This window comes from Apodemus sylvaticus, chromosome 4, assembly GCF_947179515.1.
Source record: "Apodemus sylvaticus chromosome 4, mApoSyl1.1, whole genome shotgun sequence".
Classification (NCBI taxonomy): domain Eukaryota; kingdom Metazoa; phylum Chordata; class Mammalia; order Rodentia; family Muridae; genus Apodemus; species Apodemus sylvaticus.
In genome coordinates this window covers 72621285-72693373 of record NC_067475.1, presented here as the reverse complement: position 1 = coordinate 72693373, position 72089 = coordinate 72621285, and the positions used below count along the sequence as shown (strand labels likewise).

The following is a 72089-nucleotide window of genomic DNA, read 5'->3' as shown; positions in this document are numbered from 1 at the left end:
TCTCAGCATTGCTTCTTGCTGCTGCTATGCCTTTCCTGACAATATTACATAGCTTTATGATTTCTGGACATCAGCCTATCTTTTTGCACAAATTTCCTGCAGAGCAAAGTGAAGATTTACTTTCATAAATTAGTGCTGTTTAGTTGAATTAATGACTTTATAAAATGCCTGATATGATTAAAATAATTTTAGGACGAAAGTTAAAAGGGATGGTTTTAATTGTTTAGGCAGAAAGACATGATACAATTAGAAGCAGGTAGAATAAACCCCCTCCTCATAAAATAGTAAGTAAAGGCTGTATAATAAGGGATGCAATTAGTTTTCACAAATTATACTAAGAAGAAAAATAGGCTTGAGACTAATTTATGAATAAGGAAGAACATTCATTCAAGGTCAGGTCCAAGAATGAAGCCAGAGGTGTGCACTATGCTAAAGAAAGGCAATATGAAACTGTTGCTTTGAAATGATAATGAGCTTATAGATTGAAATACTGCTTTTAACTCCTTATTGGCATCTTTCTGTAACTCCCCTTTTGTGTAACATTTTATCTATGAGATATTTTTCCCTTTTCTTCTGTATTCTCTTTATTTTTTTTTATTTATTAGATATACTTTATTTACATTTCAAATGCTGTCCCCTTTCCTGGTTCCCACTCCCCTGAAAATCCTGTAAGCCATCTCCCCTTCCCCAATCATCCCTCCCCCACTTCCCTGTCCTGGCATTCCTCTGCACTACAATATCAAGTCTTTCCAGGATTAAGGGCCTCTCCTCTCTTTAGTGTCTAACAAGACCACCCTCTGCTGTCTATGGGTCTGAAGCTATGGGTAACTTCATAGGTACTCTTTGGTTGATGTTTTTGTCACTGGGAGCCCTGGGAGTACTGGGTGACTCATATTGTTATTCCTCCTGTGGCACTGGAAACCCCTTCAGCTCCTTGGGTCCTTTCTCTAGCTCCCCCATTGGGAACTCTGTGCTCAGTTCAATGTCTGACTTAGAGTGTTCCCCTATCAAAAACCACACAAAGATCCAACAAAGAAAGAGAACTTCAGACCAATTTCCCTTATGAACATCGATGCAAAAATACTTGATAAAATTCTTGCCAACCAAATCTAAGAACACATCAAAATGATCATTCACCATGATCAAGTAGGCTTCATCCCAGGGATGAAGGGATGGTTCAATATATGGAAATCCATCAATGCTATTCACTACATAAACAAACTCAAAGAAAAAAAAAAACACATGGTCATTTCATTAGATGCTGAAAAAACCTTTGACAAAATTCAGCATCCTTTCATGCTAAAAGTCTTGGAAATATCAGGAATTCAAGGTCCATATATAAACATAGTAAAAGCAATATATGGCAAACCAGTAGCCAACATCAAACTAAATGGAGAGAAACTTGAAGCAATCCCACTAACATTAGGGATTAGACAAGGCTGCCCTCTCTCTCCATATCTATTCAATATAGTACTTGAAATTCTAGCTAGAGCAATTAGACAACAAAAGGATGTAAAAGGGATACAAATTGGAAAAGAAGAAGTCAAATTATCACTATTTGCTGATGATATGATAGTATACTTAAGCAACCCAAAAAACTCCACCAGAGTTCAGCAAAGTGGCTGGGTTTAAAATTAACTCAAACAAATCAGTAGCTTTCCTGTACTCAAAGGATAAACAGGCTGATAAAAAATTAGGGAAGTGACACCCTTCAAAATAGTCACAACAATATAAAATATCTTGGTATGTCTCTGACCAAACAAGTGAAAAATCTGTATGACAAGAACTTCAAGTCTTTGAAGAAAGAAATCAAAGAAGACCTCAGAAGATGGAAAGATCTTCCATGCTCGAGGATTGGCAGGATTAATATAGTAAAAATGGCCATCTTGCCAAAAGCAATCTACAGATTTAATGCAGTCCCCATCAAAATCCCAACTCAATTCTTTATAGAGTTAGAAAGAGCAATTCTCAAATTCATCTATGAGATAATTTTATAAAGAACTTTTGTCTAAGAAGGTATAAATTGCCAGAGAAAGGAAATAAAGTGGCTTTTGGGGCTCAGCTCCATCCACCAAATGTGTATTTCTCTGTCTGTCTATATGTATGTACATATATATGTGTGTGTGTGTGTGTGTGTGAGTGTGTGTGTGTGTGTGTGTGTGTGTGTGTGTATACATATGTTTAACTCTATACCCCATTTTTAATAGGGATATTTGTCTCTCTGGGGTCTAACTTCTTGAGTTCTTTGTACGTATTGGATATTAGCCCTCTGTCAGATGTAGGGTTGTTGAAGATCTTTCCCCAATTTGTTGGTTGCCATTTTGTCTGGTTGACAGTGTCCTTTGCCTTACAGAAACTTTGTAATTTTATGAGGTCCAATCTGGAATAACCGAAAACTCAAGATAACTAAAACTATTCTCAACAGTTAAAGAACTTATAGGGGAATCAGTAACCCAGACCTCAAGCAATACTACAGAGAAATAGTGTTAAAAACTGCATGGTATTATCACAGTGACAGGCAAGTGGACCAATGGGATAGAATTGAAGACCCAGAAATGAATCCATACACCTATGGTCACTTGATCTTTGATAAAGGAGCAAAAAACATCCAGTGGAAAAAAGATAGCCTTTTCAACAAATGGTGCTGGTTCAGCTGGAGGTTAGAATGCAGAAGAATGAGTTGATCCATCCTTATTTCCTTGTACTAAGCTTAACTCCAAATGGATCAAGGACCTCCACATAAAGCCAGACACACTGAAGCTAATAAAAAAGAAACTGGGAAAGATCCTTGAGGACATCAGTACAGGGGGAAAGTTCCTGAACAGAGCTCCAATAGCTTATGCTTTAAGATAAAGAATTGACAAATGGGACCTCATAAAATTACAAAGTTTCTGTAAGGCAAAAGACACCATCAAAAGGACAAATCGGCAACCAACAAATTGGGAAAAAATCTTCACGAACCCTGCATCTGACAGAGATCCAATTGGATATTGGCTAATATCCAATATATACAAAGAACTCAAGAAGTTAGACCCCAGAAAACCAAATAACCCTATTAAAAACGGGGTACAGAGCTAAACAAAGAATTTTCACCTGAAGAATTTCGGATGGCTGAGAAGCATCTTTAAAAAGCTCAACATCATTAGTTATTAGGGAAATGCAAATCAAAACAACCCTGAGATTTCACCTTATACAAGTCAGAATGGCTAATACTAAAAACTCAGGAGACTGGAGGTGCTGGCGAGGATGTGAAGAAAGAAGAACATTCCTCCACTGCTGGTGGGAATGCAAATTGTTACAATCACTTTCTAAATCAGTCTGGCCGTTCCTCAGAAAACTGGGCATGTCACTTCCAGAGGACCCTGCTATACCACTCCTGGGCATGTACCCAGAGGATTCCCCAGCATATAATAAGGATACATGCTCCACTATGTTTATAACAGCCCTATTTATAATAGCCAGAAGCTGGAAAGAACCCAGGTGTCCCTCAATGGAGGAACAGATATAAAAAATGTGGTATATATACACAATGGAGTACTATTCAGCCATTAGAAACAATGAATTCATGAAATTCTTAGACAAATGGATGGAGCTGGAGAACATCTTACTAAGTGAGATAACCCAGTCTCAAAAGATCAATCATGGTATGCGCTCACTGATAAGTGGATATTAGCCTAGAAACTTGGAATACCCAAGACATAATCCACATATCAACTGATGTCCAAGAAGAACGGAGGAGTAGCCCCTGGTTCTGGAAAGGCTCAGTGCAGCAGTATAGGGCAATACTAGAACAGGGAAGTAGGAAGGGGTGGATGGGGGAACAGGAGAAGGGACAAGGGCTTATGGGACTTTTGAAGAGTGGGGAGCCAGAAAAGGGGAAATCATTTGAAATGTAAATAAAAATATATTGAATAAAAAATACATAAAAAAACAAAAAAACCCACCATTCCGAAAATGTAGGTGGGCAGGAAAGTTTCTATTTGGCTTACATGTCTACACCCATAATCTGACAAAAAAAGAAGTCAGGAAAGAACCCAAAGATAGAAAAAAACCTGAGACAAGAACTGGTTCAGGCTATGGAGTGGGGCTGCCTACTAGCTTGCTGTACATGGCTTGCCCAGCCAACTTTCTTATAGAAGCCAGGACCACTAGCCTACATGTCATGCTACCCACAGTAGAATGCTCTTCCCCGTCAGTTACTAATTAAGAAAATCTTCTAAAGGCTTGTCTGCAGCCCAGTATTATGAAGGCATTTTCTCCGTGGAGCCTCTTTCTTCTCTCATGACCTTAGCTTTGTCAAGTTAACATCAACTAGAGAGCATGCTAAGAGTTTGATTGCTGTAGTAACACATCATTTCATTCTAGAAAACTACAATCTTTCCTTCAGTACATGCTAGTTTAAGAAGGTTATGTGGTATTCAGGCGAACACCACTTAATTCATGTTTTCTACCCACATCTCTCACTTGCCTTTTCTTCTTCCCTAGTAGTTACTTATCTATATTAATCTGTCTTTGTTATATTCATCGGCTTCCATATTTGAGATATCTATTGCAACCTTATCTTTTTAGAAAGTCCTGTTTTTGTTATTGAATATTTCTCTGGTACTTGTAAGAGCCACCTTTCCTTACTCTATTCTTCTAATGGTGAGCAACTAGGCTGATTATTTTACCTGAATATTAGGAGTTGTTTTGAAATACAGATGGATATGTAGCATCTATTTTGTAAGTTCTATTTGTCTTATTTTCACATAAACCCAAGCAAGGCTCCTAAACCATACATAATTCTGCTTTTATTGCTAATTTTTGGAAAAAATCCACAGTGATATGTATAATTGATGGATTAATCTACTGTCTCACAACCAGTGAGATAGAGTTCTCTTTTTTTTTCACTCATTTGCCTGGACTATTTATTGTTATTCCAATGGTAGTCATTCTTTCATGGGTGTAATGGTCTTCTGGTGCAGGTTTTATTTTCATTTCTCAAACCGCTAAACATATTCAACATCTTCTTGTTGATATTGTGAAATTATACTGAAAGGTTATCTTTTGTAATAATTTAATTAATATGTGCCATTTGATTCGCATAATCCTGGGCACTTAATTAGTACTATTACATGATAGTTGTAGAAGCACCTGCTCTACAATTTCCACTGCATTCCCATTCCATCAGCTACATTATCATCATTATTATCATCACCACTAATATTGCCATCATTGTCACAAACACTGCAAGTCATCCCACTATCCACCTCTGCCTACCTCCAATATCACTGCTACCCTCACTAATTTAACCCCAGTAAGAGTACCATATTCATGTTCAACAATTCCTAGCCCAGCATCATCAGCACCAACAAAATAATCATAAACCCAAATAAATTTATCAACGTAGGGAGAAGTGATTCTAGTCAAGTAATGTGAACCCTGTATAGAACCTCCTGTTACTTTTGCTTATTCACTGCATATGTTAGTACAGAGTTTTGACTATTTTCAGAGATTTTTTTCTTAGTGGGCATACACTATATCACAGTAAAATATGAAATTAAATGAAGAAATGGAAAAATATTAAAACTTCATATTCATGCCTTTCATTTCATTCATGTAACTCCTGAGAAAATAAGCATAAAGCATATTCTCATTGAACCCAGCACCACTTGACCTACAAGAACATAAAACTAAATGTTTAGCACAATGACAGATGACAGCTAGAAAGACTTGTGTACGTGTATTCATGTTTGTATGCACATATATTCCATGTCTCAGGTCTTGAATGTTCATCCTTGTAGACAGTATACTGTATATCCTTATTCATTTGTAGGAACTCTTCATGGAGTTTATATGGAAGGAACTCAACTTTAGTTCCTCGGATTGAAAAAAGATTTAGATTTCTCTGACTTGGTGACAGTGCTATGAGAATTAATAGCTTCTGTTTTAGAAAAAAATGTTATTAGCATATATCATTGTAAAAAGTGAAGTGTTTCATTATGATAAGATTCATATATCATCCACTGAGTTCAACATACAAGAGCAAAAAAAAATGAAATTTGTTGGAGACATGATGCCTTCTTTAAAATGACATCTTAAGATTTTTAGAATTTTTATTGATCTATTTATTTACTTCATATCCCCTCACTCCTCTCCTTCCAGTATGATGCTCTTCCCTCCCTTTCCCCCTATCTTCCACTTCCATTCTCCTTAGAGAAGGGGAGAACTCCTATGTTTATCAACTCAGCTTGTCATATCAAGTTGAAGTAGGACTAGGCTGATCATCTTGTACTGAGGCTAGTCAAGGCAACCAACTAAGAGGAAATAATCTAGTCAGAGAAGATAGTCAGATACAGTCCCTGATCTAGTTGTTATGGGCCTCACATGAAGACCAAGATATACATCTCTTAATTATGCAGGGTGCTTAGGTGCATCCCACGTAGACTCTTTGGTTGATGGTTCAGTCTCTGTGAGCCCCTATGGGTCCATGCTAGTTGATTCCGTAGGTTTCCTAGTGATGTTCTTAATCTTTTCAGATCATTCCTTTCTTCCTTTTTCTCTTCTTCAAGATTCCATGAGTGTTGTCTAATGTATTCTGTGGGTCTCTAAATCAGTTTCTATCAGTTTCTGATGAAGCCTTCAATGGAAAGTTATCCTAGGCACCTGTCTGCAAGTATAACAGAAAATCATTATTAATGTCAAATATAGGTTCTCTCTCTCATGGGATGTGTCTCAAGATGAGCCAGTCATTGGTTGAATAGTCCCTCAATTTCTGCTGCTTCCCTACTCCTATGCACTGTATAGTCAGGACAAATTTTGGGTTAAAGGTTTTGTGGGTACTTTGGTGTTCCCATCCCTACACTGGAGTTTTGCCTGGTTACAAAAGATAGCTATTTCATGTTGCATAACTCCTGTTGCTAATTATGTTAGGAAGGATCACCCTCAAAGATTCCTGGGAGTTTCCCTAGTCCTAGGTTTCTAGCTCTTCTCAGAGATGCCTCCCCTCTGGTTTCATTTCTCTCTCCCTTTGTCCTTTTCCCATTCCTTACACTCTCACCCTGAACCTTCCACCATCCCATACCCTTTTTCTATCCACCCCCAATATCTAATTCATGTATCCTTCTTGATGAGATTCAAGTGTCCACCCTTGGGCCCTACTTTTTACTTAGCTTCATTTTATCCCCTGCATTTTGATGGTATTAACTCAGGTGCTTGCCAAAATAGGCCTTTATTTATCTACTGTGTCTTTTCATCTCTCCTCCCCCAAATTTGGGTTGTTGTATATTTGCCTCTCCCTGACCCCTTACATTTTAGGTTTTGTAGTCCAAATACTCTAGACAGTGAGGTCGACACATGTGTATGATCAACATACCAAATATCACATTATGAAAGAAAACTAACACATTTTCTCCCAGAAGCTATCAACCGTTAATAGCTCCTCAGCTGGTGGTGGTATTTCATACTTCTTTTCTTTTCCATGTTGAGCTTTTGTCTGTCTTGGTCTTTCACATGGCTTATGCACAGCATCTCAACAGTTGTGATTTCAACTGTTTAGTGTTATGGTTGAATGAAGAAAACAGTTTCAACCTCTGACTCACAAATCTTTCTGCCAAGTCTTCTACGAGAATAATACTATGGACACACAGTCTTTTATCCTCTATATCATGTATCACTTAAAGGCCTCTATGCTAATACTCTACTGCAAGTAGTAGCTTCTCTCATGAGGAATAATAGATGTATTGATATGACTTTAGCTCTGTCACCAGGGATTTTTGTGTTGATTGTCTATTATGAGAATATGGTGTTGGTTACACCTATATCCTATCTAGTTACAGAGTCTCCTTTACCAGTGACAGACATGCACTTTAATTCATGAGAAATAACTTTAAATCCAAACAAGAAGTCAGTGGGCATATCTTGTCAAGCTAGTCATTGTTGTATCCTCAGCATTTAGATCTGGGTAAGACTTGGTGATTATTTCTCTCTTTCAGCAGTGTACATAATACCTTCCAGTATCATGAATGCTAGCCAGAAGGGATGAATGTCCTGAGCATCTCATAGGTCTGCCATGTTCTCTGTATTAAGCATGTAATTTCTAAAGCAATGGGGTCTTACCATGAATTTCTAGAGGGTAGTCAAGATTCAAACCATTCTTCTTTTTTTTTAATTTTTTATTCGATATAATTTATTTACATTTCAAATGATTTCCCTTTTCTAGCCTCCCCACTCCCCGAAAGTCCCGTAAGCCCCCTTCTCTTCCCCTGTCCTCCCACCCACCCCTTCCCACTTCCCCGTTCTGGTTTTGCTGAATACTGTTTCACTGAGTCCTTCCAGAACCAGGGGCCACTCCTCCTTTCTTCTTGTACCTCATTTGATGTGTGGATTATGTTTTGGGTATTCCAGTTTTCTAGGTTAATATCCACTTATTAGTGAGTACATACCATGATTCACCTTTTGAGTCTGGGTTACCTCACTTAGTATGATATTCTCTAGCTCCATCCATTTGCCTAAGAATTTCATGAATTCGTTGTTTCTAATGGCGGAATAGTACTCCATTGTGTAGATATACCACATTTTTTGCATCCACTCTTCTGTTGAGGGATACCTGGGTTCTTTCCAGCATCTGGCAATTATAAATAGGGCTGCTATGAACATAGTAGAGCATGTATCCTTGTTACATGGTGGGGAGTCTTCTGGGTATATGCCCAGGAGTGGTATAGCAGGATCTTCTGGAAGTGAGGTGCCCAGTTTTCAGAGGAACCGCCAGACTGCTTTCCAGAGTGGTTGTACCAATTTGCAACCCCACCAGCAGTGGAGGAGTGTTCCTCTTTCTCCACACCCTCTCCAACACCTGCTGTCTCCTGAATTTTTAATCTTAGCCATTCTGACTGGTGTAAGATGAAATCTTAGGGTTGTTTTGATTTGCATTTCCCTAATGACTAATGAAGTTGAGCATTTTTTAAGATGCTTCTCCGCCATCTGCACTGAAGCCATCTGGTCCTGTGCTTTTTTTGGTTGGAAGACTTTCTATGACTCCTTCTATTTCTTTAGGCATTATGGGACTGTTTAGATGGTCTAGTTGGTCCTGATTTAATTTTGGTATTTGGTATCTGTCAAGGAAATTGTCCATTTCCTCCAGATTCTCCAGTTGTGTTGAGTACAGGCTCTTGTAGTAGGATCTGATGATTTTTTGGATTTCCTCAGTTTCTGTTGTTATATCTCCCTTTTCAGTTCTAAGTTTGTTAATTTGGATACTTTCTCTGTGCCCTTTGGTCAGTCTGGCTAAGGGTTTATCTATCTTGTTGATTTTCTCAAAGAACCAGCTCCTATTTTGTTGATTCTTTGTACGGTTCTCTTTGTTTCTACTTGATTGATTTCGGCCCTAAGTTTGATGATTTCCTGCCTTCTACTCCTCCTGGGTGAAATAGCTTCTTTTTGTTCCAGGGCTTTCAGGTGTGTCATTAAGCTGGTAATGTATGCTCTCTCCATTTTCTTTTTGGAGGCACTCAGGGCTATGAGTTTTCCTCTTAGCACTACTTTCATTGTGTCCCATAGATTTGGGTATGTTGTGTCTTCATTTTCATTGTGTTCTAAAAAGTCTTTAATTTCTTTCTTTATTTCTTCCTTGACCAAGGTATCATTGAGTAGAATATTGTTCAATTTCCACATGTATGTGGGCTTTCTGTTGTTTTTGTTGCTATTGAAGATCACTTTTACTCCATAGTGATCAGATAGGAGGCATGGGATTAGTTCGATCTTCTTATATTTGTTGAGGTCTGTCTTGTGACCAATTATATGGTCGATTTTGGAGAAGGTACCATGAGGTGCTGAGAAAAAGGTATATTCTTTTGCTTTAGGATAGAATGTTCTATATATATCTGTTAAATCTAATTGGTCCAAAGCTTCAATTACTTTCATTATGACCCTGTTTAGTTTCTGTTTCCCTGATTGGTCCATTGAGGAAAGTGCAGTGTTGAAGTCACCCACAATTATTGTGTTAGGTGCAATGTGTGCTTTGAGCTTTAATAAAGTTTCTTTTACGAAAGAGGGTGCCCTTGCATTTGGAGCATAGATGTTCAGGATTGAGAGTTCTTCTTGTTGTATTTTTCCTTTCACCACCAAGAAGTGTCCCTCAGAGTCTCTTTTGATGACTTTGGGTTGAAAGTCAATTTTATCTGATATTAAAATGGCTACTCCAGCTTGTTTCCTGAGACCATTTCCTTGTAAAATTGTCTTCCAGCCTTTTATTCTAAGGTAGTGTTTGTCTTTGACCCTTAGGTGTGTTTCCTGTAAGCAGCAAAATGTAGGGTCCTGTTTATGTATCCAGTCAGTTAGTCTATGTCTTTTTATTGGGGCATTGAGTCCATTGATGTTAAGAGATATTAAGGAATGGTGATTGTTACTTCCTGTCATTTTTGACATTATTTTTTAAATTTGATTGCTTAACTTCTTTTGGGTTTGATGAAAGGTTACTATCTTGCTTTTTCCAGGGTGAAGTTTCCCTCCTTGTATTGGTGTTGTCCTCCTATTATCCTTTGTAGGGCTGGGTTTGTGGATAGGTATTGGGTAAACTTGTTTTTGTCATGAAATATCTTGGTTTCTCCATCTATGGTGATTGAGAGTTTTGCTGGATATAGTAGTTTTGGATGGCATTTGTGTTCTCTTAGAGTCTGCATGAGATCAGCCCAGGATCTTCTAGCCTTCATAGTCTCAGGTGAAAAGTCTGCTGTGATTCTGATAGGTCTTCCTTTATATGTTACTTGGCCTTTTTCTCTTACTGCCTTTAATATTCTTTCTTTGTTTAGTACATTTGGTGTTTTGATTATTATGTGATGGGAAGTATTTCTGTTCTGGTCCAGTCTGGAGTTCTGTAGGCTTCTTGTATATTCATGGGCATCTCTCTCTTTAGGTTAGGGAAGTTTTCTTCCATAATTTTATTGAAGATATTTTCTGGCCCTTTAATTTGTAAATCTTCACTCTCATCTATGCCTATAATCCTTAGGTTTGGTATTCTCATTGTGTCCTGGATTTCCTGGATATTTTGGGTTACAAGCTTTTTGCTTTTTGCATTTTCTTTAACTGTTGAGTCCATGGTTTCTATGGTATCTTCAGCGTCTGAGATTCTTTCTTCTATCTCTTGTATTCTGTTGTTGATATTTGCATCTATGTCCACTGATTTCTTCTCCAGGCTTTCTATCTCCAAAGTTGTCTCCCTTTGAGTTTTCTTAGTTGTTTCTACTTCTGATTTTAGATCCTGGATGGTTTTGCTTAGCTCCTTCACTTGCTTGTTTGTGCTTTCCTGTAATTCTTTAAGAGATTTTTGTGTTTCCTCTTTCATGACCCCAGCCTGTTGACCAAAGTTCTCCTGTATTTCTTTAAGTGTTTTTTGTGTTTCCTCATTATTGGCTTTTGTATTCTCCTGGATTTCTTTCAATTATTTTTGTGTTTCCCTTGCAAGGGCTTCTAACTTTTGATCCATTTTCTCCTGAATTTAAGTATGTCCTTCATGTGTTCCTGTACCAGCATCATGACCAGTGATTTTAAATCCAAATCTTGTTTTACTGGTGTGATGGGGTATCCAGGTCATGCTGGTAAAGGAGAATTGGGTTCAGATTTTGCCATGTTGCCTTGATTTCTGTTAGTGACATTCCTGTGTCTGCCTTTTGCCATCTAGTTCTCACTGGTGTTAATTGGTGTTGTCAATGCTGGACTCACCAGTGCAAGCTGCTCCTTCCCAGGTGGCCTCTGGTGCACAGCTTACCTCCTGCACTGCCTGGAAACAGGGTGTTGTTGTCCAGGCTGTTCAGACCCCGAAGCAGACACCTGAAGGCTCCTGCTGGGGCCCACTGGATTCACTGGAGCACACTGACCTCTCCCCGCTGGCCGCCCGGAAGCCCCTCTTGCCTCTTGCAGGACCTGGAGATGTGGTGTTGCCGCCCAGGCTGATCTGGATCCGGAAGTGGAGAGGTCTGAGGGCTACCACCAGAGGCCTCCGGACTGGAGCCTAAGCTCTGTGCCACAGGAGCAAGCTGTGCTGTGAGCTCCCAGACTGCCTCTGGGTGCACACCAGGTCTCCTACTCTTCCTTGAGAGGGAGTGCTGTGGCCCAGGCTGTTTAGATCCCAAAGCAGGCACCTGAAGGCTCCTGCTGGGGCCCAAGCGGAGAGGTCTGAGGGCTACTGCCAGAGGCCTTCTGACTGGATCCTAAGCTCTGTGCCCCATGTGGGACTTCTTAATTGCTTCTCTTCATTGGCTCCTGGAACCATGGAAGCTAGACTGTACAAAAGCAGCTTTCAAGTCAGATCCAGCTGGAGGCATGAGAGTCTTGTATTCTTAGTGTATCACACATACACATCCATCCATCCATACATCCATACATCCATACATCCATACATACATACATACATATACACATTGTGTACGGTATGAAATAATGTGATTCACTGAGGCCTTATCAAAATAAAGGTGCTTTTGGTCCCTCTTCCCTTTTTCTCCTTCTATGTTAATCTCTGTTTCTCTTTCTCAGTTGATGCCACCTCCCTATTATTCCATTAATTATGTATATCTCTATATGTCTCTGTATGGTTTTAGACATGTGGGTGTTTTTCCTATAGAAGCCAGAAGATGGTGACAGATTCCATTTGATTGGACAAGGAAGTTGAGAAGTGGTAGATGTGTATGCTGCAAATGATCATGGGTACCCTATCTGAGCAGTTAAATGCTCTTAACTACTGAAACATTTCTCTTGTAACTTGACATTTTTGTTGTTGTTCTTTCTTTGTTTTAGATATCAATCCTTTATTCAATGTTGAAGGCAATTATAGCAATAAACTCATTTAGAACTACCAAGGATTTATCTCATATGTACTGGTAGGCTTAATTTCTAGTAACTTAAAGTTTTATCCCTTACTTTGATTTTTTTTATCATTTAAAAGTGAATTTCTAAATCCCCATGTGTTTTATGATTTAAACGTGATCCTCTTCCTCTTGATCTTTATTTTTTCCAGTATGAAATGATAAAACCCAAGAAAGTGTCAATTTTTATATTTGTTCAGGTTTGTTTTGTATTCTAAAATATGACAGATCTATCATAAATATGGCATATCTTAGTAAAATTATGTGGGCTCCTGATAATAATACATGGTTTGCATTTGGTGTATAGCATATTCTATAGGTATTTGTTAAGTAAATAAGATCTAATATAGAGTTTAGTTGTGAAGATTTTTGCTGTTGTTCTCTCTCCGTTTTCTGTTTGGTCAGTAACATTATCTAGGGATGAAAGAGGAATATTCAAGTAACTTATTTGTCATGTACCTGACTAATCTCTCTTCTCATATGAATCAGTGATTATGTAATAAAAGTTTACGAATCAATACTAAGTTCATTTATTTACAGCTAGACATTCTCAGTGGATTGTTTACTTACAAGTAGTGACACCTGTTATGTCCTCTATGTGTGGTTTCATTGTCTCTTCCTATACATTTGTCACATATGCAAGGGCACCACTTGATTCCATTTGTTTGAGTTGTCATTTCTCTTCATTCATTGACTTCTACCCTTGGACATCACTGTATTACAGGTCTTTAAAAACTATCAAAATAGATCTTTGCTTCTGTGACTGAGCAGACCAATGCAGCCAGGTATGCAGAGAACACTGGAGGGTAAGATCACCTGGGACTTGGTCTATCAGGGCCCCACCTGCACCCAGGAGCTGGGCAGTGCCACAGCACTCTGTATAGGAGAAGAACCTGTCACCAAGGGGTACAGAAAAAGGCCTAAAGGCACATAGGAGGGACAAGCACCAGCCAGTGACAGCAGGACTAACTAACACCAGAGATGACCAAATGGGAAAAGGCAAATGTAAGAACATTACTAACAGAAATCAAGGCAAAATGGCACCTTCTAAATTTAATTCATCTACAACAGAAAGTACTGGATACCCCAACACACTAGAAAAGTAAGATTTGGATTTAAAAATCACAGCTCATTATGCTGATAGAGGGCTTCAAGAAGGACATAAATAACTCCCTTAAAGAAATACAGGAGAATACAAGTAAACAGGGAGACGCCCTTAAAGAACTACAAGAAAACACAACAAAACAGTGAAGGAATTGAACAAAACCATCCAGGATCTAAAGATGGAGGTAAAAACAATAAAAAAAATCACAAAAAGAAACAACTCTGGACTTAGAAAACCTAGGAAAGAACTCAGGAGTCATGGATATAAGCAGCAATAACAATACAAGAGATACAAGAGAGAATCTCAGATGCAGAAGATACCATAGAAAGCATTGACACAACAGTCAAAGAAAATACAAAATGCAAAAAGCTCCTGACCCAGAACATCCAGGAAATCCAGGACAAAATGAGAAGACCAAACCTAAGGATTATAGGTATAGAACAGAGTGAAGATTTCCAACTTAAAGGGCAAGTAAATGTCTTCAACAAAATTACAGAAGAAAACTTCCCTAACCTAAAGAAAGAGATGCTCATGAACATACAAGAAGGCTAAAGAACTCCAAGTAGATTGGACCAGAAAAGAAATTCCTCCAGTCACATAATAATTAAAACACCAAATGCACTAAACAAAGAAAGGATAATAAAAGCAGTAGGGAAAATGGTCAAGGAATATATAAAGGTAGACCTATCAGAACTACACCAGACTTCTCACCAGAGACTATGAAAGCAAGAAGAACCTGAGCAGATGCGATACTGACACTAAGGGAACACAAATGCCAACCCAGGCTGCTATACCCAGCAAATATCTCAATTACTATAGATGGAGAAACCAAAGTATTTCATGACAAAAACAAATTTACACGGTATCTTTCCACAAATCCAGCCCTTCAAAGGATAATGAATGGAAAACACCAACAAAAGGAGGGAAAATGCACACTAGAAAAAGCAATAAATTAACCTTCCTTCAACAATTACCAAAGAAGATAACCACACAAACATAAAAATAACATCAAAAATAAAAGGAAGCAACAATCGCTATTCCTTAATATCTTCTAAACAATAGACTCAATTCTCCAATAAAAAGACATAGACTAAGAGACTGAATACATAAACAGAACCCAGCATTTTGCTGCATACAGGAAATGCATCTCAGTGTCAAAAACACTACCTCAGAGTAAAAGGCTGGAAAGCAATTTCCCAAGCAAATGGTCCCAGGAAACAAGCTGGAGTAGCCATTTTAATATCAAATAAAATAGACTTTCAACCAAATGCCATCAAAAAACGACAGGGAAGGACATTTCATATTCATCAAAGGAAAAATCTACCAAGAAGGACTCTCAATTTTGAACATCTATGTCCCAAAGGCAAGGACACCCACATTCATAATAGAAACTTGTACTAAAGTGTAAAGCACACATTGCATGTCACACAATAATTGTGGGTGACTTCAACACCCCACTCTCCTCAATGGACAGATCAGGGAAACACAAAGTAAACAGAGAAAAAGAGAAACTAATAGGTTTTGGATTAAATGGATTTAATACATATCTATAGAACTTTTAATCCTAAATCAAAAGAATATACCTTCTTCATAGCACCTCATGGTACCTTCTCCAAAACTTTACCATATAATTAATTGGTCACAAAACAGACTTCAACAGATATAAGAAGATCAAACTAATCCCATGCCTCCAATCAGATCACTATAGAGTATGGGTGGTCTTCAAGAGCAACAAAAACAACAGAAAGCCCACATCACATGAAAACTGAACAATGCTCTATTCAATGGTAACTTGGTCAAGGAAGAAATAAGGAATGAAATCAAAGACTTTTTAGAATTTAATGAAAATGAAGGCACAATATACCCAAATTTATGGGACACAATGCAAGCAGTGCTAAGAGTAAAACTCATGCAGTTTCTATCACTATTGCTCTGTATTGCTTGCGGTCTGGGCTACTGATTCCCCTGGAAGTTCTTTTACTGTTGAGAATAGTTTTAGCTATCCTGGGTTTTTTTGTTATTTCAGATGAATTTGAGAATTGCTCTTTCTAACTCTATGAAGAACTGAGTTGGGATTTTGATGGGGATTGCATTGAATATGTAAATTACTTTTGGCAAGATGGCCATTTTCACTATATTAATCCTGCCAATCCACGAGCATAGGAGATTTTTCCATTTTCCGAGATCTTCAATTTCCTTCTTCAGAGACCTGAAGTTCTTCTCATACAGATCTTTCACTTTTTTGGTTAGAGTCACCCCAAGATACTTTATATTGTTTGTGGCTATTGTGAAGGGTGTCATTTCCCTAATTTCTTTCTCGGGCTGCTTATCTTTTGGGTATAGGAAGGCTACTGACTCGCTTGACTTTATTTTATAACCAGCCACTTTGCTGAAGTTGTTTATCAGCTGTAGGAATTTTCTGGTGGAGTTTTTTGAGTCACTTAAGTATACTAAAATGAAGATCTAGAAATGAACCCACACACCTATAGTCACTTCATCTTTGACAAAGGAGCTGAAACCATCCAGTGGAAAAAACATAGCCTTTTCAACAAATGGTGCTGGCTTAACTGGAGGTCAGCATGCAGAAGAATGCAAATTGATCCATTCTTATCATATTGTACTAAGCTCAACTTCAAGTGGATTGAAGCCCTCCACATAAAACCAGGCACACTGAAACTAATAGAAAAGAAACTGGGGAAGACCCTTGAGGACATAGGCATAGGGGAAAAGTTCCTGAAGAGAACACCAGTGGCGTATGCTCTAAGGTCAAGAATCAACAAATGGGACCTCATAAAATTACAAAGTTTCTGTAAGGCAAAGGACACTATCAAGTGGACAAAATGGCAACCAGCCAATTAGGAAAAGACCTTCTCCAACCCTACATTTGACAGAGGGCCATTATCCAATATATACAAAGAACTCAAGAAGTTAGATACCAGAGAGCCAAATAACCCTATTAAAAATGGGGTACAGAGCTAAACAAAGAATTTTCACCTGAAGAACTTCGAATGGCTGAGAAGCACCTTAAGAAATGTTCAGCATCATTAGTCATTAGGGAAATGCAAATCAAAACAACCCTGAGATTTCACCTTACACCAGTCAGAATGGCTAAGATTAAAAACTCAGAAGACAGCAGGTGTTGGCGAGGATGTGGAGAAATAGGAACACTCCTCCACTGCTGATGGGAATGCAAGTTGGTACAACCACTCTGGAAATCAGTCTGGCGGTTCCTCAGAAAACTGGGCATAACACTTTTGGAGGACCCTGCAATACCACTCCTGGACATATACCCAGAGGATTCACCAGTTTGCAAATAAGGACACAATGCTCCACTATGTTCATACCAGCCCTATTTATAACAACCAGAATCTGGAAAGAATCCAGATGTCCCTCAAGGGAGGAACAGATACAGAAAATGTGGTATATTTACACAATGGAATACTACTAGGCAATTAAAAACAATGAATTCATGAAATTCTTAGGCAAATGGTTGGATCTGGAAAATATCATCCTAGGTGAGGTAACCCAATCACAAAAGAACACCCATGGAACGCAGTCACTGATAAGTGGATATTAGCTCAGAAACTCTGAATACCCAAGACACAACTCACATATCAAATGACTTCCAAGAAGAAGGAAGGAGAGTTCCCTGGTCCTGGAAAGGCTTGATGCAGCATTGTAGGGGAGTACCAGGACAGAGAAGTAGGAGGGGGTTGATGGGAGAATGGGCAGAGGGAAGAGGGTTTATGTGACTTTTGCGGAGGGGGAAACCGGGAAAGGGAAATCATTTGGAATGTAAACAAAAAATATAGAAATGAAAAAAGAAAAAAAGAAAAATCTTTGAAATCGTCTACTTGTCTTGTATAGGGTTTTGTATCTTATATTTGAAAGCCTCCTAGTAATATCCACATGTGTCACTTCAATGATCCATTTATCTTATCAGTTTCTTAAATAAAGAGTTGAACCTGTAATAAGTGTACATCCTTAGGGAAAAAAAAGAGTAAAACTCATAGCTCTGAGTGCCTTCAAAAAGAACCTGGAGAAAGCATACACTAGTAGCATAATAATAACCCTGAAAGCTTTAGAACAGAAAGAAGCTAATACATCCAAGAGGAATAGAAAGCAGGAAATCATCAAATTCAGGGCTGAAATGAAACAAGTAGAAACAGAAAGAACTATACAAACAATCAACAAAACCAGGAGCTGGTTCTTTGAGAAAATCAACAAGATATATAAACCCTTAGGCAGACTAACCAGAGGGCACAGACACAGTACAAAAATTAACAAAATCAGAAATGAAAAGTAAGATATAACAAGAGAAACTGAGGAAATTTAAAAAAATCATTAGATCCTACTACAAAAGCAGGATACTCAACACAACTGGAAAATCTGGATGAAACAGAAAATTTCCTAGACAGATACAAACTATAAAGTTTAATGTTCAAAGCTTAAAATCATATGGAATGTAAACAAAGAATATGGAAAATAAAAAAAATACACAACTGGAAAATCTGGATGAAATGGACAATTTCCTAGACAGATAACAAATCTCAAAGTTAAATTAGGATCAGATATACCATCTAAGCCATCCTGTAACTCCTAAAGAAGTAGAAGCACATATTGAAATTCACCCAACCAAAAAAAAAAAAAAGCTCAGGAACAGATGGTTTTAGTGCAGAATTCTATCAGAGCCTCAAAGAAGACCTAACACCAACACTCTTCAAACTATTCTACAAAATAGAAACAAAAGAAAGACTACCCAACTCATTCTAGGTAGCCAAAATTACGCTGCTACCAAAACTACACAAAGATCCAACGAAGAAAAAGAAGTTCAGACAAATTTCCCTTGTGAATATCAATGCAAAAATACTCAATAAAATTCTTGCCAACTGAATGAAGAACACATTGAAACAGTCATTCACCATGATCAAGTAGGCGTCATTCCATGGATGCAGGGATGGTTCAATATATAGAAAACCACCAATGTAATCCACTACAAAACAAACTGAAAGAAAAAAAAAACACATGGTCATTTCATTATATGCTGCAAAAGCATTTGACAAAATTCAGCATCCTTTCACATTAAAAGTCTTGGAAAGAACAGGAATTCAAGGCCCATACCTAAACGTAGTAAAAGCAATATACACCAAACCAGTAGCCAATATCAAACTAAATGGAGAGAAACTTGAAGCAATCTGACTAAAATCAGGGACTATACAAGGTTGCCCTGCCCTGTTTCTCCATAGTTATTCAATATAGTACTTGAAGTTCTAGCTAGAGTTATTAGACAACAAAAGGAGGTCAAAGATATACAATTTGAAAAGGAAGAAGTCAAATTATCAGTATTTGCAGATGATATGATCATATACTTAAGCAACCCAAAACTTCCACCACAGAACTCCTATAGCTGATAAACAACTTCAGCAAAGTGGCAGGATATAAAATTAACTCAAACTAATCAGTAGCCTTCCTATACTCAAAGGATAAAAAGGCTGGGAAAGAAACAGGGAAACGACATCCTTCAAAATAGTCACAACAATATAAAATATCTTGGTGTGACTCTAAGTAAACAAGAAAAAGATCCATATGACAAGAACTTCAAGTCTCTGAAGCAAAAAAATCAAAGAAGACCTCAGAAAATGGAAAGATCTCCATGCTCCTGCATTGGAAGGATTAATATAGTAAAAATGGCCATCTTGACAAAAGCAATATACAAATTCAATGCAATCCCCATCAAAATCTCAACTCAGTTCTTCATAGAGTTAGAAAGAGCAATTCTCAAATTTATCTGGAATAACAAAAAAACAAGGATAGCCAAAGCTATTCTCAACAGTAAAAGAACTTCTGGGGAAATCAGTAGCCCAGATCTCAAGCAATACTACAGAGCAATAGTGTTAAAAACTGCATGATTATTGGTACAGTGACAGGCAGGTAGATTAATGGAATTGAACTGAAGACCCAGAAATGAACCTACACACCTATGGTCACTTGATCTTTGACAAATGGAGCTAAATCAGTTCAGTGGAAAAAAGAGCCTTTTCAACAAATGGTACTACTCCAACTGGAGGCTAGCTTGCAGAAGAATGCAAATTGATTAATTCTTATTTCCTTGTACTAAGCTTAAGTCCAAGTGGATCAAGGACCTCTACATAAAACCACACACACTGAAACTAATAGAAAAGAAACTATGGAAGAGCCATGAACATATGGGCACAGGGCAACGTTTCCTGAATAGAACACCAATAACCTATGCCCTAAGATCAAGAATTGACAAATGGGACCTCATAAAATTTCAAAGTTTCTGTAAGGCAAAGGACACTGTCAATAGGACAAAACTGCAACCACCAAATTGGGAAAAGATCTTTACCAACCATACATCTGACAGATGGCTAATATCAAATATATACAAAGAACTCAAGAAGTTAGACTCCAGAGAGCCAAATAACCATATTAGAAATGTGGTACAGAACTAAACAAAGAATTTTCACTGGAGGAGTATCAAATGGTTGAGAAGCACATAAAGAAATGTTTCACATCCTTAGTTATAAGGGAAATGCAAACCAAAACAACCCTGAGATTTCACCTCACACCAGTCAGAATGGCTAAGATCAAATACTCAGGAGACAGCAGTTGCTGGTAAGGATGTAGAGAAAGAGGAACACTCCTCCGCTGCTGGTAGGATTGCAAGCTGGTACAACCACTCTGGAATTCAGTCTGGCAGTTCCTCAGAAAACTGGGCATGATACTACAAGAGAATCCTGTTATACCACTCCTGGACATATACCCAGAAGATTTCTCAGCATTTAATATTAACACATGCTCCACTATGTTCAAAGCAGTCCTATTAAAAATAGCCAGAAGATGGAAAGAACCCAGATGTCCCTCAATGGAGGAATGGATTCAGAAAATGTGGTGTATTTACACAATGGAATACTATTCAGCAATTAAAAACAATGAATTCATGAAATTCGTAGACAAATACGTGGAACTAGAAAATATCATCCTTAGTGAGGTCACTCAATCACAAAAGAACACAGATGGTTTGCACCCACTGATAAGTGGATTTTAGCCCTGAAGTTCAGAATAGCCAAGACACAATTCACATATCAAATGATGCCCAAGAAAAAGGAAGAATAAAGTATGGATACTCTGGTCCTTCTCCGAAGAAGGAATAAAATACCCACAGAAAAAGATACAGAGACAAAGTGTGGAGCAGAGTCTGAGGGAAAGACCATCCAGAAACTGCCCTACCTAGTAGTGATCTATCCAATATACAGTTACAAATCCCAGACTGTATTATAGATGCCCACAAGTACTTCCTGACTGGATGTAGCGGTCACCTGGGAGGTACTGCTAGTGCATGACAAATAGAGTGGGGGAAAAGCATAGCCAGCCATTGGACTGAGTATGGCGTACCCAATCGGGGAGCTAGAGAAAGAATCCAAGGAGCTGAGTGAGTTTGCAGTACCATAGAAGGAACTATGATATGAGCCACCCAGTACCCCCAGAGCTCCCAGGGACCAAAACATCAACCAGATAGTACATATGGTGTTACCCATATCTACAGATACATAGTCAGCAGAGGATTGCCTTGTTGAATATCAAAGGGAGCAGAGGCCCCTGGTTCTGGAAAGGCTAAATGCACCAGAGTAGAGGAATTCCAGTACAGAGAAGCAGGATGTGGTTGATTGGGGAACAAGGAGAAGGGAGGTAGATTATGGGATTTTCGGGTGTGTGGGGAACCAGGAAAGGGGAAATCATTTGAAATATAAATAAAGAATATATCTATTAAAAAACTATCAAAATAGACAACTGGAACCATTGGTGTAGAAGTTAATTATCTTTCACATGTTTAATTTACCTATTCATTTTATATCCCAATTGCAGTCTGTTTCCTTCCATCTTCTTTTAGCCTCACTCAGTCCCTCTCCATGCTTCCTCCATTTTTCCTCTGAGAAGGGGAGCCCCCACCTCTGTGGGTATCAAACTACACTGGCACATCAAGTCACTGCAGAGCGAGGAGCATTCTTTCCCACCAAGGCCAGACAAGGCAATCCAGTTAGGGAAACAGGATCCAAAGGCATGCAAGAATCCAGAACAGGCCATGCTCCAGTTGCTTGGGACCAACATGAAAACCAAGCTGCATACTTGCTACATATGTTTGGAGGCTCTAAGTCCAGCTCATTCTTGCTCTTTGGTTGGTGGTCTCGGGGAGCCCTCTAGGTTCCAGGTTGATACTGTTGGTCTTATCCCATTCATGAGTCCCTATCCCATTCAGGTCCCTCAATCCCTCAATCCTTCTAAATTACAAGACTCATCTTGTCCATCTAATGGACCATCTAATTACAAGGCTCCATCTAATGTTTGACTGTGAATCTCTGTATCTGTTTCCATTGGCTGCTGAGTAAAGCCCTTCAGAGGACAGATATGCTAGGCTCCTGTCTGCAAGCATAACAGACTATCATTAATAGTGTCAGGGGTTGGATCTTGTCCATGAGATAGGTCCCAATTTTGGCCAATCATTTGGTGGCCACTCCCCTCCTCTCTGCTCCATCTTTGTTCCTGCACTTCTTGTAGGCAAGAAACATTTTGGGTCGAAGGTTTTGTTGGTGACTATAGAATCACCTCCATCTTCCCTTCCAAACTTCTCACAGATGCAGAGGAATATTCTGTGCTATCATTCTTCCTCATATACCTGTCATAATATCTGATAGAGAAGGAATTTACCTGAGACTGCTATGCTGTTCCTGTCAGGGGGCTGCTGAGAATTGTCCTTCTTCACTGGTTCAATATCTCAGATGACAGAGGGAAACCAGCAAATGTCTCTTTAATGTCCACAGAGGACATTTTAAAATCTCCCTATCACTTGGGTAGGGAAGTTATTATTGTTTTTCTGTTTCTTGAATAAAGCAGTATCTTGTTGATGGTATTCATGTTTTCTTTCTTCTAAAAGTCACTTTAATATCAGTCTGATATGCTCATGCTCCTTGTTTGGCTTCTCAGGAGGCTGTAATGGGTTTTGATGGAATTTTGGATCATATCAAAGAATAATTAGTTACCTAGTTAAGGTTATATTACTATGATGAAACACTATACCCAAAATGAAATTGGGCAAGAAGGTGTTTATTTGGTTTACATATTCACGTTCATAATTTATCAGTGAATTGAATCAGGAAAGGAGCCCAAAGAGGGAAAGAACCTGGAAAGAGGAGCTGATGCAGAGGCTATAGAGGGGGGCTACTTATTGGCTTCCTTCACATGGCATGCTCAGCCTGTTTTCTTATAGAATGCAGGACCACCAGCCTGGGAATGCTGTCATCCGCAGTAGGATGTGCTTTTCTACCTTAATCACTATAAAAGTCTTCTAAAGGTTTGCTCACACCCCAGTCTTATTGAAACATTTTCTCAGTGGAGGCACTCTCCTCTTTCATGCCCTAGCTTGTGTCAAATTAATGTCCAACTAACCATCACATTTAGTGCTTGATTGCTTGGGGAACACAACAGTTATTTCTACAAAACTATAATTTCACCTTCACCACATGCTAGGTTAAAAAGAGTATGTAATATTCAGGTACTCATGTGCCACTTGGTTTGTATTTTCTACCCACCCCTCCACCAAGTTTACTCTCACTTGTCCTTTCCTCTTCCCTAGAAGTTATATATTTACCTTAACCTACCCCTTTTCTATTATTCAGCTGCTATATTTGAAACAACCATATGAACCTTATCTTTTCAAATGTACTTGTTTTTCTCCATAAGATTATATACAGTTGTATTCACTTGCCTGAAAACAACTTGAATATTACTGAATGTTACTAAATAATACTATAGTACATGTAAGAGCCACATTTTCTTAATCCATTCAGCTAGTGAGGAGCTAGATTGATCATCTTACTTGTATATTGTGACTGGTTCTGAAATACAGGTGGTATGGCCACTTGATACTCGACAAAGGAGCTGAAAACATCCAGTGGAAAAAAGATAGCCTTTTCAACAAATGGTGCTGGTTCAACTGGAGGTCAGCATGCAGAAGAATGTGGATTTGATCCATCCTTGGCTCCTTGTACTAAGCTCAACTCCAAATGGATCAAGGACCTCCACATAAAGCCAGACACTCTGAAGCTAATAGAAAAGAAACTGGGGAAGACCCTTGAGGACATCGGTACAGGGAGAAAGTTTCTGAACAGAACACCAATAGCGTATGCTCTAAGATCAAGAGTTAACAAATGGGACCTTATAAAATTACAAAGTTTCTGTCAGGCAAAGGACACCATCAAAAAGACAAATCGGCAACCTACAAATTGGGAAAAGATCTTCACCAACCCTGCATCAGATAGAGGGCTAATATCCAATATATACAAAGAACTCAAGAAGTTAGACCCCAGAAAGCCAAATAACCCTATTAAAAATGGGGTACAGAGTTAAAGAAAGAATTTTCACCTGAAGAACTTTGGATGGCTGAGAAGCATCTTAAAAAATGTTCAACTTCATTAGTCATTAGGGAAATGCAAATCAAAACAACCCTGAGATTTCACCTTACACCAGTCAGAATGGCTAAGATTAAAAATTCAGGAGGCAGCCAGAGTTGGCAAGGATGTGGAGAAAGAGGAACACTCCTCCACTGCTGGTGGGGTTGCAAATTGGTACAACCACTCTGGAAATCAGTCTGGCAGTTCCTCAGAAACCTGGGCACGTCAGTTCTGGAGGGCCCTGCAATGCCACTCCTGGGAATACACCCAGAGGATTCCCCAGCAGGTAAAAAGGATATATACTCCACTATGGTCATAGAAGCCCTATTTATAATAGCTAGAAGCTGGAAAAAACCCAAGTATCCCTAAACAGAAGAGTGGATGAAAAAATATGGTATATATACAGAATGGAGTACTATTTGGCCATTAGAAACAATGAATTCATGAAATTCTTAGACAAATGGATGGAGCTGGAGAACATCATACTAAGTGAGGTAACCCAGTCTCAAAAGATTAATCATGGTATGCACTTACTAATAGGTGGATATTAGCCTAGAAAATTGGAATACCCAAAACATAATCCACACATCAAATGATGTAGAAGTTAAACGGAGGAGTGGCCTTGTTCTGGAAAGACTCAGTGTAGCAGTATCGGACAAAATCAGAACAGGGAAGTGGGAAGGGGTGGATGGGAGAAGAGGGAGAGTGAAGAGGGCTTCTGGGACTTTCGGGGAGTGGGGAGCCAGAAAAAGGGAAATCATTTGAAATGTAAATAAAAAATATATCAAATAAAAAAAGAAAAAAGAAAAAAAAAGAAATACAGGTGGATGTGTACACACATCTATTGTATGCTTTATTTGACTTTTTGTATATATGAACCAAAGTGATACCATTGCATCAATGTATGATTCTGCTTTTATTTTTAAAGTTTGGAGGAAACCGTACACTGTTTTCTATAACTGATGAGTTAATTTATTCTCTCACTGTTAGCAAGTTTATGTTCCCTTTCATTTACTACTCTGTATGTTGATGAGACTCATTCTTACACTGGCATAATGGTCTTATGGGTAGGTTTGGTTTTAATTTCTCTAATGACTGGAGATGTGGAATATTTTCCCATTACTCTTAGTTATTGAAACTCTTAACTTTACAAAAAAGTACCTTTAAAAAAATCTCATTAATGCCTGCCATTTGAATTCTACAATTCCAGGACTTAGTCCTAAGTACTGTCAACACCATTTCTCCTACAATAACTTCTATCCATACTTCAGCTTGCAACATCATCATCATTACCAATACCATAAACATCATCACAAACACTACAAGGTATCACATTATCCACCACTGTCAATCTCCACAGTACCTACACTGTCTATCATTGCTACCCTCACCCTCATTACTATAACTCCACTAAGAGCACCAAATTCCTATTGATAACATCCATCACCATCCATTCCCACCAGCACCAAAAGCATCATCAAAAATCTAAATAAATGTAGTAATATCGAAGAAAATAATTCTAGGCAATGAGTGTGAGGCCTCACATTTATGTTATTATTTATTTCATATTTAAATATATATTTTTTATTTTTATATCTTTTCTTTATGGCTTACATTATATCATAGAAAAACATGAAATTAAATGAAGAAATGGAAAAATATTGAAATATCATGTTTTATCCCTGTCATTGATTCTTAAAAATTTTTGGGAGATAAGGGTAAAAATATTCATGTTGAATCAAGCCCCATTTTACATAAGAGTTTGTAATACTAAGATAATCAAATGCTTAGGGCAATGGTAGAGGATGGCTACTAAAGGTATTTGTGTGTATATTCACATTTGTGCATATAAGTGTTCATATCTCAAGTCTTGAAGACTCATCCTTGGAAAAAGCATGCTGTATGTCCTTGTTCATCGGTATCGGATGTTTCTTCATGGAGCTTGTGAGGAATGAACTCAACTTTCAAGCTTCACCATGGATAGAAACTCAGGATTTTCTGACTCTTATACCAATGCTCTGAGAATTAGTAACCTCTACTAATTTATTAGCATATATCTTTGTAAAAATGGAAATGTTTCATCATGATATTTCCATAAACTGAAGTGTTTCATCATGGTATTTCAATATATGCAGATAGAGTGTGTACACAACATCTACTGCATTCAACATTGAAGAGCAAATACATGATACCTGTGTTAGGAGATGTACTTATATCCCTTAATACCCTTCTTAAAATATTATCCTTAATAATTCTGTTGGAATTTCATAAAGTCCATTTCTATGGTATTCACTAACATGTTTTAAACCAATTGTCCTTATTCACCCACTGTACCCTTTTTTCTCTTGTCATCCAACATTATGCTATTTTCTATTTGCTTCTTCACATTCCCATCAATCCCAGTTTGCATATTCCAAATATTCTAGAGAGTGGGACCTACATTGGTGTGTGGGCAAAATACCAAGGATTACATCATTGAAGAAAAGTACACTGGACCACCAAACAGGCGGCATACACCATCTGATATGAGGTCCCTAGCACACATAGAATAGAGTACTGCTGGGTCTGTATTCATCCAGAGGTGACACACCTAACCCTCAAGAGACTGGAAGCCCCAGGGAGTTTAGAGGTCAGGTGAGGTTGGGGGATAGGGACAACCACATGGGGACAGGGGGAGAGGAGGAAGTATGAGATGTGGAACAGTCAGAGGGTGAACAGGAGTTGGTGGTGTGGTATATTAAAATAATAAAAAGAAAGAAAAAAAAGAAAACTAATACTCCTTCTCCCAGAAGCTGTCAACAGGCAATTGCTCCTTCCATGCAGAGCTTTTGTTTGGCTTGAGCTTTCACATGACTTATTCACACTGTCTCAATAAATATGAGTTCAAATGTTTCTGGTCTGTTTGAGTGAAGAAAACAGTTTCTGCCTCTTGTTTTTACAAATGTTCTGTCAGCCCTTCCATGAGAGTAATGTGAAGAACATACACATTTCTTATCCTCTGCACCATGGATCAGTTGCAGGTCTCTTTGATGGTAATTTTCTATAGGTATAAGCTTCTCTGGTGAAAAATGAGAGCTGTATTGATATGAGTATAGCAATGTCATGAGAAACTTTTGTGTTCATTTGTCAATAGGATTTGGAATATTTCCCAGTGCTGATATCCTTTCTAGATATAGATACTCCCCCTTTTACCAGTGCCAGGTATGTACTTTGCTTCATAAAAAAGAATCCAAATAGAAAGTCGGTAGTTCTCCCATGCATTTGTGCTACTTTCACACCAGTGGTCATACCCTATCAAGCCAGTCATTGTTGTAGTGTTCAGGGTCTAGATCTTGGTAATTTTTTTCTCTCCTTCAGCAGTGTACATAACACCTTCCAGTATGATAAGGACTGGCTAGAAGGTATAAAGTGTCCAAATGAGGGCTTCCTAGACTTCTCCATGTTCTCTGACTTAAGCATAATGAGAGAAATAGGGTCTTACTAAGAATCTCTAGAAGGTTTAGTGAAATGATAGATGACAGCTACTAAAATTTCTTTATGTGTATACACATTAGTGTCCTATGTCTCAAGCCTTGAAGGCCCACATGGGAAAAGTGTGCTGTGTATCCTTGCTCATCTGTGGCAGCTGTTTCTTCATGAAGTGTGTGTGGAAAAACCTCAACTTTAGTTTCTCAGCCTGGATTGAGACTCAGGATGCTTTGACTCAACATTGAAGACTACAACAAAATTGTCAAGACAAGATTACAGACAATAGTCTAGAAGATAGTAGGGCCCATCTATGGGACCCCACTGTCCAACTAAAAGAATTCATTTATTAATAATACTGAGGTTTGTATTTCCTAATATATAGTGTCTTATTGTAGAAGTACACCCCTCTCTCGGCTTCTCTTGTGAGGTAATTGTATTAAACCATTTTATATAAATATACACTTTAGTAACCTTTCAAATTAGTAGAATTCTGTAGGCTTTTGAAGGAAGGCCTTCAGGGTTAACCATCCCTCTTCACATGCCCTGACATACTCTGCCCTCCCAACTCCTACCACAATGTATTTCTTCATTTTACATTTTTACCCCTTTATCCTTTATACCCTTCTAAGCAGGCTACATTCAGAAAGAAAAATGTGGGTGTACCTGGCTCTGATTTATGGACAGTAGAGTCAGGATGAGTCTACTGGCATCTCAGTTCAGTAGGTAATTGTGTAATTTGTCATGGCAGAAGCCAGCCATTTTCCTAGGAGTGTCCTTTTTGTGCTATATGCAAATATGGAGAGGAATAAGTCTCCTACTAATCTGGTCTGGTGTTATGTGTACACCCTTTATGAGCCATCTACTGATGGTGCATTTGTCACCATCTGCCCTCAGGTGGTGAACTGTGAACTTTTCCCTTTAGGTACATGGACAGTGGCATTCTCTGCTGAGCCCTTCCTTACTGTCAAAAGCATTGACAGTCATAGGAAGCTGATATGCTTCACTGAGATTGACTCAGTGCTCATATGCTTCTCAGAGTGAAGCTGGGAGAAGTTAAAAGCTTTTTACATCTTCTTCATTCGATTCTTCTGCAGATACAGAGCAACTTTCCCGGCCCAAATCTACCTTCTTTCCTTCCTTCCTTCCTTCCTTCCTTCCTTCCTTCCTTCCTTCCTTCCTTCCTTCCTTCCTTCCTTCCTTCCTTTCCTTCTTTGTTCCCTTCTTTCTTTCTTTCAACACTTTTTATGTCAATTAGCATGTTCCAGATTCTTGAATTTTCTGTGTTTTGGTTTTTACTCTAGTCAAATTCCTTGGTCATCCCAAGTACTAATAATGGCAGCAGTTATAGTCATCACTGAGATTCATCAGTGTTTTAAAATTTAAACTTCAGACTGCCTGTCTTATAGATGACATTTTCTTCAAGTCCCATTGCTCTGTCCTCTAGAACAAATACATATCTTAAATGAAAATGTGAAGAAAAGGAAAAAAATCCAAGACTAATAAAACAAAATGCTAACATGAAAGTCAATGCTAGGAAGTTCTGAGGAAGTTTGGAATTGATGAGTTGTTCTAATATTTCATACTCTAGAGGTTCCCTCTATGTGGAGAAACCTTAGGTAATATTTCTCAGACCCAGAGAGTTCCTAACAAAAGGAGGAGTAAAGGAACCTTGTCACTCTCTTGTGTGCACATGCCTTAAGTGCCAAGCCTTCACTTCTCCAAAAGTGTTAAACAGTCAATTAAGAATTACAAAACGGGGCTGGAGAGATGGCTTAGCAGTTAAGAGCATTGATTGCTCTTCTGAAGGTCATGCGTTCAAATCCCAGCACCCACACAGTGACTCACAACCATCCATAATGAGATCTGATGCCCTCTTCTGGTGTGTCTGAAGACAGCTATAGTGTACTTAGATATAATAATAAATAAAATCTTACCCAAAACATAATCCACACATCAAATGAGGTACAAGAAGAAAGGAGGAGTGGCCCCTGGTTCTGGAAAGACTCAGTGAAACAGTATTCGGCAAAACCAGAACGGGGAAGTGGAAAGGGGTGGGTGGGAGGACAGGGGAAGAGAAGGGGACTTATGGGACTTTCGGGGAGTGGGGGGCTAGAAAAGGGGAAATCATTTGAAATGTAAATAAATTATATCGAATAAAAAAAAGAAAAAAAATGTACAAAACACCAAAATTTGTATTATGTCAGGTTTTATGCATCAAATGATTTAATAATAAACCTTAGAAAATCAGGAAGTAATGTTTATTTAGGTACATGGAAGATTAAAATTCAAGACTGAGGTGCTCTCTCTCTCTCTTTATCAGTGTTTGTGAATTTATATGTGCCTGGGCTTATGTCTATACATGTGCATATATGTGTTTGTGTTTGTGTGTGTGTGTGTGTTTGTGTGTGTGTGTGAGAGAGATAGAGATGGAAAAACAGAGACAGAGAGATAAAGACAGAGAAAGAGAGAGACAGGGAGATGCTTATGTCTGCAGTATTCAAAAGATTCGTGTACTATGCCTTTTGGAAGTTCTCAGATAAAATTTAGTTGCTTTGTACCACAAAGAATCTTCACATAGGTGATCTGTGAATGACTGTGAGTCTTCATGCTAAGCAAGAACATTCTTAGGACAAGTGTAATTTTATTTCCTTACTGTCATGATATGCAGGCTTGTGATCATCTTCAGGGTGAATCCAAATATATACCCCAAATATGGCATTTGATATGACAGTCCTGAAGAGGGTCAAGATAAGACCCAAGGCCATCAGTCTCCTCTCTGAAGGACATATATTATTTCCTAAGATTAACGGAAAAGTAACAAACCTTGGCAGATTACATGACCTGTCTCTGGAAACAGAGTTATCAAAGGTGATGCTAAAATCACACCTATGGTCCCCTTAAATTCCCAACTTTCAGCCCATATGCAAGTTATACCTAAAAGACAGGAATGTAAATGGGCCAATGCACCATATATTATCAATGAGTTGAAATAGAACAAAGAGGACACAAGTTAAGATAGAAAGAAAATAATATTGTCTTTAGTCAATGAAGAGAACTTAGACAATCAGTAAGATCACACTGAATCTGAAGACAGGAGAGCTTACTGAGTCACAGCACTCAACAAGAATTATGTCCAGGAACATGATATTTTCTATTCTGTAGAGTCCCAGTCAAGCTAGTCACACATGGATTTGCATTTTGGTTGGGCAATTCTTGGATCTGCCTTCTATCAGTCACTTTTACTTCCACTGGGCTGGACAGCCACTCTTATAAAGAGATCCTTGGCTGATTAGCTGCAGACTCTGAGAATTCAAGTTCTGGAGTACTTTGGAAAACCTGGTAAGTTTTGTCTCTTGATTTGGTCTGTCTTTATGGTTTTCCTATGTGCTGTAGTAAGTTTTGAGGAAATAAGTGTTGTGAGTACAGTTTTGATCTACATAGCAGTCAGAAATTTAGCAATAGATCTAATAGTCAACTGTAACAAGTGGCTTTTCCTTTCATTTGGCAGGTAGTTGAGCATAGTACATTTATCTTTCATATGTATCTTCTGGTGTTCTTTGAAATGTCATATGCCTTATGCAAGTATTAGAACCTGTGATTTTTATGAGCTGTGCTTTACTATACAAACCCAAACAACCTGGTGTCATGATATAGATAATGAAGGGAATTGGTTTTGACATTTCTCAGGGCACCAGAGCTTGACTTTCTGTCTTGAAAGTATTTCTTTGTGTAAACAGCATTATTTGTTTCATTGGAACAAAATACTTTCTCCTGAAAAAAGGTGTGATTCAAAGAATTTTCCAATGCTACATGCAAGAGATTACTGACAAGAAAGAAGAAAGCCAGAGACTCCTAAAACAGGAGTTGTGGAATCATGTTTATGCCCAGAGAGGGAAATGAACTCAATAATCCAAGTCTCCATCAATCTTGGTGGTGATCACCCCTGAACACTTTCATGTAATTTCTTTCAGATCCTGAGACTTGAGCACGATGTCTTACCAACAGCAACAGTGCAAGCAGCCCTGCCAGTGTCCTCCTGTGTGCCCAACTCCCAAGTGTTCTAAGCCTTGTCCTCCAGTGTGCTCTGAGCCTTGTCCTCCCCCAAAGTGCCCAGAGCCCTGTCCTCCCCCAAAGTGCCCAGAGCCCTGTCCTCCTCCAAAGTTCCCTGAACCTTGTTTTGAGCCATGCCCCGCTCCCTTATACCAGCAGAAATGCCCTCCTGTGCAACCTCCTCCACCCTGCCAGCAGCAGTGTCCACCCAAGAGCAAGTGAGCACCTCAACAGCCATCAAGACCAAGAGAAGAAAAGGAACTCTACCTCATGTACCTCAATAGCAACACCTACATATTCCCTTCAGAGTCTGTCACAGATGCAGAAAAATTTGCTCATGCAGGACCTCCTTCTAAATGCCAGTGATTATCTCTGATATGGAAGGCATTTATCTGAGATGATAATCCTGATGCTATAAAGGGGCTGCTGAGAATGATCCTTCTTCAATGGTTTAGTAGGCCATTTTTCACATTTCTCTATCACTTGGCCGAGCTAGTTGCCACTGTTGTTTCATTTCTTGAATAAAGTACTATCTTATTGAAGGTATTCTTATTTGTTTTCTGCCTTGTCCAGGATGTGAGAGGAGATGTGATACAGTTCTTGCCCCTGAAGTTGATCTTCTGTCTTTACTACTTTACTTTTAATCTTGCTTTCTAGTGACTATATTTCCCCCATCACTCAGAGCTAATCACGACATAATAAATGAAACAGATGCAGTTCTCAGGAATGAGGGATGGAGGTGATCATGAGGCAGTGTAGGACAAGGAACAGGCCTTCTTCTTTGCCTTTAGAACTATGGGAAAGGATCTAGACAATATAACCACAAAGGCCATAAAAGCCTACATAGTCCTTTGTAGAAACAATCCGTTGCCAGATTGGCCTTGAATTTGGAATCATGAGGAGACACAAGTACCCTCTGATCCAGTGTATAAATCAGTAGGGTGAACTTGGGGGCATCTAGAATAGAAAGTTAAAGTGATCTCAGGAAGAAAAGGTATGGATAGAAAAAATAGAATTTATATATGATTTAGAAATAAATATTATTAAAAGGAGAGTACATAAGGCTATGGAATTGCTAGGATGAGGAAATAAAGATTAGAGAACTAAAAGATAACATAGAAGTATATAAAAGTTAGTAATTTATTTTTTCTAGTTATTTGATGAATTGGAGATGATAATGCCTAGAAAGATAAGAGCTAACATTTTTCATGAAAAATGAAAACCCCTCTACATCTATTGGATCTCACTGAAACTGTAAAAGGAGGGACTGCCTGCTGAGTTACAGCACTGAATCAGTGATGTCCAGGAATAGGATATTTCAAATTCTGTAGATTTCTGGATAAGTCAGTTGGGCATGGATGTGCATTTTGTTGGGAAATTCTTAGACCTGCCCACTATTAAATACTTCTACTCGCACTGGGCTGGGCAGCCAGTTCTATAAAGTTCTATGAAGAGGTCCTTGGCTGCATCACTTTGTATTCAAGTTCTGTTCTACTTTTGAGAAATTGGTGAGTATTATTTCTTGAGTTGGTCTGTCTTTATGGCCTTCCTATGTGCTCTAGTCAATTTTGAGGGAGTAGGTATCCTGAGTCTAGTTTTGATCATGGAATGAATTGTACCTATCTAGCAGTCAGAAATTTAGCAATGGATAAATGGTTTTTCATTTTATTAGGTAGGTGGTTGAACAGAGTACAATTCTCTTTCATATACTTTTATAGTTGTCTTTAAAAAGCCATATACTTTAACAGGTATTAGAACCTGGGACTTTCCTCAGATGTACTTTACTGTCCAAGCCCAGACAACATGCTGGGATGATTCAGGTAATAAGAGCATTAATTGGTTTCGAGTTTGTTCAGGGCACCAGAACTTGAGACTACCTTTTTGAAGACATTTCTGTGTGAAAACAGCCTTATTTGTTTCATTAAAATAAAATAGTGCCGGACGGTGGTGGCGCACGCCTGTAATCCCAGCGCTTGGGAGGCAGAGGCAGGCAGATTTCTGAGTTCGAGACCAGCCTGGTCTACAGAGTGAATTCCAGGGCAGCCAGAGCTATACAGAGAAACCCTGTCTCAAAAAAAAATAGTTTATCCTGAATAAAGTAATGACATAATGCAGGATTTCTCAAGGTTACTGCAACATATTGCTGTTAGGAAAGTGAAAAGCTACAATGTTTTAAAACAGGAGTTGAGGAACAATGTTCACATAAAGAGCAAGAAAAGGACCAGATGTTTCTAGTCTCCATCTATCTTCTCTACTGATCACTCTTGAATCTCTCATGTAATATCTTTCAGATCCTGAGACTTCAACACTATGCCTTACCAAGAGGAGCAGTGCAAGCAGCCTTGCCAGCCACTTCCTGTGTGCCCACCCTCGACATGCCCAGAGCCTTGTCATCCTTCAAAGTGTCCAGAGCCTTGTCCTCCCCCAAAGTGCCCTGAGCCCTGTCCTCTGCCAAAGTGCCCTGAGCCATGCCCTCCCCAACCATGCCTGTAGCAATATCCTCCTGTGCAACCTCCTCCAACAAGCCAGCAGAAGTGCACACCCAAGAGCAAGTAATGGCTTCAATAGTAATCAAATCAAGAGAAGAGAACAGAATCTATCTTACACAAGTCCATAGCAGCACCTCCATCTTCCATTAAAGCCTGCTATGGATGCAAAAGAATCTTATCCACCCTGAATCCACCATGTGGGTCTTTTTTTTTAATTTATTGATATATTTATTTACATTTCAAATGATTTCCCCTTTTCTGGACCCCCCACTACCCGAAAGTCCCATCAGTCCCCTTCCCTCCACCTGTATTCCCACCCAACCCTTCCCACTTCCCTGTTCTGATTTTGTTCTATACTGCTTCACTGAGTCTTTCCAGAACAAGGGGCCACTCCTCCGTTCTTTTTGTACCTCATTTGATGTGTGGATTATGTTTTGAGTATTCCAGTTTTCTAGGTTAATATCCACTTATTAGTGAGTGCATACCATGATTCATCTTTTGAGTCCGGGTTACCTCACTTAGTATGATGTTCTCCAGCTCCATCCATTTGCCTAAGAATTTCATGAATTCATTGTTTCTAATGGGTGAATAGTACTCTATTGTATATATATATACCACATTTTTTGCATCCACTCTTCTGTTGAGGGATACCTGGGTTCTTTCCAGCTTCTGGCAATTATAAATAGGGCTGCTATGACCATAGTAGAACATGTATCCTTATTACATGCTGGGGAATCTTTTGGGTATATGCCCAGGAGTGGTATAGCAGGATCTTCTGGAAGTGAGACGCCCAGTTTTCGAAGGAACTGCCAGACTGATTTCCAGAGTGGTTGTACCAATTTGCAACCCCACCAGCAGTGGAGGAGTGTTCCTCTTTCTCCACATCCTCACCAACACCTGCTGTCTCCTGAATTTTTAATCTTAGCCATTCTGACTGGTGTAAGGTGAAATCTCAGGGTTGTTTTGATTTGCATTTCCCTAATGACTAATGAAGTTGAGCATTTTTTAAGATGTTTCCCCGCCATCCGAAATTCTTCAGGTGAGAATTCTTTGTTTAACTCTGTACCCCATTTTTTAATAGGGTTGTTTGATTTTCTGGAGTCTAACTTCTTGAGTTTTTTATATATATTGGATATTAGCCCTCTATCTGATGTAGGATTGGTGAAGATCTTTTCCCAATTTGTTGGTTGCCAATTTGTCCTCTTGATGGTGTCCTTTGCCTTACAGAAACTTTGTAATTTTATGAAGTCCCATTTGTCAATTCTTGATCTTAGAGCATAAGCTATTGGTGTTCTGTTCAGAAACTTTCTCCCTGTACTGATGTCCTCAAGGGTCTTCCCCAGTTTCTTTTCTATTAGCTTCAGAGTGTCTGGCTTTATGTGGAGGTCCTTGATCCATTTGGATTTGAGCTTAGTACAAGGAGACAAGGATGGATCAATTCGCATTCTTCTGCATGCTGACCTCCAGTTGAACCAGCACCATTTGTTCAAAAGGCTATCTTTTTTCCGTTGGATGTTTTCAGCCCCTTTGTCGAGGATCAAGTGGCCATAGGTGTGTGGGTTCATTTCTGGATCTTCAATCCTGTTCCGTTGATCTGCCTGCCTGTCACTGTACCAATACCGTGCAGTTCTTAACACTATTGCTCTGTAGTATTGCTTGAGGTCAGGGATACTGATTCCCCCAGATTTTCTTTTGTTGCTGAGAATAGTTTTAGCTATCCTGGTTTTTTTGTTATTCCAGATGAATTTGATAATTGCTCTTTGTAACTCTGTGAAGAATTGAGTTGGGATTTTGATGGGTATTGCATTGAATCTGTATATTGCTTTTGGCAAAATGGCCATTTTAACTATATTGATCCTGCCGATCCATGAGCATGGGAGGTTTTCCCATTTTTTGAGGTCTTCTTCCATTTCCTTCTTCAGGGTCTTGAAGTTCTTGTCATACAGATCTTTCACATGTTTGGTAAGAGTCACCCCAAGATACTTTATACTGTTTGTGGCTATTGTGAAGGGGGTCATTTCCTTAATTTCTTTCTCAGCCTGGTTATCCTTTGAGTATATGAAGGCCACTGATTTGCTTGAGTTGATTTTATAACCTGCCACTTTGCTGAAGTTGTTTATCAGCTGTAGGAGTTCTCTAGTGGAGTTTTTTTGGGTCACTTAGGTAAACAATCATGTCATCTGCAAATAATGATAGTTTGACTTCTTCCTTTCCAATTTATATCCCTTTGACCTCCTTATGTTGTCGAACTGTCTGAGCTAGTACCTCAAGTACAATATTGAAAAGATAAGGAGAAAGGGGGCAGCCCTGTCTAGTCCCTGATTTTAGAGGGATTGCTTCAAGTTTCTCTCCATTTAGTTTGATGCTGGCTACCGGTTTGCTGTATATTGCTTTTACTATGTTTAGGTATGGGCTTTGAATTCCTGTTCTTTCCAAGACTTTAAGCATGAAAGGATGCTGAATTTTGTCAAATGCTTTTTCAGCATCCAATGAAATTACCATGTGGTTTTTTTCTTTGAGTTTTTTTAATGTAGTGGATTGCATTGATGTAATTCCATATATTGAACCAACTCAGCGTCCCTGGGATAAAGCCTACTTGATCATGGTGGATGATCATTTTGATGTGTTCTTGGATTCAGTTGGCAAGAATTTTATTGAATATTTTTGCATCGATGTTCATAAGGGAGATTGGTCTGAAGTTTTCTTTCTTTGTTGGATCTTTGTGTGGTTTTGGTATCAGCGTAATTGTGGCTTCGTAGAAGGAACTGGGTTGGGTTCCTTCTGTTTCTATTTTGTGGAATAGTTTGAAGAGTATTAGTGTTAGGTCTTCTTTGAAGGTCTAATAGAATTCTGCACTGAAACCATCTGGTCCTGTGCTTTTTTTGGTTGGAAGACTGTCTATGACCCCTTCTATTTCTTTAGGGGTTATGGGACTGTTTAGATGATCTATTTGGTCCTGATTTAATTTTGGTATTTGGTATCTGTCTAGGAAATTGTCCATTTCCTCCAGATTCTCCAGTTGTGTTGTGTATAGGCTTTTGTAGTAGGATCTGATGATTTTTTGGATTTCCTCAGTTTCTGTTGTACTATCTCCCATTTCATTTCTAATTTTGCTAATTTGAATACTTTCTCTGTGCCCTTTGGTCAGTCTGGCTAAGGGTTTATCTATCTTGTTGATTTTGTCAAAGAACCAGCTCCTGGAATCGTTGATTCTTTGTATGGTTCTCTTTGTTTCCACTTGATTGATTTCAGCCTTGAGTTTGATGATTTCCTGTCTTCTACTCCTCCTGGGTGAAATAGATTCTTTTTGTTCCAGGGCTTTCAGGTGTATCATTAAGCTGCTAGTATATGCTCTCTCCATTTTCTTTTTGAAGGCACTCAGGGCTATGAGTTTTCCTCTTAGCACTGCTTTCATTGTGTCCCAAAGATTTGGGTATGTTGTGCCTTCATTTTCATTAAATTCTAAAAAGTCTCTGATTTCTTTCTTTATTTCTTCTTTGGCCAAGGTGTCATTGAGTAGAGTATTGTTCAGACTCCATGTGTATGTGGGCTTTCTGTTGTTTGTGCTGCTATTGAAAACCACTCTTACACCATAGTGATCTGATAGGAGGCATGGGATTAGTTCGATCTTCTTGTATTTGTTGAGGTCTGTCTTGTGACCAAATATATGGTCGATTTTGGAGAAGGTACCATGAGGTGCTGAGAAAAAGGAATATTCTTTTGCTTTAGGGTGAAATGTTCTATAAATATCAGTCAAATCCAATTGGTCCAAAGCTTCAAGTAGTTTTACTGTGTCCCTGTTTATTTTCTGTTTTCCTGATCGGTCCATTGAGGAGAGTGGAGTGTTGAAGTCCCCCACAATTATTGTGTTAGGTGCAATGTGTGCTTTCAGCTTTAGTAAAGTTTCTTTTACGAATGAGGGTGCCCTTGTATTTGGAGCATAGATGTTCAGAATTGAAAGTTATTCTTGGTGGATTTGTCCTTTGACCAGCAAGAAGTGTCCCTCAGAGTCTCTTTTGATGACTTTAGGTAGAAAGTCAATTTTATCTGATATTAGAATGGCTACTATCATACTCAGTGAGGTAACCCAGACTCAAAAGGTGAATCATGGTATGCACTCACTAATAAGTGGATATTAACCTAGAAAACTGGAATACCCAAAACATAATCCACACATCAAATGAGGTACAAGAAGAAAGGAGGAGTGGCCCCTGGTTCTGGAAAGACTCAGTGAAACAGTATTCAGCAAAACCAGAACGGGGAAGTGGGAAGGGGTGGATGGGAGGACAGGGGAAGAGAAGGGGGCTTACGGGACTTTCGGGGAGTGGGGGGGCTAGAAAAGGGGAAATCATTTGAAATGTAAATAAATTATATCGAATAAAAAAAATTAAAAAAAAAAAAGAATGGCTACTCTGGTATTTCTCTGAGATTATTTGCATGCTGTTATCAAGAGATTGTTGAAAATGGCTCTTCTTCAGGGTCATTATCACAGATGCTCAGAGGGAAGATCAGCAAATGTCTTCTCAGTATCCTCAGAGTGTGTTTTCCTAAACCGATTGTCATTGGTGTTCTATTTCCTGAATAAAGTATAATCTTATTAATGGTATTCATGTGTATTTTTCTTCTACAACTCACTTTATTGCCTTCATAGTATGCTTATGTTTCTTCATTTTTATCCTTTGATCCACAGTCAGTCAGTACCAATTGCATTTTGGCTTTGGGATCATAACAAAAATTTTTAGTAACATACGTTTGAAACACAATAATGGTTACTTAGTGTTTAATTGCTTGTAGGACACATTATTTTTATTACTTTTTATGTAAAGAGAGCTAAAGATAATTTTATTCCAGTTGGTTTGAATATATCTTGGAGAATGACAGTTCTTTTCTTGGCCCAGTTGTTACATTATTTCATTTTATATAACAACAATCTCTCTTTTTAGGATATGCTCACCTAAGAAGATCATGTGATGTTCCGTCATACTTCTACAACTTGGATCATATTTCTACCTACACCCGACACATTTGCACTTACTCATCCCATTGCTCTACCCTAATAGATACACATGTACATTAATGTATCTTTGCTAATTTATTGTTTTTTTATATTTAAGACAAACATGCCCACCTTATATTTAGAATGACCATATTTATTTTAGCACAATGATACTCAGCTGTATCAATTGCATGAATACAAATAATGTTGTCCTTTATGACTAATTATTACTTAGAAATTGCACATAAGTGTAATATTTTCTCAATCTAGCCATTCATTGATAAGCACCTATTCTTAATAGTTTACTTCAATATTATGTGTTATGGTGCAGTAAAGAGGGACATACAGATATCTGTATGGTATGCTCTCTTTGTACTCTTTGTTTACAAGCACAAGTATTGTCATTTACTCTTATGTTAGTTCTGCTTTTATTGTTTGTCAGGGAGGAAACAAAATGGTCATTTTCGTACTGGACTGACTAATCTATTATCTTCTGGAAAATGATTTTAGGTTCTTTTTAACTCTACATCCTTAATAGGACTTGATATTATTTTAACTGTATTTATTTGCATCTTGGAGCAATGGGATTTAACATTGTTGGCTGTATAATTTTCTTAAATCTAGAAATACTATGTTTTATTTTTAATATTAGACATTTAAACTCTTAAATATATCAATGACTTGTCTTTGCAAAAAATGCTATTATTTTTGTCACAGTGCCAGACAACAATTTCACCTTTGCGACTAGCTTCCTTTAATTCTCTATAGCATTTAAATAAATTCTCCTTGAGCATTATTTTGGAAGTTACTTTGTGAGTTGATCTGATTCTATGTGTGTTCAAATTGGTGTTTCCTATATTTGGTTAGAATTGTTAATACTGCAAATATGCAGCTTTTCTTCATGAGTACTGAGCACTCCAGTCAATTAAGGTCATGACAAATGACAACTATGCCCTGTCTTAGGAACTGAGCTATTCAAAATGATCATGTATGGGGAATTAAAATATGCCTCTTCCAATCCATAATGTTTAAAAGCTTTCGCTCCCAAATAACAAAGGTGTTTTGCTCATTTACAAGTCCCTAAAGGACAGACATGAGACAAATTTTCTGGAGTGATTCTTGGTTCACAGCCTTGGAGGTGCTTAAGGGACTTAAAGACCTTATCAAATTTACAAGTTGATGATGTATTTCTAATATCATTATTTTTTACAACTGCCAATATATTTTTCTTGTGCAAAGGAATGGAATTTTCAGTGGGAAATGTCATGACAAAGAAGAAGTTTTTCAACATGGAAAAAATTCCCTCCTGTTAAAGACAAGAGGGGAAGCTATACAGTGTCCCACTGAAATTGCTTGAAATTAAAACAAAACAAGAAACGCATGCCTACCCCTTAGGAAGCTTTATTTTAAACACATGCAAGGACCTCTTAACTTCTGAATGCTCTGGATGGAAGTGTATCCTGGGTCAGGAGCAAGATCTTTCTGCTGCATCAACAGCAGTGGAATAGCCCTTCCAGGCACATGTGTACTTACTTTAGTGTTCCACCCCACAGCCAGAGTATTTAGACTCAAGCCTGTCTTGGAAGATTTTCTAAGTGGAATACCCCTTCCTTAGTTTCAGGAGCCACCCATTCAAGTGTATTCAATTAAACCAACAAAACCAAAATCATTTTTTTCTCTAAATCTGAGTCAAGGTTCAGCTATCTCAGGACACAGAGTTAAGAAGAACACAACTCAGTGGAGAATTTAAGCCAAAATTTCTCATGAGGCACTATTAGTGCATCATTACTTCTCTGGGAATTAAAGAGCTAATTTTAGAACTAGGTCTATTTATATATTACTTCTTCTCTAGATGAAACTCATGTTTCCTGGTGGACCCTCTGTTTTTAACAATACCTTATGATTAATTGCTCTCTCAACTAGTTTGTCTCTAGATTTGGGCTCCCAAAACAAATTTCTTTCCATATTAGCTCAAATTCCTCTCTGACTTTCAATTGTCAAATGACTACTTGGAATAAGATATGTAGCTCCTATATGTCAGCTTCGCTCTCTCCCTAGGGTATTTATAACAGTTATCCTAGCTATTCAATCTTTCACTACAATGACTGAAGTATGATTAAATCCAAGATAATTTGATTGTGTTACCACTCTACCCAGTGCTATCTTCACTGGCAGTACACTTGATCTTGAAGAAAGTTGCACTCTAGCTAGCCTATGGAGTACAGAATTTTTGAACCTTGGACAAATTTTAATGTTATAATAGTTTACTTCCTCTTAGAAGACAATGAGATTGTTGATAAATATCTACTTCTGGAAAGACGGAGACCATTTTTTCCTTATTAAAATTAAAGCTGGCGGAGGGGAACAGCTAGGAGCACACAGGGCATACACCAGTGGAGCAGCGGTGAAAGGAGCCTTCTGGTCACCATTTGCACCAGGGAGCCACGCAGCTCCATAGCCTTCGGTATGTAGACCCTGCCAAAAGAGAGTTGGTCTCCTAGGAAATAGGCTTCCAGGTCCACAGCAAGGACAAGTTTCAGCCAGAGACAGCAAGAATAACTAACACCAGAGATAAACAGATGGTGAAAGGAAAGATCAAGGACCCTACCAACAGGAACCAAGGCTACTTAGCAATGTCAGAATTCAGTTCTCCTACCACAATAAATCCCAGATACCCAAACACAACTGAAAAGTAAGAGCAGTATATATATTTCATGATGCTGATAGAGAACTTTAAGAAGGACAGACATAACTGACTCCCTTAAATAAACGCAGGAGAACATCAGTCAACAGGTAGAAGCCCTTAAAGAGGAAACACAAAAAATCCCTTGAAGAAATACAGGAGAACATGGGTCAACAGATAGAATCACTTAAAGAGGAAACACAAAAAATCCCTTAAAGAATTACAGGAAAACACAAACAAACAAGTGAATGAACTGAACAAAACCATCCAGAATCTAAAAATGGAAAAGGAAACAGTAAAGAAATCACAAAGGGAGACAACTCTGGAGATAGGAAACCTTGGAAAGAAATCAGGAGTCATAGATGCAAACATCAACAACAGAATACAAGATATAGAAGAAAAAAATCTCATGAGCTGAAAATACCATAGAAAGCATTGACTCAACAGTCAAAAAATGCAAAATTCAAAAATCTTGTAACCCAAGACATGGAGAAAATCCAGGACACAATGAGAAGACAAAACCTAAGGATTATAGGTATAGAAGAGAGCAAAGATCTACAACTTAAAGGGCCAGTAAATATCTTCATCAATATTATAGAAGAAAATGTCCCTAACCTAAAAAAAGAGATGCCCATGAATGTACAAGAAGCCTACAGAACCACAAACAGACTGGACCAGGACAGAAATTCCTCCCAGCACATAAAAATCAAAACACCAAATGTACTAAACAAAGAAAGATTATTAAAAGCAGTAAGGGAAAAAGATCAAGTAACTTATAAAGCAGATCTATCAGAATTACACCAGACTTCTCACCAGAGATGATGAAAGATAGAAGATCCTGAGAAGATGTCATACAGACCCTAAGAGAACATAAATGCCAGCCCAGATACTATACCTAGCAAAATTTTCAATCACCATACATGGGGATACCAGGGTATTTCATGATAAAACCAAATTTACACAATATCTGTCCACAAATCCAGTCATACAAAGGATAATAGAAATGCCAAAAAAGGAGGACAACTATACCCTAGAAAAAGGAAAAAAGTAATTTCCTTTGACAAACCCAAAAGAAGATAACCATACAAACATAAAAATAACATCAAAAATAACAGGAAGCAAGAAATATCCCTCAATGTGAATAGACTCAATTCCCCTAAAAAAGACATAGACTAACAGACTGGATTCATAAACAGGACCCAGAATTTTGCTGCATACAGGAAACGTAACTCAGTGTCAAAGACAAACACTACCTCAAAGTAAAAGACTGTAAAACTATTTTTCAAGCAAATGGTTCCAGGAAATAAGCCGGAGTAGCCATTATAATATCCAATAAAATCTACTTTCAACCAAAAGTCATCAAAAAAGATAGGGAAGGACACTTCATACTCATCAAAGAAAAAAATCTTCAAGAAGGACTCTCAATTTTGAACATCTATGCCCCAAAGGCAAGGGCACCCACATTCATAAAAGAAACTTTACTAAAGCTCAAAGCACACACTGCACCTCACACAATAACTGTGGGTGACTTCAACACCCCACTCTCCTTAATGGACAGATCAGGGAAACACAAACTAAACAGAAAAGACACAGTAAAACTAACTGAAGTTATGGACCAAAGGGATTTAACATATATCTATAGAACATTTCATCCTAAATCAAAAGAATATACCTTCTGCTCAGTACCTCATGGTACCTTCTCCAAAACTGACCATATAATTGGTCATGAAACAGACCTCAACGGATATGAGAAGAATGAAGCAACCCCATACCACCTATCAGATCACTACGGATTAAGGCTGGTCTTCGTTAGCAACAAAAACAACAGGAAGCCCACATACACATGGAAGCTGAACAGTGTTCTACTCAATAAAACCTTGGTCAAGGAAGAAATAAGGAAAGACTTTTTAGAATTTAATGAAAATGAAAGTACAGCATACCCAAACTTATGGGAAACAATGAAAGCAGTGCTAAGAGGAAAACTCATAGCACTGAGTGCCTCCAAAAAGAAACTGGAGAGAACATGCACTAGCAGCTTAACAGCACACCTGAAAGGTCTAGAATAGAGAGAAACTCATACACACACGAGGAGCAGAGGGCAGCAAATCATCAAACTGAGGGCTGAAATCAACCAAGTAGAAACAAAAAGTACTATACAAAAAAATCTACAAAACTAGGAGCTAGTTCTTTGAGAAAATCAACAAGATAGATAACCCCTAAGCCAGACTAACCAGGAGGCACAGAGACAGTATCCAAATTAGTAACATCAGAAATGAAATGGGTGGTGTAACAGAAATTGAGGAAATTCAAAAAAATCATCAGATCTTATTATAAAAATCCTATACTCAAAACAACTGGAAAATCTTGATGAAATGGAAAATTCTCTAGACAGATATCAAATACCAAAATTAAATCAGGATTAGATAGATCATTTAAACAGTCCTCATAACCTCTAAAGAAATAGAAGCAGTCATTGAAAGTCTCCCAATCATACAAAAGCACAGGAACAGATAGCTTTAGCACAGCATTCTATCAGACCTTCAAAGAAGACCTATTACCAATACTCTTCAATATATTCCACAAAATACAAACAGAAGGAACACTACCCAACTTGTTATATGAAGCCACAATTATGCTAATACTAAAACCACACAAAGATATAACAAAGAAAGAGAGCTTCAGACTAATTTCCTTTATGAATATTAATGCAAAAATACTCAATAAAATTCTTTCCCAACTAATCCAAGAATACATCAAAATGGTCATTCACCATAATCAAGTAGGCTTCATCCAGGAATGCAGGGATAGTTCAAAATATGGAAATCCATCAATGTAATTCATTACATAAACAAACTCAAAGAAAAAAAAGCCACATGGTAATTGCATTAGATGCTGAAAAAGCATTTGACAAAATTCAGCATCCTTTCATGTTAAAAGTTTTGGAAAGATCAGGAATTCAAGGCCCATACCTAAACATAGTAACAGCAATATACACCAAACCAGTAGCCAACATCAAACTAAATGGAGAGAAACTTGAAGCAATCCCACTAACATCAGGGACTATACAAGTTTGCCCTGTCTCTCATTCACAAAAGAATACACATAGAATGTAGTCACTGATAATTGGATATTAGCCCAGAAGCTCTGAATACCCAAGACACAATTAACATATCAAATGATTCCCAAGAAGAAGGAAAGAGAAGGTCCTGGTCCTAGAAAGTTTTGATTTAGCAATGTAGGGGATTACCAGGACAAAGAAGTGGGAGAGGGTTGATTGGGGAACAGGCAGAGAGAAGAGGGCTTATGGGACTTATGGGGAGGGCAGAACCAGGAAAGGGGAAATCATTTGAAATGTAAACAATGAATATAGAAAAGAAAAACACAAGGAAAAAAAAGCAAGACCTGTTTGCCTCTTGTCGCCATTTGCTTGAAATAACTTTTTCTGCCCTTTACCATAAGGTGACAGATATCTGTCTGTGATGATGAGTTGTGTGTATTAGAGTGAACAGAAAGAAAATTTCTATTTTCTAATCTAACATGATAGTCTGTGTTTTATTTACTGGTGAATTGAAACCAATTTAACATTATTACTGAGCAGTGCTTATTTTCCTTTTTTGTTGTTGCAGTGTGGTGAGTGGTTTTTTTAGTCCTGTTTTGTTTAAGTGTTTTAGGATTCTTTATTCCTTGTTTCCTCTTGGGCTTATGCAATGTTCAGAATAAAGATTTCTTTCTAGTGTCTTCTATATAACTGTATTGTTGAACATAAATGTCTTAAATTTGTTTTCATTGTTACATTTTTTTCTTCTTTAATTGTAATTGAAGTTTTATGGGGTATAATGTTTGATGCCGTCATCTGTGATCTTTCAGAGCTGGTAGGATAGCTATGCAGGCCCTTACTTTAACTTCTACACTGAAAAACCAATTTTTATTTAATGGGTCTATCTTTAAATGTGTATTGCTCTTTTCCTCTCCTAGGTTTTAATATATTTTCTTTGTTCTTTACATTTAGTGCTTTGATTAGAATGTGTAGAAATAAATTTCTTTTGTAGTCTGAAGTTTTCTTTCTTAGTTGGATCTTTGTGTGGTTTTGGTATCAGCGTAATAGTGGCTTCAAAGAAGGAGTTGGGTAGTGTTCCTTCTGTTTCTATTTGGTGGAAGAGTTTGAAGAGTATTGGTGTTAAGTCTTCTTTGAAGGTCTGATAGAATTCTGCACTGAAACCATCTGGTCCTGTGCTTTTTTTGGTTGGAAGCCTATCTATGACCCCTTCTATTTCTTTAGGGGTTATGGGTCTGTTTAGATGGTCTATTTGATCCTGGTTTAATTTTGGTAATTGGTATCTGTCTAAGAAAATGTCCATTTCCTCCAGATTCTCCAGTTGTGTTGAGTACAGGTTTTGGTAGTAGGATCTGATGATTTTTTGAATTTCCTCGGTTTCTGTTGTGATATCTCTGTTTTCATTTCTATTTTTGTTAATTTGGATACTTTCTCTGTGCCCTTTGGTTAGTCTGGCTAAGGGTTTATCTATCTTGACTTTAAGACTAAAAATTTATTTCTAATGGAGTCCCTGTTCTTAGTCCAATGATTGACTGTGAGCATTTCCCAGGCTCTGAGAGAGCCTCTCAGGAGACAGGTTCTCATCTGTCAGCACTTTTAGGCATCTGCCACTGTGTTTGGGTTTGGTAACTGTATACAAGCTGGAGCCCCAGGTGGGACAGTTTCTGGATAATCTTTCTTTGCTTCATACTTTGCCTCCATATTTCCTACCATGAGTATTTTGTTCCCCCTTCTAAGAAGAACTGAAGCATCCATACTTTGGTCTTTCTTCTTCTTGAGCTTCACATGGTCTAGGAATTGTATCGTGGGTATTCTGAGTTTTTAAGCTAATATCCACTTATCAATGAGTGCATACCATTTGTGTTCTTTTGTGACTGCGTTCTTTTGTTACCTTATTCAGGATGATATATTCTAGTTCCATCCATTTGCCTAGGAATTTCATGAATTCATTGTTTTTAATAGCTGAGTAGTCCTCAATTGTGTAAATGTACCATATTTTGTGTATGCATTCCTCTGTTGAAGGACATCTAGGCTTTCCAGCTTCTGGCTATCATAAATAAGGCAGCTAAGAACATAGTGGACCATGTGTCCTTGTGATATGTTGGAGCATCTTTTGGGTATATACCCAGTAGTAGTATAGCTGGGTCCTAAGGTAGTACTATGTCCAATTTTCTGAGGAACCGCCAAACTGATTTCCAGAGTGGTTGTACCAGCTTTCAATGTCACCAACAATGGAATAGTGTTCTTCTTTCTCCATATCCTCACCACCATTTGCTGTGACCTCACGTTTTTATCTTAGGCATTCTAATTGGTGTGAGGTAGAATCTCAGGGTTGTTTTGATTTGCATTTTCCCTGATGAGTAAGGAAGTTGAACATTTCTTTAGGTGCCTTTTGGCCATTCAGTATTCCTCAGCTGAGAATTTTTTGTTTAGCTCTGTACCTCAATTCTAATAGCATTTACTTGGTTCTTTGGGATCTAACTTTTTATTCCTTGTATATATTGGATATTAGCCCTCTATCAGATGTAGGATTGGTAAAGATCTTTTCCCAATCTGTTGGTTGCCATTTTGTCCTATTGACAGTGTCCTTTGCCTTATAGAAGCTTTGAAATTTTATGAGGTCCCATTTGTCAATTTTTGATCTTAAAGCATAACCCTTTGGTGTTCTGTTGAGGGAATTTTCCCCTGTGCCCATGTGTTCAAGGCTCTTCCCCACATTCCTCTTCTGTTAGTTTACGTGTATCTGGTTTTATGTGGAGGTTCTTGATCCACTTGGACTTGAGCTTTGTACATGGAGATAAGAATGGTCGATTTGCATTCTTCTACATGCTGACCACCAGGTGAACCAGCACCATATGTTGAAAATGCTGTCTTTTTTCCACTGGATGTTTTTAGCTCCTAGGGTCAAGTGATTTAGCTCTGAGGGTCAAGTGACCCTAGGAATAGGGGGGTTCATTTCTAGGTCTTCAGTTCTATTCCATGGATCTACCTGCCCATCTCTGTTTTGTAAGGCTTTTTATCTCTGAGATGTTTATTGGATTTTCAGAGTTTTTCATTATGTTTTCTTCAGTTTGTTTTTTATCTGTTAAATTGTAGCTTTTACCTTGAATTTACCTTGAATTTTTCTCCTTTTATTCAACTGCTTATGCTTTCATTATGTTTACTGTGGCATCTATTCCTATCTTCTCTATTGTCCTTGACTATGTGCATGATTGTTGTTTTAATTTCTTATACATATCTTGCAGCTAAATTATTTTTTCGTATAATAATGGGAGTGCTGATTTTCAGAAGGGGAATGTTTTTTTGAGTTGCTCATATTTGTGTTTTTGTGTTGGGATCGAGACATAATTCAAATTATAATGTCTGTGATATTTCTGGCTGCGTGTGCCTGGTAACTCCTGGATGTTTGTTTATCTGGTTGTTGTTACTCCAGTCTCACCAGTTATAGACAAACAGATGTCTGATTCTCCGTCTTAAAGCCACTCTGAGTTTTAAGGTTCAGATTTCTAGTTGGAACTCTGATTTCAGTTTTAAGAAGTCTTGTGTTGGTACTGCAGGTCAGGTGAGTGCAAATATAACAGGTGAGGAAAGGCACTGTACCTGGAGATCTTTTTAATGAGACTTGGGATTCAGTTCCACAAAAGGCAGAAATAGGGATGGCTTCAGTCTAGTCATTGATGATGGTGAATCCCATGGTGAAGGAAATGCCTGGGGAAGGCTGGAGATATGTGCCTACTGCCTGACTAGGGGTTCTTCAGAGAAACCCAAACAGTATAGGCAAGATGGGGACCACCCAAATATAGTGACTGTATGGACCCTGGTATAGCATAGTTCTATGGTTGAAGGGGAGTCACACAGTAATAGAGTTTGGATGGACAGAATAATTAAGTAAACTATTGAGGAATAACCAGGGTGATTTTGGGACTATAATTCAAATATCTTCTAAGTCTTCAAGAAACAGAGATGGTTGGGAGGAATGGTTGGGGAGATCAATAACAAAGAACCAGAGGCAATGTAGTTCTGTATCTAGAGTGATAGTTGTGTTCCACAGGGAAAGACATAGGCTAACAAAAGACCAAGATGGACAAAATGGAAAGGTTTAAGACTAACTGAGAAAAATCAAATTGGAGGAAGGGAAAGACACCACAGGTATCCTACTTGGGTCCCAGTCAAGTGAAGTGGCAGTACAGGCCCTAGCACAGAGAAATTTTGCAATCTGCAAGGAGTCACAATGGAGTGGAGATGGTCTGAGAAGGATTACTGAGAAGGATAACAAGGAATAACTATGCGAGATGGTGGTTAGCGCATCAACTGTTGGCTCAGTTCCAAGGGGATATTAACAGGCTAATCACATTTCTGGTTTCTATTATGACATTAAGTGATATATCCATTTCAAGATATGAAGCTGAGAACAAGAAAGTAGAAAGAACATATTGACTATTTTACTGGGTCTAGATTACAGCATTCAATATAAGATTTCCAAGTTCTACCCATATATCTTTGATTTCATTTTTTTATTTTTATAACAGAATGGTATTCCATTGTATATTACATTTTCATTATCCATGCATTAGTTGAGGTACATGTAGGTTGTTCATTTCTTAGATATTGTAAGTAGAGTACTAATAAATGTGGCTGAGCCAATAACCTTGGAGTAGGATTTTGAGTCCCTGGGTCATATGCCAAGGAGTAATAGAGCTGGGTCACATGGGAGATTTATGTGTAGAATTTTGAGATTTCTCCTTACTGATTCCCATCAACAGTGAAAGGGGATCCTCTTTCAACACATCTTTACCAAAATTTTTATTTCAGTCATATTTTGACCTTGTCATTCTGATTGGATAAGATGAAATCTAAAAGTTGTTTTGATTTGTATAGGCTCTCTACCAGACAAAAGAATCCTCCTTTTGAGTTATTGCTTCAGGCAATCATAAAAACTTCCAAAACTATATACGCTATTGTTATTTTTCCGTGGTTGCTTCCAAGAAGGTGAAGCTCCTATTTTAGAGGGCACCATATACTTTGGACACTGGACTTAGAGGATTCAAGATGGATATAACTCAAAGAGCTCCTCCCTGAAGACTAGTTTTTATAGTATAGGAAGCAAATGTGAAAGTTGCCAAGAGAAGCCAGCAAACAAGAGTTACCCCTATCAGTGGAAACATCTATATACCACACCAATGAACATTAAGGTAAGATATCTCTAAATGTTCAGTAGTGACACTTATAGCTTGGCAGTAACCAACAGCCATCTAAGTGGATATAAAGCCTACTCAATAGGAGGGAATTCATGTCTGGCATTTGACCCCTACCTAGCCAACCACCCATGGCAGTATGGTAATCGATCTTAGAGAAGAACATGCTACTGCCTCTTTTCTAAACTAGTATAGTTACTAACTGCATAAAAAAATATGTTCCCTTATACATACACGTAAGTGTAGCTTTCAACTGTCATCAAAGAAGTTTCTTTGCACAGCTTGATGAAACCATTATAGCAGTCCACAACTGGTCAAAGTGCAGAGAAAAATTGATCATGTTGCCTCACTGCCAACCCAACTTGGAGTGTTACCTCAAGGTGTTATGGCAGTGCTATTTATTCTGGTGTGTGGTCAATCTACCAGGGATTATCTAATTGAAGAGGATCAACTTACTTTCTCCCAGTAGCTACCAAATGCAAATAGTTTATCCAACAGTGATAAGATTTCATATTTAAGTTCATCTCTCCACACTGAGTTTTTGTCTATCTTGAGTTTTCATTGGTTTTATGCATGCTGTCCCAGCTAATGTGAGTTCATATATAGATCTGCAATATAACAGTGTTTCTATGATATATTCTTATAATTTTTCTACTCCCTCTAACAATGTAAAAAATACTGAGGACTCCCAATTCTGGTATTCTCTACACATTGGCCAATTGAGAAGCTCCAATTAATATAGTGCAATAATAAGCTTCTCTGATGAAAAAGAAATGATGCACTGATCTGTGAGTCTAGAAATAAGCTATAGAGAGTTGTTTTAGTGCAAAGTCTCTTTAGCTTAATAATGATTTTATATTCTCCTGTAGGGTCTACGACCCACCTAGCCACAGGTTCTTGGCTGCATTATCAGTACCTATACCAGATATGTGTTCTATCTCTTTTAGAAGGCCTTTAGAAAGAATCATAAAATAGTTGGTTACTCCCATAATAGTAATGCCACTATTGCACCAGTGGGTGTCACTTTTTAGGCCAGTGACTTTAGCTTATAGATTCCACAGATGAGTGAGACTGATGATTGTTTTTATCCTCTGGTAGCATGAATATGAAATTACAGAGTCATGAAAGCTAGCTAGCATGATCAAGATTTCTTGGTGAGTATCTTGAATCTGCTTGAATTCTCATTATTCTGTGACTCAAGCACATAGTATGTTCAGTGACAAGCAGAGGGTCAAACAATGACGGTAGCCAAGAGTACTGTCAGTAGCCTATATTGCTTAGCAATGGGACCTCATTGACCAGCAATTCAAAAGACATAAACTTTTCTGGTATTGGGGTTTTATTTGCTAGCATAAGATAGCATATTGTGTCATCATTACTAAAACTCTTTTTGTATATGTATATATTTAAATTTTAAGTAGCCATCCAAATGCCTTTATCAACTTGACTTTAGCGTTAGGTATACCTTTCCATATTTACTCGTTTACCATGCATTTAACTCTTTGACCCATTTCTCCTTTTGTTATAAGGTATTTAGAAAAAGATAATCAAAATGTAATCAAAATGATGTTATCAGGCATTACAATGCAAGCTTCCCAGATATTTTCCTGATTTTGCATATCAGAAAGCAGACATTTCTCTCAGATGATGCTTTAGATGTGATTGGAATATGGAGAGCAGTAAGAAAACTACTGTATGAATACTAATGACTTTGCCCTGGGGCATGTGCACCAGCCTGTGTGAGTCATGAACCAGTGGTGTCACCTAGCCTTGGGAGATGAACTGATGACTCTTTTCCTGGAGGGACATAGACAATGGCATTCTTAACTAAATCTTACCTTACTTTCAGAAGCATTGGCAGCCATAGAAACCTGATGTACTCAATTGAGGTTGATTTAGTGCCTGTGGGTTTCTCTGGAACACAACTGGGTCTAGTTAAAACATTGTTTTATCTTCTTCATTCTATTCTTCTCTAAGAACAAGCTGATATTATTTTTATATTCTTTTTATATTTTTCAAATTAAAAATTGATTACATTGAATTGTGGAATCCTTCTTAGTCACTTCATCAAGAAAAGAAGGTTCTAACAACAGCACATTAAACATTTAATGTCCTATTTCCAGTTCCTCTCTAGAATACTGAATGTGAAAGGAAAAAACCTTCCAAACATTTTGATTACATAGAGCTTTATTCATAAACAGTTATCAAATTACACATTTAATTGGCAGACCAGGTATTAATTTTATAAAAGTAAATAAGTCTTTGTGCTACAAAATGACAAGCAGTAGGCTCTGATGATTTTTTTTTTTTGATTTCCTCAGTTTCTGTTGTTATATCCCCCTTTTCATTTCTAATTTTGTTAATTTGGATACTTTCTCTGTGCTCTTTTTCTATGAGAATCACCTTTTATAAGAGAGAAATATCATATAATGTCTTTCAGATCCTGAGACTTCAGCACAATGTCTTACCAACAACAGCAGTGTAAGCAGCCCTGCCAGCCTCCTCCTGTGTGCCCACCCCTGAAGTGCCCTTAGCCATCTCCTCCTCCAGCATGCCCTGAGCTTTGTCCTCCTCCAAAGCTCCCTGAGCCTTATGTTCTCCCAAAGTGCCCTGAGCCTTGTCCTAAGCCATGTCCTCCTCAGTCATGCCAGGAGAAATGTCTACCCAAAAGCAAGTGAAAGCTTTAGCAATCATCAAGACCAAGAGAAAAGAAGTAAACCCATCATATTCTTCCATAACAACAGCTCCATCTTCCCTTCAAAAACTCTCATGGATGCAGAAGAATCTTCTCCACCCTTCATCCCCCCCCCACATGCCAGTGATGATCTCTGATTAGGAAGGAATTTCCCTGAGTGTATTCTCCTGCTGCTGTCAAGAGAATGCCAGAAACGGCTGTTACTCTGTGGTCTATTATTCCTGATGCTCAGAAGGAAGAATAGCAGATGGCATCCCAATGTCCTCTGAGGTGCCTTCTTAGTGTGCCTAACACTTGGGCAGGGGCTAATACAACTTGGACAGTTGTCACTCATGTTTCTTTTTCTGAATAAACAATTTTGTTTATGGTATGGAAATATTTTTGAAAGCCTTATGAGCTATATAATATTTCTCTCATTTGATTCTGTATTATTTACTTTTATTTTTCCTGTACATAAATACCTTACGAGAAGCAACTTAAGGAAGGCATAGTTTATTTTTGCTTACAGTTTGAGAAAGTTCAATCATGGTAGAGGCATGGTGGTAATAGTCACATTGTATGTAAAATCAATAAGCAGAGAGAAGACAAGAAGTGGGGCCATGTTTTGCAGCTTAAATTCCATTCCTAGTTACCAGTAAAGCTCTACCTACTTAAGGTTCTGGAACATTCTAAACAGTTATAACCTATGGGCTCAAGCACATGAGATTATAGGTGATGATATTTTATATTCAAACTACAAAGAATATCTTGGCAAAACTCTGGTGACAAATTGTCTCAGAATTGGAAGTTGTACTAAATATTATTTTTTAGATACTTCAAATTCTTGTTGTCTACAATCACTATTTGTTTCTTTGGTGAACAAATGATTTAAGTATTCAGAAACTGAATTTCTCTCCCCACTTCATTCAGGAAAACAGCATTTACATCTTAACCTTGCTTCTGACAGAGAATCTTATCAGTACCTTCATTAGATTAGCACAATGCCTGAGAATGAATTATTTTCTATACAACACTTCAGGTAAAGAAAGTTTTGGGGAAGAGGTGTAATGCCTATCACAGTTTTAAAACATAGGGAGTACAGAATAAAAAGAGAAACAGGGTCAAGGTAGGAACTGTCAGTCTCCTCTTCATGCATACCATATTCTTTCTCTAACAACCCACAAAATGTCACATCCTGTCACTGTTGCTCACCTGAATATTCTGACTCCATATTTGAAACATTGGTATTTTTGATGTTAGGTTTGCAGAGTCACTGTTGCCATGCAACTTAGTTACCAAATTCTCAACCTCCTAGTCAAGTTATTACTAAGCTTTTGTCCTGGAGCCCAAATGGGATTATAAACATATGACTCTTCTATTAAGTTTAAACTATAATAACACAAGATTACTAAGGTTGTTAGATTAGGAGCATCTTGAAGATAGACCTGAATCATTGATTCTCTGGAATACAGCACGAGTCCTGTCTAAGGGAGTTGAGTTACATCTGTCATAGGTACTTCAAAGGATAGTGTGATGAAAGTGTTCTAAGAAATTGATCAAGCAGTTATAAAGTTGATAATGCCTTTCTGGAGTACTTTTGTGCAGGCATCAAATATTAAATGTTAAATATTACTCCTGTATAAGAGTAAAATTTTCTGTTGTATCATGAGGAAAGAAAGTTCCTTGTAGTATGAGAGAGACATATATTCACAGTAAAATGCTATAGAAGAAAGTAAGCCATACCCACTTCTAGCAGTTGTATTCGTGAAACTAAACATTCTTGGAGACTGAAAAGATAAAGATTTATCTTTTTGCTAAGGCTTCTACTTATTCAAAGTGCAGGGCAGCTTTTTCTATGAATCTTCTAATTGGAAGCTTACCCTTTAATTTCTTGAGACATGGACAGGTCCATATACAATATCAATATCCCTTTGAGGCACCTTATGTGTGCTTCTGTTGGTGTCTTATTTCCATCCTACCACAGCTGTGCTTGGAGTCATAGCTGTCTTGAAAGCTTTCCTTGATGAAACACCTCTTCCTTAGTTCTATGTGTTATCTGCAATTACTCTTAGTTGGGACAACATCAACAAAAACCTCACTCTGCATGTAAAAGTGTCTACTGAGAAGCGAGCCAAGGTTCAGATATCTTAAGACCAGAAATCAATAATAACGGCAGGACTTCTGACACTCATGTTAGAGCTGATATTTATGCAAAAGTCTCTGTCTGGACCATTAGAATGTTGAGACGCTCATCTGTGATAGCTAATTTTTTTACTTGGGCATCTGAAGTTTCTCTTAGCTTCCTAGAAGTGATTCATGTTTTCTGGTGGGATATAAATTTTCCTTCTGGTCAGATAAAGGTCCAGTCTGAGGATCTGGTGAACTAGGTTTTGTTTGCTACGCTGTGAGGGCAGAAGTGTGTGTGTGTGTATGTGTGTGTGTGTGTGCATGTGTGTGTACATGTATGTCCATGTTGTGTGTACTTGTTTGTATGTGTGAGTGAGTCCATATTGTGTATATAAGAGTGTGAGTCTCTCTCTCTCTCTCTCTCTCTCTCTCTCTCTCTGTATGTGTGTGTATGTGTGTGTATGTGTGTGTGTGTGTATGTACAAGTATGTGTGTTTCAGTAGGTGTTGGGGTGGAGTATGAAGCACATCCCCCTAGAAATTTCTCTAAAAAAAAAAAAAAAAACAGAAAAGGACTGCCTGAGCTTACAATTTTGGTGGCTGTGAGTCTTCATATTTTGTGAGTAATTTGCATTACAGATATGTAGAATAAATGAATAAGAAGGGCAGAATCACTTCTGTTGGAAAATTTCTTGATGTGAACAGAAGCAGTTGACTAAGCTAGAAATCAAGAAGCCTAATTTAGGGACAGAGTACTCAGGGCTCCATAAGTCAGGCTCAGCTTGGGCAGGTACTAATTAAACTCCAGAGTGATTAACTCAGTTTTAAGAGGAGAGTCATTCTGTACCTCTGAGTGACCTAAGTAAAACTCTGATGCCATTGTATAACCTTTCTCTGGCACCCTCAGTGGTAAGAGCTTCCCACCCATCAGTACAAGAAGTATAAGTACCAAGATCAGATGTCATTTGAAGGAACCCTTTTATGCCCTCTTGTCTGAGAATAGGCTTTGCTTCATGAGGAAAAGGAAGGAATCACTGAGGGAGACAATAGTCAAGAGTGGAAGGAGATTTAATAGGAACATAACAGAATCCAATCACTTGTAACTTGGTCTCTTTTAGGAAGAACTCTGAGAGAACAAACTAGCTCAGCTACCAAGTCCTTTGCTGAATGCTGAGACTCAGAGGCCCCACATTAATAGGTTAAAAACAAGCTTTGTAGTACTTAATTTTATAATATAAATGAGAGGTGGGACTGTGCTAATTAGGGCATAGTATATTCATACAGAATGAAAATTGAGGCTCAGCATTCATTGGTGATCATCTCCACAAGGCACAGCTTTGGGCATTACTTTTGCTTTGTCTTCTGTTGGGCTAGTATTGGAGTGACAGTTGAGGGACAGGGCTCAGGAACCTTGGGCTGGCAGGGCTCAGGAGCCTTGGGGAGGCAGGGCTCAGGAGCCTTGGGGTGGCAGGGCTCAGGAGCCTTGGGGTGGCAGGGCTCAGGAGCCTTAGGGTGGCAGGGCTCAGGAGCCTTGGGGTGGCAGGGTTCAGGAGCCTTGGGGTGGCAGGGCTCAGGAGCCTTGGGGTGGCAGGGCTCAGGAACCTTGGTGTCACAGGGCTCAGGAATCTTGGTGTCACAGGGTGCCTTGATTTGTGAGACACATGGCTCCTGAGGTGGTGGCTGGCAAGGCTGTTTCACTTGCTGCTCATGCAGCTGTGGAGGAGCTGTGCAGGGCTGCTTCTGCTGATGTGAACTCATGCTTCAAAGATGGGTGAACCTAGAAACAGTATAAATGATGTATGGAGGGAATAACTTGTCAAGAAAACACATTGAACACATTCCCAAAGTCTTATGAAGTAAAGTTTCTCCTTTTCCTCCCTACAATAAATGGTACTTTGTCCTGGAGGTACTTAAAGGCAAAATGTTTGGTTTAAACAAGCAATGTCTTTGTGATTGCCCCCTCTTCCTATCTATAATAATTTACAGTTAGCAAAAACACGACAGAGGGCTTTAGCAGGAATATATTATACCAATGACACTGGCTCACAGGAAAATGTAATGGTGTGTAAAGAATAAAAACTGTAAAATGCTCAGATCATTTGCAATAACTATGTTTTATCACCTGGAGAAGGTCTGCGGCTACTCCAGCATGCCTCTCACCATCACATGTGGCTCACATAATCCTCTGCCTCAGGAGATCTTCTCATAGCTCTTTGCTTGGATTAGTCCAACTGCCACAGAACACATGCTATGCCATTTTAAGGCAACTTTTCTAGAGCAACCACTTCAGAAACTTTTCTTGCCTTCCCAAACTACTGTAGCACTTGCTCCTGACTCCTGACACTCACCCCTCGTGGCACTGCCTTTAGTTCTTACTTTTCTGAATGAGATGCCATCTCTAGAGCCTAAATTATCCTTTAGCAGTTCAAAACACTAGACCCAGTAAACCTATAACAAATGTCTTTATTGAAAGAATAAAATTGTCACCATTAGCATTGTAGACAAAGCAATGATGCCACTAATAGTGGGAAAATTCTGTGGTTTGCTTCTTATTCAGATGCAGACACAATGAGAATTAAGCTACAGCAATTACATTTAAAGTTCCTTCAGTTGTGATCACTTTTAAAAGAACATTTCCATCATCTATACTATAACTACGACTAAATTTCAATAAGAGGAGAAAAACCACTCCAAATGCAATGACGCAAAAGAGGCTCTAAAGAAAGCTACAAAAATGCATAAAGTAAATGGTAAAGTTTCCATGTAGAGAGGCTTACCTGGTATGTGGAAGACAGGGAGTATGGTCTCTGGAATCAGATGTTGTATCCTCTTCACACTGGCTTTTTATAGAAGGAACAAGACCTGCCTAAGGGTAAATGGGAGCTTTTGGGCGGCTGCATCTTCATTGCTAGCCTGTCAGACATGATTCATCGTAGGTGCTTCACTCACTTATTGGTCCAGCTTTTGTGATGAAACTTGTAATGTGACTTTTTTTTCACATGCTGATAATTATACCATCTGAGAATTAACCCTGAAGAACATGCCTGTTTTCAAGTGTGATGTTTACAGGATTGGAGGGTGATATGGGTTTAAAGAGCAAAAAGATAATTCTGAGAAATCAGGTATTGGAAATACTGTTTTAAGGGTGCCATCAGTAGAGCCTCAGATCAAATGGGCTTATTGGGTGGATCAGGATCTGAAGTAGGTGAGGAATAACCAGTAGGTGTTTCCGGTTCTTCAGGAAGGCTTAATGTCATTACTTTCTCCTACTTGGGACAATTTAGTGGAATTAAACCCAAGAGAAAGCTAAAAGCAAATGAACAAGAGAACACACAAAACTCCTAAAATTTCTTTCTTCTTTCTCCTTTTGAGAGCCATTTCTCCAATAAAGGATACAGAAATAAAAGGCACAAGACTAGGACTGTCTGTGAGAGAAGTGGGTATTCTGAGCTGTGTGACTTAGATGACCTTTGGGCTTAGGTACAAAGTGACTTAGTTTTAGTCCAGTCACTTTTCTATCTAATGTGGCAAAGACTTGGGCATGTAGTTACAGGAAATATGGATAATAAGGAGAGATCAGTATATTGGTGGTCAGTTTCAAGGTAGGTTTTTATGGTGATGGGCATTTGAAGAGAATAATCACAAACTAGGAAGGGTATGTAGGGTATGCAGGAGAGATTTCAGGGGAGACTGGCAAGGAGATAATCTTTCCTCAAATTTAACCATGTCTTAAAGGATGAAGCAGCTGTGTTAACACAGGATTTCTCCTTCAGGGAAAGAAGGAAAAGGTCCTCTCATAAGATAACACTAACCTGTGAAGATAGCTTTATGCTTACCAAATATCCACTCTTATGGCACAGGCTGCTTCACCTCACTTCCACTTTCCTTACCAGAAATTGTGATGCACTAGAAAGTCTCTCTTTCTATGCTATTTTTATAAGAAAATATATCATTTTTATGAAACAAAATAAAAAATAAACAAAAACAATTGAAATGACATAAAAATTAAGAAAGGTTGATCAAACTCTTGAAATTTTAAATAGAGAAATGGCTTGTTTTCTCTTGTCTATCTTGAAATATTGAGAGGATACCATATTTGGAATCATCACAGAGAAATTCTTTCTTAAATGGAAACTTCCTTGTTCTCTATCAGTTCCTTTTAACCCCATATGTTTACCATTCTTCATGAAAACTTCAAAATAATCTAGTGTAGAACAAAGTAAGAGTTACACAATTTTTGTATTTTTTACTGCATTAAAGAAAACTACAATTTCTCCAATATCCATCTCTTGCCATATTAAAAAAAAAAACAATCCAATTGATCTAAAATTTCAAGATCTCAGACTCAGTGCTATGGGAGATTGCAACACTAATGGTGACACACAGACCATAGACAGCAGGATTAGTTAATTGTCAAGCCAAATGCCAGGCTTGTGAAAAAGTGAGTTACAGAGCTTCATGTGATGGCATGTCCTGGAACCTCCCTCCTGGGGTGTGTACTCAGTTTGTGATGCTTCTTGCAGTCATAGTGGGTTTTTGGAGACAATGGAAAAATTTGAGGGTTCTCTAACTCAAAAAAAAGAAAAACAAAAGCAAAAACAAGCTTCCCTAGTTCATTCATTAAAGAAGTTTTGAATGTCTATAGTACATCATGTAGTACTCTGAGTACGTTGATGTATCAGTGAAAAACAACAAATATATGGAACCATCTGAACTAAACAGACTGGAGGCAGATATCCATTATAAATAATAAAAATATGGGCATGAAAATTTTTTATTTAGTGCTATTGAAGAATAGCAATATAAGCAATTTGGACCATCAACAAGTTAGCAGTATTTGTAAAAAATATTCCAAGAGGTGGCATTTGGATTAAAAAAAAAAACCTGAAGCCATTGGGATATCTGAGGGCAGAGTGTTTAAACTAAGACACTCGGGAGGAAATGCTTGAGGTAGAATATGGAAAAAAATTGGTGGAGCTGCCTGGTAAGTTCCAATAGCACAGGGACTGAGGCACAGACCACAGCCCAACCTGTCCGCCTATTTCCAGTCACTCTCAGAACATAGTGATTCATCCTTTCACAGGTCATTATAAGTCTGCTTAAACAATTCTTTTTTTTTATTTTATTTTTTATTCGATATATTTTTTATTTACATTTCTTAGGAGAGTGTGACAAAGAAATGTCTCCAGGAGCCGAACTGTCACATTCCTTGGATATTTTGTTCTTAACAGTGAGAGTTTTCACTCTATAATGGAAAAGTTGCATTTTTAATTGGTTAAACACAAATCTAAAATCATTTTAAAAGAGGGAATTTAGTTATTTATATGAAAATAGGACCAGTGAGTTACTTAATTTGTTAAATATAGAATTGGCCTGGACCAGTATTTCATTCTTCAGTGACAGGGTCCTAAAGGGAGGGCCTCAGGCAAAATAGTACTAGACTTTTTAATTGGGGTATCTTATTCAAGCTATGACTTATGTCAAAGTAGGTTATTAAGAAGTAGAGCATCTTGTATACTATTTCCAGGGGAGAAATGAGACAGAGCCAGCAAAATCTATCAAACAATGAGATAAAGTCAGCAGGAAGCTTATAGAGAAATGTTGCACAGGGGAACCCATGGCATCTCAAGAATACTATAGATGAAACATAGTAGCTTTGGGACTAACAACCTTAGCCCCACATGGTGGAAAGAATTGCCTTATCAATATTTGAAACCACAGCTCATTCAAGATCCTAGCCTCAGGCAATTACTTATTCTGAAAAATATTTTTCTTTTATGTGGATGATAGCTTTTAAGCTTTTTATATGTCTGCTTCAATCTGAATAACCTCAAAATTAGGTAGTTAGTAAGGGACCAGGTTGAGGGTGAGGGGAGATGAAAGGAAGAGGAAACGGAATGTAGCATTATGGAGAGATACACAGAAACTAAAATTAAAAAAGGAGGTATGGGAAGGAAAAGTAAAGGAGGAGACATGGGGAAGGGCATCTAACACTAAAGGCCATTTGAGAATCCATATAGAAACTGTAAAATCTTCCTAAAATATAGACACATATGAAGTGATTTTAAATGAAATCACTATATAATAGAAGATATAGTACCCCGACTAGGTATCTTATGCCACCAAGTAAATCTTTCTTTTCCAGGAATGGGAGTACACACACACACACACACACACACACACACACACAACTATAGTTTCTCTCAGGTCTCCTCTGCCCTCACCTCAGTAGCACTGGTGTTATGTCAGTTTACTGTACAGAGGTACAGTTAAGTTCCCAAGTCTCCATTAACATAGCAGGGGAGATTTTCACTAACACACAGTGGGTATGATAGACATGGCCTCTTTTAGTAAAGATAGGGTTGTGAATATGAATAAGATAGGTAGACTATATCCATGTCTACCCACTGCTTAAAATACTAGCTTTGCAAAGTGTTAACACTGGAAAAAACTGACAGTGTACCTTTTATCTACATCAGACTCTGTAATTATCTTAGTAAAAAATTAATGAAAAATCAGCAACAGAACCTAAATTAAAAATTGATTCCATAGTGAAAATTCTAAAGTAAAGATTTTGTGTAGTCATAGGAAATCTTTCTACCACAGAATTCTCTCTATCTTGTACACTTCTGGTTCAATATGTAAATATGCCAATGACTTTTGTTTATATATCAGTTATTTCTTTTGACAATGTATTTTTTGCTTGTTTTTATTTTACCCCTCCCATCAAGGAAAAGATATTACATTAAATATTATTCTGTACAAATTTTTCTTTTAACGGTTTTCTCTAAAATCTCTTTATATACTGTATATCTGTATACATACAGATTCCATAACAAAATAATATTGAATTATGTTTTTTTAAAAAACAATATAATTAAAACAGATGTATTTGATGTATGTGTTAGTATAGGTCAGCAGACATTTCTGTGGCAGACTACATAGCAAATATTAGAGAGATTATGGCAATCTCTCTAACAGTGCAATTTCTGTCTTTTTAAAATGAAAGTAAAATAGATATACTAATAAGTAGGTGTTGAGGTTTGGTCTTTTGCTATGTATTAAAATGCTAAGTACTGGCCCCCAAAGCCTGATTGCTCCCAGGCTTAGGAGAGTCAGCTCATACAATATGACTTTAATCCTTAATTTAAATATTGGTTAGATAAAGATGCTGATAGCCAGTAGCTGGACAGAAGAGACATAGGTGGGGTTGGGGTTCTCAGGCTTGGAATCAGAGGAGAACAACAAAGGAGAGAGAAGGCAGAGAGAGAAGGAAGCCACCATGGGGTAAGTGAGTCATAAAAACAGCCATAGCAGCTAGCCAACTGGAGTTAAGAGTTGCCCAGATGGAACATGGCAAATTGTAACTTGGGGTTATTGGCAGGGAAATATATAGCATAAAGGGTAAATACCTGCCCAACTCTAATGCTGCTTAAGGCATATTATAATAATAAAAGCTGTGTGCCTTTTACTGGGGAAGTGAATGATCAAAGGAGGGCTATGCATTTCTAAAATTGGGTATAACTGGACTCTGGTCAGATCTTGTTATGGACAGCTAAGTGTTAACTTTACATAATATAAATGACAGGAATAATATTATTTTCACTTCTCCAATTAAATATCCTTAGCTTGCAAGGCAAACAACTTGCTGACCCCTTATATTACTGAGTTTGTGATTCCCAGAACTTTTTACAGAGGTCAGGGTGCTTCTTTTGGCATTTCATTTTATGCTCACAAGGATCCACATGTGTTTCCTGCAAGCCTTATCACAATGAAGAGAAAACTGCAATTATTTTGTGTTAGTGGTTTGTCTTGAATAAAGTTGTTTAGTTTACTTTCGTAGAATTTTGCTAATCACTCTAGCTTTTGTTTTGTTTTGTTTTTTAAGGTTCTCACTTAGGGGTCAGTTGGGAATCAGAACAGCTTGGCATAGATAAAATTTTGAGTCGGATTCCATATACAGGTTAAGCCACCTAATTTTTCCTCAGCCTCAATTTATTCAGTTGTAAAGTGAGCATAAATGGTATAATGGTTTAAATAGGTACACACCCTATAGACTCATGTGTGAAAATGTTTGGCCCATAGGGAGTGGCACTATTAGGAGGTATGGATTTCTTGGAATAGTCTTGCTGGAGGAAGTGTGTCACTATGGAGGATAGCTTTGAGGTCTCATGTATACTCGAGCTCTGCCCAATGTGGAATATAGTCCCCTTCTGTTACCTTCAGATCAAGATGTAGAATTCTTGGCTTCTTCAGCACATCTGCCTACATTGCCCCAAGTTTCCCACCATGATGAAATTCTGAAACTGTAATCCAGCTCCAATTAAATGTTTTCTTTTATAAGAGTCACCTTGGTCATGGTGCCTTTTCACAGCATTAAAACCCTAACTAAGACAAATGACTAGCCTTGCCCCAGGCATGTATGGAAAAAGCACTTTTCATTTCTTTTTAAAAAATTCTTATTAGATATTTGCTTTATTTTTATTTCAAATGTTATCCCCTTTTCTCATTACCCCTCCAAAAGCCCCCTATCACACCCCCCCATCAACCCCACCTCCCACTTTTCTGACCTGGCATTCCCCTACACTGGGGCATCAAGCCTTCACAGCACCAATGGCCTCTCCTCTAGTTGATGTCTGAAAAGGCCATCCTCTGCTACATATGTAGCTGGAGCCATGGGTCCATCCATATGTACTCTTTGGTTGGTGGTTTACTTCTTGGGAACTCTAGGGATACTGGTTGGTACATATTATTGTTCCTCCCATGAGGCTGCAAATTTCTTCAGCTCCTTGGGTCCTTTGTCTAGCTCCTCCATTGGTGACCCTATGCTCAGTCCATTGGTTGGCTGTGAGCCATGGGTATTTTGATGCCCCTTCTTCCTTCTTCTTGAGCTTCATGTGGTCTGTGAATTGTATCTTGGGTATTCGAGCTTTTGGGCTAATGTCACTTATCGGCCAGTACATACCATATGTGTTCTTTTGTGATTTGGGTTACTTCACTCAGGATATTTTCTACGTCCACCCATTTGCCTAAGAATTTCATGAATTCATTGTTTTTAATAGCTGACAGATCAATGGAATAGAATTGAAGACCAAGAAATGAACCCAAACACCCAAGGTCACTTAATCTTTGACAAAGGAGCTAAAAACATGCAGTGGAAAAAAGACAGCATTTTCAATAAATCATGCTGGGTCAACTGACAGTCAACAACATGTAGAAGAAATCAAATTGATCCATTCTTGTTTTCTTGTACAAAGCTCAAGTCCAAGTGGATCAAGGACCTCTACATAAAACCAGATACACTAAATCTATTAGAAGAGAAAGTGGGGAAGAACCCAGAGCACATGGACACAGGGGAAATTTTCCTGAATAGAACACCAATAGCTTATGCTCTAAAATCAAGAATTGACCAATGGGACCTCATAAGATTACAAAGCTTCTGTAAGGCAAAGGACACTGTCAATAGGACAATACAGCAACAAAGAGATTGGGAAAAGATCTTTACTAATCCTACATTCAACAGAGAGCTAATACATACATATACAAAGAACTCAAAATGTTAGACTCCAGAGAAGCAAATAACCCTATTAAAGAATGGGATACAGAGCTAAACAAAGAATTCTTAACTAAGGACTACTGGAGAGCTGAGAAAAACCTAAAGAAATGTTTGACATCTTTAATCATCAGGGAACTGCAAATCAAAACAATCTTGAGATTCTACCTCACACTGGTTAGAATAGTTGAGAACAAAAACTCAGGGGACAGCAGATGCTGTTGAGGCTGTGGAGAAAGAGGAACACTCTTCCATTGCTGGTGGGATTTCAAGCTGGTAAAACCACTCTGGAAATCAGTTTGGCGGTTCCTCAGAAAATTGGACATAATACTACCTGTGGACCCAGCTATACAAATTCTGGGCATATACCTAAAAGATGCTCCAACATGTAATAAGGACACATGCTCCACTATGTTCATAGCAGCCTTATTCATAATAGCCAGAAGCTGTAAAGAACCCAGATGTCCCCCAACAGAAGAATGGTTACAGAAAATGTGGTTCATTTACACAATGGAGTACTGTTCAGCTATAAAAAAAAAGTGTTTTTCAAAACCACCATGAAAACAAGCATAGAGTAAATGATATTATTAACATTTAACTCAGTCATTATTGACTGATTTTGATAGAACACATTTACTTTTTCACCATTCAAATCAAAGAAGATTTTTTTAAACTAAAATTGGGAAATTGGGTATTATGTTGGGGGGGTGGACAGATGCCCTTGATACATGTATATTTTTCATTTGTGAGCAACTTTACATCCTTTAGTCCTTCTAGACCAGTCCTGTCTTTATGAACAAGAACAGGAAATAATTTCTGAGTGAACCTTGCCTTTATGCTTTGATGTATGATTCCTATCTACCAGTTTTTGTTTTTTGGAGAATAGAACTGATTTGCCCTTTTTCTTTTCTTTTTAAAAATTTATTCATTCCTCTCTCTCATACTACCTCCTGACTGCAGTTTCTGCTCCCTTTACTTCTCCTAGTCCTTATTTCCATCTACCCTTTCCCCCAAATGAGCCCCTGCTCTCTTTCTTTTCAGAAAAGTGTTAGCCTCCCAGAAATACCAAGCAATCACTGCATAAAAAGTTACAATATGACTGGTAACATATCCTCATATCAAGCCTGAGTGAGGCAGCCTGGCCAGAGGAAAAGGGTTTCAAGAGATGGAAAGAGTCAGAAACACCCTGATTCCCACTGTTAGGAGTTTTAAAAGAGCGTCAAGCTACAAAACCATAACATATATGCAGAGAATCTAGTGCAGACCCATTCAGAGTCCCTGATTGTCACTTTAGTTTCTGAATGCCCCTAAGAGCCCTGCTTAGTTGATCCTGTGGAACATGTTCTTGTGGTATGTATGTTTGACGCTCTTTGGCTCCTACAGTCCTCTTCCACTTCCATAGGGTTCCCTGAGCTCTGCCTACTATTTCCCTGTGAGTCTCTCTAACTATTCCAATCAGTTTGGAATGAAGTCTCTTTGGTTACAATTGGGCTAGAGTCTGGTCCATGTGTATAGCAGAATATCATTAGGAATTATACCATTTTTTGTCAGTTCTATCCTAGATCTCTTGGTCATCCAGTCTCTGGCTTCTAACCATCCAGAAAGTGTCAGGCGTGGACTCTCTCTCATCATATATGCCTTAAAATTGACTAGTAATTGGTGTGATACTCCCAAAATTGCTGTGCCACCTTTACCCCAGTATATCTTGTACGCATGAGAAATAGTAGGTAGGAGGTTTTCTGGCTGATTGATTTCCTGCCACAAGAAGCCATTCCTGGTTACAGAAGATGGCATTTTCAGGCTCCATATCCACGGTTTCTAGGAGTCCTTTGTAGATTCCAGGGAGTTTCCATTGAACTAGGTTTCCAAATTGCTCCCAAAATCCCCCAGTTCAACTCATCTTTCCAAGTACTCTCCTCTCCCCCTCCCCCCCCACCCCACTCCCCCCCACCCCCACCCCCGCTCCAATCCAGGCTGAGCCCTCCTGTTCCCATCCCTGCCTGCTTTAAATTTATTAAGTAGATCTGTTTTATTTACTCTTCCCAGGAAGAGTCATGTTTGTCACCACCTTGAGCTCTCCTTGTTGCTTAGCCTCTCTGGGTTTGTGGATTGTAGTGTGATTATCCTTTACTTAACAGCTAATATCCACTTATAAGTGAGTATATAGCATGTTTATAGTTTTGGATCTGGGTTACATCACCCAGAGTAAAATTTTCTGGTTCCATTCATTTGCCTCCAAATTTCATGCCGTTTTTTTTTTTAACAGCTAAGTAATACTCCATTGCAGAAATGTACATTTTCTTTGTTAATTCTTCAGTAGAAGGACATCTCTGTGGTTTCCAACTTCTGGCTATTATGAATAATGCTGCTATGAACATAGATAAGCTAGTGTCCCTGTAGTAGGATGGAGAATCAAATCTTTTGGATATATTCCTATGAGTGGGATAACTGGGTCTTGAGGTAGTATTTCAGATTTTCTGAGGACCTGCCACATTGATTTCCAAAGTGACTGTGCAAGTATGCACTCCCACCAGCAATAGAGGAGTGTTATCTTTGCTCTACATCCTGATCACCTTGAGCTGTCACTTGCTTTGTTAATCTTAACCATTCTGACAGTTACAAGTTTAATCTCAAGAACTGTTTTGATTTGCATTCTCCTGATGGCTAAGGATGTTGAACATTTCTTTAAGTGTTTCTTGGCCATTTGAGATTTTATTGTTGAAATCCTCTGTTTAGATCTGTACCTCACTTTCTAATTGATTTATTTACTGATGTCTAATTTCTTGAGTTCTTTACATAATTTGGATATTAGCTCTCTGCCATATGTGGAATTAATGAAAAATTTTTTCTATTCTGTAGGCACTCTTTTGTCTTAGAGACCATGTGATTTGCCATTCAGAAGCATTTTAGCTTCATGATGTCCTGTTTGTTGATTATCTATCATAGTGTCTGCACTATCGGTGTCCTGTTCAGGAGTGGTTCTGTTCAGGAAAGATACTTGGATGTATTAGCATTTTTCTACATGCAGACATCCACCACCATTTGTTGAAAGTACTTTCTTTATTCCATTGTATATTTCTGGCTTCTTTATTTAAAAAACAACAAGAAATCTGTGATTGGATAGTGAAAAGGGAGGGAGTTCAGAGACAGAGACAGGTACAGGTGGAGGAGAGGGAGGAAAATATAGAAAAAGAAAGATGATCCAGATTCTGAGTAGCTTTAAATAGCCATAGGTATGAATATGTTATATAGGGATGGATAATTACAGGAAAATTTGTCTTATCTAGGTGGGAAGTTTATATCAATTGGCTCTGAATAAGTTGTATGGATGGTTTGTGGGGTGAGAATTTACTGATATAAATCTGATTTATAACTAACAAGCCTCTAGAATTTTGATATTACTTGGGATTTGGGACCAGTAAGAATGTCACTTGAGAGGAATCTGCAGCAAGAGAACAGCAATGTGTCACAGCATGTGGCTAGCAAGTGAGGCAGTGAGATCTAGACCTCTGGACAGAGAATAGCTGGGTATAGCACAGGTTGTTGCCTTTTTTTATTATTATTATTTCTCACAACATCCTTACTCCACAGTCCACCTTACTACACAGTGGACTTTGGTATAAATATAAATAGAATTCTGTTATACAAAGCAACAGATATTTTTAAGATTTTTGTCACCAAAGATACCCTGGCAAAATACATGTAATGTGAAATATTTCTCATCTTTGTTACTTATTTCTTTGTTTCAATAGTAAGAACATCAACTACTAGGATATGAAAAATAAAAATGGTCATAGTAAACCATATTAGTTATTTTCTTATTGCTGTAAGAAGATACCTGACAGAGCAATTTAAAAGAAAAATATTTTAATTGTTAATTTCAGTGGACATGCATAGTTTATAATGTTACAAGCATGACAGAGTCAGACCTAGGTTAGTCTTGACAAGAACTTTAAGGGTTGTTTTTGTTTATGTGTTTGGTTTTTGGGTTTTGGATTTTGTTTTTTTCACATTGTGGCTAGCCAGGGACCGAATCAGAGTAGGTATCACTTTCAAAGTTCAATCCCACTGACCTCTTCTGTCAACTCCAACATGGCCTCAAGGTTCTACAACCTCCCAAAACAGCACCAACTGCTGCTGAGGACTGTGTTCAAATACATGAGCCAGTGGAGACATTTTACATTGAAAGTATAGCAGGGCTAGAATGAACTGTTAAAAAAATTAAGTAGAGCTTTCATTTTAAGTAATATACCCATGAAGAAATGGATTATAAATGTATTAGTGATTTTTAAATGTTAGTGATTTCATTTTTTAAGTTTAATAAAGGGCATATACAACAAAGAATGCTTACAAACTTTTATGTTCATCATGGCATTATTCCGCATAGCCAAGCTATGCACCCAGGCCAGTTGCCCACCACTAAATAAGCAGATACCAAAAATGTGTTGTGTATGCACTACAAAGGCTTCTTCAGCCAGAAAGAATGATATTACATCCTAAAAGAAAAAGGATTGACTGGTGATGGACTTTTTGAATGAAGTCAGAAAGAGAAGTGATGTATTCTCTCTTGGTGTAGAATTTAGGGAATGAAATGGTGTGAATTTAAAAGAGGAATAGGAATAAGTGAAAAGAGGAAGGAATTTGGAGAATGATCTAAGAAAAAGCAATTGAGGGATGAATATGATAAATTACAGCATGTGAGTTGGCTATTCCTCTAAGCTCTGCCCAACAGCTGCTTAGTAACAGTTTGTGTAGCAGTCTGACAGGTGCAAGCTAACCTCTTCCCCATGTGTTCCTGGCTGGCCTCTTTTTCTCTTCCTGTCTTCTCTCTCTTCCTCTGCCGCCTCTCTTTCCCTGCACCCATTTTCCAGCTCCCCTACCCTTCCTACCAATAAACCTTCTTCATGCTAGGTCTTTATGGCTTGAATTTTCATGATACCCTGGCTAAGCCAGCCAAGGTACTGTCTCCTACTTCATCATACTGCTGCATTTCATAAAACACAATGTTCATGTACAAAAGGCAAGTGAAAGACGGAGGTGGTGGCGCACGCCTGTAATCCCAGCACTCTGGGAGGCAGAGGCAGGCGGATTTCTGAGTTCGAGGCCAGCCTGGTCTACAGAGTGAGTTCCAGGACAGCCAGGGCTATAAAGAGAAACCCTATCTCGAAAAAACCACATCCAAAAAAACCAAAAAAAAAAAAAAAAAAAAAAGAAGAAGAAGAAGAAGGCAAGTCAAATTTATTTTGTTAAATCAATATATGCTAATCAAAATAAAATATAATTAAAAATATGGAAACCTAATGCTGCTGCTTTTTATTTCATAAAATAGGCCAAAATATTGCTGATAGTTATATATTATGGTCTAAACAAATTCTGCTTTATTTTCTATAATTCCATATTTAGGAAACTGACTTAGAGTGTTCTGATCACATGTATGAGGTTTAGATGGATAAACAGACAAGCTCATAATTAGGAGCCTCTCTGCTGAACTTGGGAAAGAGAACTTAGGTTTCTCTGTCCTCTGGCTAGCATAAGGCACCTTTTAAGGTTACTGTAGGTACAGCCAGGAAGAGCAAGTGGTCTGCAGCAATGAGCGCTGCTTTCTTAATCATTTATGTTGATAAATTTAAGTGCAAATTTTCTCCCTCAGGAGCATGTGCTTGAATAGCTCCCGATAGTTATGTGGAGAAGTTATTGTGTTATATAATTAATATGTCATTCCAGTGAGAAATCACTTCACACACTTAGAAAATAAATAAAGAAAATCTACAGGAAAACTCATTAATATTTGTACACAATTTGTTCTAGTTAATGCACCGAAGGGAACAAGTCTCAACCAGAAGATAGCTAATTTATATCTTATACTTATGCATTCTACATACACTGCCATACTTAAATGTCCTTCTTGTCCTGGCCTTAGGTTACACTTCAAAAAATTTAAACAGAGACAAGAAACTGAAAGTGCAGCTGCCCACGTTTACCCGGCAAAGATATTTGCCAGTACTATTTTAAGTACAACAGTGTTGTAACTTTACGAATGACTGTTATACAAGGTCATCATGCCCACCTGTCAGAAATATGTTTTTCGTGATTAAAATAAATAAGAGCCTTAATGGAAGACCTGAATTTGCTAATTATTACCCTAAACTGCCCCCCTCTGAGCTGGCCTTTAGAAATATATCTTTCGTATGGGAACCAGGGATTAAAGGCTGGTCAGTCCTGCTGAGAAAACATTAACATCCTAACATCCTAAATTTGTCTCATCTCTAACAGGCCTGGTTGGAACATTACTTATCTTTGGGGTTTTTGGGAGACAGTGCTCCCATAGATGAATCTCACTTGTATGATTTAATGTCCCTTAAACAAATTTATCAGTAAGTCCTTTAAAACATTGATTTGGGTTTCTTCTATATCAGTTTTGCTAGAAAAGAGCATGATTGCATTTAAAGTTGTAAAGGGGCCAACAAATAGTTGAGAACCCCATCTTTTTTTTAAAAAAATGTTGCCTGAAAGTACAGATGTTCTAGGTAACTGTTAGAGATTACGCTGATGAGAATTTATTTTGCAAGGCTATTTTAGCGCATCTGCACATTAATTATGTTCTTTCCTTTTTATTTGTATGGGCTATAATGACACAGCATAAGCAATTATGAGAAATGTTTGTTTTTCAAAACACTCTTCACTACCATCACTGGACTATTTTGATAACTAAATAAAAACAGAAAAAAATTGTTTTGCAGATTCTAGCAAGGAAGCTATTAATCATCTTGATATATATTAAAAAGATGAGAGCTCATATGGATTAATGGAAGAAAGATAGCCACTGCAGGGTGATTTTAAGCTTCTTTTTTTTTTTTATTCGATATATGTTTTAATTTACATTTCAAATGACTTCCCGTTTTCTGGCTCCCCACTCCCTGAAAGTCCCATAAAGGGATCAGCCTCTGAAGGACTGGACCACAACAGTTTCCTAGAATCTCTTTCTATTGTTACACAAAAAGGCACACTTCAAAGCTTAAGTGCCATCACTCCAGGATCATGCCAGATACAACGGATCTCTTAAAATTTTTGGTACATACCCCTGCTTTGGGAGTCTGTAGAATTCTTGAAATGTTGTGCGTAACTATAAGAGATAGGTTACTAAGGAATGTCCTTGGAAGTTATATCCTCTTTGGTGTTCATGGTCCTCCTGCCAGGGCATCTGTCGCATGCTCCTTGGCAGTGGAACTAGCCCATCAAGCTTTACTCACTGTGATGCTCTATACCTTCTGAATTATGACCCAAGTCAATTCTTCCTCCATTAAGTTTCTTTAAAGAATTTTGTGATTGGAGAGATATTTCAATGGTTAAAAGTGTTTACTACTTTTCCAGAGCACATGTGCATGGTTCC

General features: G+C 38.1%; 2 protein-coding genes across 3 annotated transcripts; one reads left to right on the top strand and one right to left on the bottom strand.

Moving 5' to 3' along the window:
- The first annotated feature begins 31868 nt into the window (after window positions 1–31868).
- LOC127682509 (small proline-rich protein 2D-like) lies at window positions 31869–32150 on the top strand. Its single transcript, XM_052178832.1, has one exon. It carries the CDS (start codon window positions 31869–31871, stop codon window positions 32148–32150), a length of 282 nt encoding a protein of 93 aa, XP_052034792.1.
- A 24340-nt stretch (window positions 32151–56490) lies between these two features.
- On the bottom strand, window positions 56491–56904 carry LOC127682276 (cornifin-B). 2 transcript variants are annotated; one of them, XM_052178654.1, is made up of 2 exons: window positions 56806–56904; window positions 56491–56667 (listed from the first exon to the last, which is right to left on the bottom strand). In XM_052178654.1, the coding sequence occupies exons 1-2, from the start codon at window positions 56902–56904 to the stop codon at window positions 56491–56493; spliced, it is 276 nt and encodes a 91-aa protein (XP_052034614.1). The 2 variants fall into 2 exon arrangements, with proteins under 2 accessions (XP_052034614.1, XP_052034613.1); XM_052178653.1 differs by having other exon boundaries at window positions 56491–56904.
- Window positions 56905–72089: the final 15185 nt, after the last annotated feature.

Bases quoted from the DNA above. Each gene is read 5' to 3' on its own strand.
- LOC127682509 (XM_052178832.1), top strand. From the start codon at position 31,869: ATGTCTTACCAACAGCAACAGTGCAAGCAGCCCTGCCAGTGTCCTCCT.
- LOC127682276 (XM_052178653.1), bottom strand. From the start codon at position 56,904: ATGAGTTCACATCAGCAGAAGCAGCCCTGCACAGCTCCTCCACAGCTG.